Source organism: Schistocerca nitens, chromosome 9, assembly GCF_023898315.1.
Source record: "Schistocerca nitens isolate TAMUIC-IGC-003100 chromosome 9, iqSchNite1.1, whole genome shotgun sequence".
Classification (NCBI taxonomy): Eukaryota; Metazoa; Arthropoda; class Insecta; order Orthoptera; family Acrididae; genus Schistocerca; species Schistocerca nitens.
The window spans coordinates 45706496-45778584 of record NC_064622.1 but is presented as its reverse complement, the minus strand read 5'-3'; positions in this window follow the sequence as shown (position 1 = coordinate 45778584).

Genomic DNA, 72089 nt, shown 5'->3' with positions numbered 1-72089 from the left:
AATGCACGTCCGCATGTATCCCGAGCCACCCAACGTGCTCTAGAAGGTGTAAGTCAACTACCCTGGCCAGCAAGATCTCCGGATCTGTCCCCCATTGAGCATGTTTGGGACTGGATGAAGCGTCGTCTCACGCGGTCTGCACGTCCAGCACGAACGCTGGTCCAACTGAGGCGACAGGTGGAAATGGCATGGCAAGCCGTTCCACAGGACTACATCCAGCATCTCTACGATCGTCTCCATGGGAGAATAGCAGCCTGCATTGCTGCGAAAGGTGGATATACACTGTACTAGTGCCGACATTGTGCATGCTCTGTTGGCTGTGTCTATGTGCCTGTGGTTCTGTCAGTGTGATCATGTGATGTATCTGACCCCAGGAATGTGTCAATAAAGTTTCCCCTTCCTGGGACAATGAATTCACGGTGTTCTTATTTCAATTTCCAGGAGTGTATAACTGTGGAGCTGTGCTCGAGCTGTAGCGTATACTCGTATGTATCTTTTTCTGGTCTCAGACTGTATTGTTTCAGATATTAGCGGCTGGTTCTCCCTACAGGAAGCCCTCCTATCCTGTGCAATTCTCGCCACTATGTGCTGCTCGCATCTTCCCTCTTTATCTGTTCTACATCCCAGATAATAAAGTTCACCCAGTTCTGCTCGAGTCCCTTGTCCAAGTCCACAAAGGTTCAAATGGCTATGAGCACTATGGGACTTAACTTCTGAGGTCATCAGTCCCCTAGAACTATGAACTACTTAAACCTAACTAACCTAAGGACATCACAAACATCCATGCCCGAGGCAGGATTCGAACCTGCGACGGTAGCGGTCGCGCGGTTCCAGACTGTAGCGACTAGAACCGCTCGGCCACACCGACCGGCTACCGCTGCGCACACCATCATATTTCAATAGCAGAAGTATCCAATATAGACTATCACTCTATGTGATCAAAAGTATCTGGACACCTGTTAATGTACATTAATACGGTGTGTAGCTACCCTTGGCGTTTAGGACGGGTTGAACTCTACTGAAGTCATTCAGTAAGGTGTCTCAAGGTGCGTGGTGGAGTGCCCGCCTGTTCTTCCTCCAGACCCGCAAAGAGGAAGTAGTGACGATGGACGCTGGTGTCTCGAGAAGTCATTGGATCCAGGTCGGGATTCTTGGCAGGACAGTCCATTTCAGGAATGTTATTGTCCACAAGCTATTTCCTCGCAGATGCTACTTTATGACAGGCAGCACTGTCATGCTAACACAATCAATCATCATCTCCGAACTCGGAGTCTAATTTGCTGTACACTGTTTTACGACAGTATCCTTCCGCATTTAGTATTTTCTCAAGCACAATACGCACGAAAAACAGCCTCGTACTGCAGCACGATCTCCTCCAGACTTCACTGTCAGCACGACACATGATGGCAGGCATTCCCCGCACCCGAACTCTACCGTCGGATTACCACAAGGTACAACACTACTCGCTTCCAGCCATCCATTCTCCACTGTCGTCGCTGTTTACACCGCTTCAAGCATCGCTTAGCAATGACTACAGAAATACGTGGCTTTTCAGGAACTGCTCGTCCGTCGCACCCCATTCTCTTTAATTCCATACGCAGAGTCATTGTGTAAACAGGACAACCACCTTCCGCAACCCTTGACGATCCATGCTGTGTGTCTGGTCTTGGTTTAGCTGCGATTGTTTCTTCGCGTTTCCAGTTCACAATCACATACCAGTAGTCGCCTTAGGCAGCTTTAGAAGAGTTGAACAGCCCCTGATCGATTAATGACTCAGGTGACTTACAACGACTAGTTGCAAAATGCAGAAACGTTTTATGAGACATAGCGACCGTTCTTGATACACCGGTTTTGACCACAGCATTTATTAATGTTATTAATTATTATTTTAGGCGGAATAAAATTAATAAATACGGTAGTACATTATTATCGGATTTAAGCCCATGTTCGAAGCCACAAAGCTCTCCTGATCGATCCAATCTATTGTTATTGCCTCTCTACTGACGGCGTAATATTCATCGCCTCCTTTTATAATCTCGGGTCCGCCTCTCGAGACATCCAGCGGTCAATTCCGCTTTACAGAGGAATGTCAGGATATTTGCGAAACGCAAACATCGATAATGTGACATACATACAATGTTTCTACCGCAAGAACGTACCGTTAATCAGCCTTTATCAGTGATTGGCCACTGCAACGACTGACATTTAATTGCTCTCTGAAGAAGGAAATTTCGATACGGGAGTTGTTTTTTACGGGTTAAAAATAAGCACGCGCTATAGGATACGGTGGTAACAGTACTAGTCGCCTAAAGTGAACAGGAATTGTGTCGAGTGCTTAATGAAAGACAAAATAGATTGCATTGCGGAAGGCGAAAGAGCAGACAAGGAAGAGAAACAGCTGTTGAGTGTACAACCTCGAGACCAGATGAAGATTCATGAAAAGTTGTGCTTAGAGTGCAGTACAATACGAATGTGAGAAATGAACGATGGGGAACTCAGTAATGAAAGAGAGGAGTATGCGTATTTTCCAAATGAAAACAATGTCCTATATGGGCTCATAATGATCAGTTTATTTGCTACTGGCCAATTTCGACATTTTGGTCATGATCAAGCCCTTTGTAACACGTGTATTTAGTGAATGGTTACACCACTAAATATTAATATTTACAATTATTTCAAATTATCCAGCCTACTGATCACCGTGTCACAACTAGGAACTCTGTTGGCTCGCCAGGAAAAGGTCTCAGTGGACATTCTTGAACTACGTAGTAAACTGATTGCTTTTCAGCGCCCAGTCACAAGTTGGAGAAGCAATTTTCTTCCATTTTTGCAGAGAATCGGCACACTTGCCAGTGTTGGCTTTTATTCAGTTAAGAGCCGACCAGATCTTGCTTGGCAGTTCAAAGCCAGGTGGCTTGGTAGACATGCACGGCATTTTAAGTTGTTCTCTCGTAGCATTAGTCTGCCAAGCGCATCTCCAGGAATCATTAGCATTAACGCCGTTGCCAGCCAAAGTTCTTGCATTTTTCAGGGGTGGGTGACGAAAGCAAAAGTTTCCTTCACTGATGGTTGGAATTCCCGCCTGAACAGGGAGGTGATGATTTGTCTTACTTCCGTACAGGTGCACTTCCCAGCCGCAGAGGGGGAGGTGGTATGTGACTAATTTTGAGTAGCCCGAAAGCAGATGTAGATCTGACTGTACCATTTAATTAGACGAATGGAATGGTTTAGCTGTGTGTCAACAAGTCTTGTGTAACTCAATCCCAAGCTGAAGTACGGAATGTCAATATAGAGGATCCCCATGATGTACCACAGAGTTTCAGGAAAGTGCTATTTTTGTTTTGATTTTGCCGGCTGTTCGTAGTAGATGTTGTTTGTAACTGACCCCTAGATATTTCTGGCCTCTGTCTTTTCTGAGTAGCCTTCCTCCAAAATAAACAGTCAGCTCTTTGTTGGATGATTTGTAGTTTATGTGAAATGCCGAGGCTTAGGCTCACTTTGCTGCAACCTCCATTTGGAGAACGAAATAGTCACCAGTATCTGAGGAATCATAGGCCAGTACGGAGTCTGTAACTTCAAGATCTCTGTATCTCATTGGGCAAGTACCCAGTCGTTAGCATACCTCTCTTGATGTGGTTTCTGGCATATCTGATATGTACATCTACATGGATACTTTGCCAATCACATTTAAGTGCCTGGCACAGGGTTCACAGAACCACCTTCACAATTCTCTATTATTCCTATCTCGCATAGCGCGCGGAAAGAACGAACACCTATATCTTTCCGTTCGAGCTCTGATTTCCCTTATTTTATGGTGGTGATCGTTTCTCCCTATGCAGGTCGGTGTCTACAAAATATTTTCGCATTCGGAAGAGAAAGTTGGTGTTTGGAATTTTTTGAGAAGATTCCGTCGCAACGAAAAACGCCTTTGCTTTAATGATGTCCAGCCCAAATCCCGCATCATTTCAGTGACACTCTCTCCCATATTTCGCGATAATACGAAACTTGCTGCCTTTCTTTGAACTTTTTCGATGTACTCCGTCAGTCCTATCTGGTAAGGAACCCAGCAGTATTCTAAAAGAGGAGTGACAAGCGTAGTGTAGGCAGTCTCCTTAGTTGGTCTGTTACATTTTGTAAGTGTCCTCCCAATAAAACGCAGTCTTTGGTTAGCTTTCCCCACAATATTTTCTATGTGTTCCTTCCAATTTAAGTTGTTCGTAATTGAAGTTCCTAGGTATTTAGCTGAATTTAAGGCCTTTAGATTAGACTGATTCATCGTGTGACAGAAGTTTAACGGACTCCTTTTAGCACTCGTGTGGATGACCTCACACTTTTCGTTATTTAGGGTCAACTGCCAATTTTCGAACCATTCAGGTATCTTTTCTAAATCGTTTTTCAGTTTGTTTTGATCTTCTGATGACTCGAGAGGCACCAGGATAGATCCTTGTGGCAGCCAATGTAATATGTCGCAACACATGTAACATACAAGTCAGTCCACAAGCCCACAAGTGCAGCTACGTATTAACACTAACGTGATCTGTATCAGTTACGGATAGTATGTTTATGATAGGTGCTTGAATTGAACCACGTACAGTATAACATAAGTAAATATTTAAAAACCACTGACTGAAAATCCACATCATTTCGTGCTCTGTAAATAGACATATCGCGAGAATAAACTGATATTGATCCATGAAATGATGTGGATTCTCTGTTGTTGGATGTTAAATACGTGCTTAACTTATATTGTACACGATTCTCCAACACAAGCTACAAATATTCTGTTCCTGTTTGGTACAGATTACGTTACTGTCTATAAGTGGTTCCACATGTGATCTGGTAGACTGATCGTATGTTACATCTGTCGCAACATGTTCCATAACATTTCTGAATGTTGCTTGATAACAACTCTCTTTTTTTTCAGTCTTTCCCTACAGTTTTACCCTCTACAGCTCCCTATAGTACCATGGAAGTTATTCCCTCATGTCTAAACAGATGTCCTGTCATCCTGTCCCTTCTCCTTGTCAGTGTTTTCCACATATTCCTTTCCTTGCCGATTCTGCGGAGAACCACCTCATTCCTTATCTTATCATCCTACGTAATTTTCAGTAGATCACATCTCAAATGCTTCGACTCTCTTCTTTTCCGGTTTTCTCACAGTCCTTGTTTCACTACCACACAATGTTGTTCTCCAAACGTAAAAGTCGAAATTCGCCAACAGAAAAAAACCTGAATCTTATGGACTGGACTGAAGTAGTAGAGTGAAGAATTCCGCTTCGAGCTGAGCCCCGACGACCAGCAAAACAGTGTCTGCAGACGCCCCGGACAGCGGTAGGATACCAACCTGACTGTCACCCACACAGCGAGGGTTTCTGCTGCTTGTCTTCGCGCCTGCCGAACCCTACCTTGGCCAGCAAGGTCGCCGGATCTCTCCGTAGTTGAGAGCGTTTAGAACGTATTGGCAGGACCCTCCAACTATCTAGAGATTTTGACGATGTATGGTGCCAATTGATATTGCACGATATCCCTCAGGAGAACATTCAACATATCTATTAATCAGTGCCAATCCGAACAGCTGCTTGCATAAGAACCAGAAGTTGACCAACGCGGTATTAACTTGCTCGATTTGTGAAGCTCTTTGTCCTGAATAAAGCATTCAAATTTTCTGAAACTGTAATGATGTACACCACATCTAGATTTCCGTCCCATTCGGATAATTCCTCCGTGGTACATCGGTTCTTGTCTTAGTACTCATACAGGGTGGTCCATTGATAGTGACCGGGCCAAATATCTCACGAAATAAGCATCAGATGAAAAAACCACTAAGAACGAAACTCGTCTACCTTGAAGGGGGAAGCCAGATGGCGCTATGGTTGGCCCGCTAGATCGTGCTGCCATAGGTCAAACGGATATCAACTGCGTTTTTTTTAATAGGAACCCCCATTTTTAATTACATATTCGTGTAGTACGTAAAGAAATATGAATGTTTTAGTTGTACCACTTTTTTCGCTTTGTGATAGATGGTGCTGTAATAGTCACAAACGTATAAGACGCGGTATCACGTAACACTCCGCCAGTGCGGACGGTATTTGCTTCGTGATACATTACCCGCGTTAAAACGGACCGTTTACCAATTGTGGAAAAGGTCGATATCGTATTGATGTATGGCTATTGTGATCAAAATGCCCAAAGGGCGTGTGCTATGTATGCTGCTCGGTATCCTGGACGACGTCATCCAAGTGTCCGGACCGGTCGCCGGATAGTTACGTTACTTACGGAAACAGGAAGTGTTCAGCCACATGTGAAACGTCAACTACGAGCTGCAACAAATGATGATGCCCATGAAGGTGTTTTCGCTGCTGTCGCGGCTAATCCGCACACCAGTAGCAGACAAATTGGGCGAGAATCGGCAATCTCAAAAACGTCGATGTTGAGAATGCTACATCAACATCGATTCCACCCGTACCATATTTCTATGCACCAGGAATTGCATGGCGACGACTTTGAACGTCGTGTACAGTTCTGCCACTGGGCACAAGAGAAATTACGGGGCGATGACAGACTAATTGCACGCGTTCTATTTAGCGACGAAGCATCATTCACCAACAGCGGTAACGTAAACCGGCATAGTATGCACTATTGGGCCACGGAAAATCCACGATGGCAGCCACAAGTGGAACATCAGCGACCTTGGCGGGTTAATGTATGGTGCGGCATTATGGGAGGAAGGTTAATTGGCCTCCAGTGCATTTTATCGATGGCAATCTAAATGGTGAAATGTATGCTGATTTCCTACGTAATGTTCTACCGATGTTACTACAAGATATTTCACTGCATGACAGAGTGGCCATGTGCTTCCAACATGTCGGATGTCCGGCACATAGCTCGCGTGCGATTGAAGCGGTATTGGTATTTCATGACAGGTGGATTGGTCGTTGAAGCACCATACCATGGCCCGCACGTTCACCTGATCTGACGTCCCCGGATTCCGTTCTGTGGGGAAAGGATATTTGCTATCGGGATCCACCGACAATGCCTGACAACATGGGTCAGCTCATTGTCAATGCATGTGCTAACATTACGGAAGGCGAACTACTCGCTGTTGAGAGGAATGTCGTTACACGTATTGCCAAATGCATTGTGGTTGACGGACATCATTTTGAGCATTTATTGCATTAATGTGGTAGTTACAGGTAATCACGCTCTAACAGCATGCGTTCTTAGAAATGATAAGTTCACAAATGTATATGTATCACATTGGAACATCCGAAATAATATGTTCGAACGTTCTGTATTTTAATTTAAAAAACCTACCTGTTACCAACTGTTCGTCTAAAATTGTGAGCCATATGTTTGTGACTATTACTACGCCATCTATCACAAAGCGAAAAAAGTGGTCCAACTAAAAAATTCATATTTCTTTACGTAGTACACGAATATGTAATAAAAAATTGGGGGGGGGGGGGTCCTACCTAAAAAAAAACGCAGTTGATATCCGTTTGACCTATGGCAGCGCCATCTATCGGGCCAACCATAGCGCCATCTGGTTTCCCCCTTCAAGCTAGACGAGTTTCGTTCTTTGTAGTTTTTTCGTTTGACGGTTATTTCGTGAGATATTTGGCCCGGTCACGATCAATGGACCACCCTGTATAGTGCAAAGATGCGACAGTTCCAAAATTGACGCAAGAAAGGTGCAAAAGCTGAGCCTTATCTCCGCGCACGGTTAGCTGCGTTCACGAGACGCATTGCGGATGAACATTTCGGCGTGCAGTTGAATGAATGGCGATGCCGCAGATGGGGTCCTAAAGAATCGCCGCGCCGGTAGTCCATCTCGCGGCGGCCACAATTAAGAATATCGCCCGGTCGTTAAGCTGTGTGCGCCCGCCCTTAAATCGCTTCCCGAGCCCCCGGGACCACGCTTTCCGTGAGGAACTGCGGCAAGACGGAACAAGGCCGAAACGTCTCAGCGCCGCAAGATAAAAGTCGTGCCGGCGGTTATGCGCGCTCCGCACGCAGCGGTAGCAGCAGCGGCTCCTATCGGCCGCGTCCACCTGCACTTATAAAGAAGCCGCCACGCGAGGCCACCAATCCACGAAAGATTTCCAGCAGAGGTCGTAAGGCAGAAAAACAGAGCCGCCGCGCGCCGCTCTGTCAACTTCGTCATAAAAGTTTGTGGACCACATCATGCAACCTGTCTCGGCAACTCGGCGGCCCACTGTGTTTCCGGGAGCGGGATTTTATTTTCACGAAGTTTCACGTGACAATAAACATTCAGCCCGAATGTAAATATCTCCCCCCTTCTGGTGCGTCATGTCCTTTGGGAGCCCACAACTGCCATTACTAAACGGTAATGGGCGTGGTTAGCCACTGGTTTTTCTGGTCGTTGTCCATATAATCCGACAATCTGTAGCAGATAAACCTCTTGAGCTGTTTGTGTTTAGTGGTGATGGAGCGTAACTGTTGCAAATTTAGGCCTAAAACTGAATAATATATGGTTCAAATGGCTCTGAGCATTATGGGACTTAACATCTGAGGTCATCAGTCCCCTAGAACTTAGAACTACCTAAACCTAACTAACCCAAGGACATCACACACATCCATGCCCGAGGTAGGATTCGAACTTGCGACCGTAGCGGTCGCGCGGTTCCAGACTCAAGCGCCTAGAACCGCTCGGCCACTCTGGCCGGCCTGAATAATAAGGTTCAAATGGCTCTGAGCACTATGGGACTCAACTGCTGTGGTTATCAGTCCCCTAGAACTTAGAACTACTTAAACCTAACTAACCTAAGGACATCACACACATCCATGCCCGAGGCAGGATTCGAACCTGCGACCGTAGCAGTCGCACGGTTCCGGACTGCGCGCCTAGAACCGCGAGACCACCGCGGCCGGCGAATAATAAGGCAAATGATGTTTTGTAGAGAAGAAATTCTTGATTTATCCTAACTTTCTCAAGCTTAATTACAACAAAACACAGCTTCCACATTGATGACCTTCTGGGGGTACCTTTGACTGATTTGATGCAGCTCCTAACGAGCCCCTAACAATTTTCTCTCCTATGCCACTCACTTAATTTCACAGTACATTTACGACGTAACGGTTGGTTGTAATTAAAGTGCAGGTACTCACGGAGATCCATTGTGGACTGCAAGCCTCGTACGGCAGCAAACTTGATTGATGGATATGCTGATGCCGAACCGATTTACGCCGGAAAAAAGTTATTTCCAATTTTGGCCACCAGGTGCAAATCTGGTGCTGTACACCACCTCGTCTACGTCTCTTGTGCTCTTTGTGAATAAAGTGTGTAAGTGGTGGTTAATAACAAACTCAATATTATGCCTTTTTAACTTGTTTGATCTTCTCTGCACATGTCCCGTGCCTAATGAATTTCATATGGAAACACTTCTATATATGTCGTGCTTTCATTCACAGCGCCGGATTTGCACATGCAGGCCAGTATTGGAACTAATCTTTTTCCAGCATAAATCGGTTCCACATTAAAATACCTGCCAAGTTTCGCTGCCATACGATAATCACAGTCCACATTAAACCTCTGTGAGTAGCTTTACTTCAATCATAATGTCTTCGATTTGTTTTTAGGTTTATTCCAGTTTCTGTTCTTCCTCACAATCTTAGTCCTTGAAGTCTTAACATATGAACTATCAAGCTATCACTTCTTCTAGTTAAATTTACTTAGCCGGCCGGTGTGGCAGAGCGGTTCTAGACGCTTCAGTCTGGAACCGCGCGACTGCTACGGTCGCAGGTTCGAATCCTACCTCAGGCATGGATGTGTGTGATGTCCTTAGGTTACTTAGGTTTAAGTAGTTCTAAGTTCTAGGGGACTGATGACCTCAGATGTTAAGTCCCTTAGTGCTCAGAGCCATTTGTAGCATTTGAGCCATTTGAGTTAAATTTCCACACAATACGTTGCTGTCAGTCCATTTTATTTTACAGTATCTTCAGCAACATCACATCTCACGCTGCAGTTCTCATATTTTGAAGTTTTTACGCAGTCAGTGTCTGACGGTTCAACTCCGTCACGCCAGCGCGCCATCATGGTGTAACTAAACTCTCTCCACGCATTCAAATCTCCCGCATTTTCGGCGCCACTGAGTGGAGTATTTCGTACGTCATTCAGCGATCACCTTATGTTCCAGGCTCGCTAAAGGTTTGGTTACATGCCATTCAGTTGTGTTTAAGATTTGTCCAGAGACGTTTTCTACATGTTGTGCTTATGGTTTTTATTTATACTGTACTACTGTACAGAAGGGCTAGTAGAAATCCTTGGGTAACAGAAGAGATACTGAATTTACTTGATGAAAGGAGAAAATACAAATATGCAGTAAGTGAAGCAGGCAAAAAGGAATACAAACGTCTCAAAAATGAGATCGACAGGAAATGCAAAATGGCTAAGCAGGGATGGCTAGAGGACAAATGTAAGGATGTAGAGGCTTATCTCACTAGGGGTAAGATAGATACTGCGTACAGGAAAATTAAAGAGACCTTTGGAGAATAAGAGAACCACTTGCATGAATATCAAGACCTCAGATGGAAACCCAGTTCTAAGCAAAGAAGTGAAAGCAGAAAGTTGGAAGAAGTATATAGTCTATACAGGGGCGATGATCTTGAGGACAATATTATGGAAATGGAAGAGGAGGTAGATGAAGATGAAATGGGAGATATGATATTGCGTGAAGAGTTTGACAGAGCACTGAAAGACCTAAGTCGAAACAAGGCCCCAGGAGTAGACAACATTCCATTAGAACTACTGATAGCCTTGGGAGAGCCAGCCGTGATAAAACTCTACCATCTGGTGAGCAATATGTATGTGACAGGTGAAATATCCTCAGACTTCAAGAAGAATGTAGTAATTCCAATCCCAAAGAAAGCAGGTGTTGACAGATGTGAAAATTACCGAACTATCAGTTTAATAAGTCACAGCTGCAAAATACTAACGCGAATTCTTTACAGACGAATGGAAAAACTGGTAGAAGCTGGCCTCGAGGAAGATCAGTTTGGATTCCGTAGAAATGTTTGAACACGTGAGGCAATACTGACGCTACGACTTATCTTAGAAGAAAGATTAAGGAAAGGCAAACCTACGTTTCTAGCATTTGTAGACTTAGAGAAAGCTTTCGACAATGATGACTGGAATACTCTCTTTCAAATTCTGAAGGTGGCAGGGTAAAATACAGGGAGCGAAAGGCTATTTACAATTTGTACAGAAACCAGATGGTAGTTATAAGAGTCGAGGGACATGAAAGGGAAGCAGTGGTTGGGAAGGGAGTGAGACAGGTTTGTAGCCTCTCCCCGATGCTATTCAATTTGTATATTGAGGAAGCAGTAAAGGAAACAAAAGAAAATTTCGGAGTAGGTATTACAATCCATGGAGAAGAAATAAAAATGTTGAGGTTCGCCGATGACATTGTAATTCTGTCAGAGACAGCAAAGGACTTGGAAGAGCAGTTGAACGGAATGGACAGTATCTTTAAAGGAGGGTATAAGATGAACATCAACAAAAGCAAAACGAGGATAATGGAATGTAGTCGAATTAAATCGGGTGATGCTGAGGGAATTAGATTAGGAAATGAGACACTTAAAGTAGTAAAGGAGTTTTGCTATTTGGGGAGCAAAATAACTGATGATGGTCGAAGTAGAGATGATATAAAATGTAGACTGGCAATGGCAAGGAAAGCGTTTCTGAAGAAGAGAAATTTGTTAACATCGAGTATAGATTTAAGTGTCAGGAAGTCGTTTCTGAAAGTATTTGTATGGTGTGTAGCCATGTATGGAAGTGAAACATGGACGATAAATAGTTTGGACAAGAAGAGAATAGAAGCTTTCGAAATGTGGTGCTACAGATGAATGCTGAAGATTAGATGGGTAGATCACATAACTAATGAGGAGGTATTGAATTGAATTGGGGAGAAGAGGAGTTTGTGGCACAACTTGACAAGAAGAAGGGACCGGTTGGTAGGACATGTTCTGAGGCATCAAGGGATCACCAATTTGGTACTGGAGGGCAGCATGGAGGGTAAAAATCGTAGAGGGAGACCAAGAGATGAATACACTAAGTAGATTCAGAAGGATGTAGGCTGCAGTAGGTACTGGGAGATGAAACTTTTACAGGATAGAGTAGCATGGAGAGCTGCATCAAACCAGTCTCAGGACTGAAGACCACAACAACAACAACAACAACTGTACAGAAGTAATGATTCAATACAGTACAAAATTCACGGTGTACGTATATTTCATTTTTACTGTGTTGCTGTTGACCACGGTGAACTAGTCGTTTGTGTAATACGGCGGATGTTGTTATCGTACAGCATCGCTCAGTGCAATGCGAGATCTGCTCGTCAGTTGTATGCGAGGCATCTTCCACATCGCGAGACACCTTCGCTCTCTCTCTCTCTCTCTCTCTCTCTGCTACGGTGTACCAGCGGGCCTGAGAGACGGGTACATCCACCATCAGCAGGATCGGCTATGCTGCTCCATGGCGGTGCCGCGCACCGAAGTTTGAAGAGGTTGTACTCCATACGGTGGATGGGGATACCACGACAAGCACCACAAATTTAGCAGGTGGACTTAAGGTGGATCAGGTGACTGACTGGAGCGCTCTGCATAGACAGCAGCTACACCTGTACCACCTCCAGAAAGTACAGCCAATGCAACCACAGGATTCTGCATTGGGAGCCCACTTCTGCGACTTACACCATTGTGAGTACGCGCTCGACTTCCTACGGCGGATCCTTCTTCAAGGATGAAGCCCAGTTCACCAGGGAAGTTGGCCTCAGTTCCCACACCAGTCTTGTGTGGGTTTATCAAAACCCTCATGCTACACGACCCTATGGGTTTCAGAAACGACATAATCTCAATATTTGAGCAAAGTTCCTGTATGTAATTGGGCCAACTTTCTTGCACCACACCTCACAGGTGCTGCGTACTTGCAATTCCTTGACAGTGTACTGCATGGGCTCTCGGAAGATGTGCCACTGGTTGCAACACAATGACGCACCTCCTCATTTTTCACATGCGAACCAAGATCATCTGGACCAACGATTTGGGCAACAGCGGATCCTTAGCGTCCATGATCTTCCAACTTGAACCAGGTAGACTGCTGTCTATTGGGTTTCATGAAATCCCCGATTTACAAGACCCCTGTGGTACCAGAGGAAGACCTACTGGCGCGAGTTATGGGTGCGGCGGATGCTGAAGGACCAGGGATTGTTGATCATGTGTACTGGAACGTGGTACCTCTGTACCGCGACCGTGCTGACGTCGGTGGTCGTCACATCGAGTCCTACCCGTCAGTGGACCCAAACGACAAGCAGCAAGAGTCAGAGAGTGACGTGTATTGTGGTACATTTTCAAGACAGGTAAAACAGTTAAGACATTAACGAAACTCCGTTAATTTGCAAATATCTCATGTTCCATGGTAAAAGACCTGTTCAAAGTAGAAGATGGCACACAACCAGCGAAGTGTAGCTGTACTGTCCACTAATATTAGAAATATAGAATTTTACTTGCCCTACAATTCTGTAACTGAAGAAATAACTATATATTCCAATTAGCTGTAATATATTATACAGCACTTAGTTGTGTACAGTTCGAAATATTTGCAAGTGCTGCTCAAAACACTGCCTCATGTCTAGCAACGTCAAGTACTGTAGAAAATGGCAGGAACTGCTTATGGCGATCCTAGTGCGCATTCCTTCATGCGATTCTACAAACAGTCGCTATACTGAAGTACCGACCAGAAAACATCATGTGCTCCTAGATACACTATCCTCCAGGTACAGCACAAACGATAGGTCTCCAGACATGAGTTTCTATGCTAAATTTAACCCCCTTGATCCCCACTACAAGTCCTCAAAGTCTGTGAAGGCAGTTTAGTTACTCCTTGTATACAGGTTCGCTGTAACTGATGGCGTGTGCTGTGAGTCTGCCTTCGGAGGCGCGGTAGTCCGTGCCATCAGCAAAGAAGCATCATTTGCCGTCACACCGGTAACTATTTTGTTTGCATAAGATATTTTCGATGTCTAAAGTGTACAACAAGTTGTGTGTGATGTTTAGTGTGTGTGAGACTCTGCACAAATGGACCATTAGAAAACTGTAAGTACAAATTTTTCTAAATTTCGCCACTAACTTCACAAAAAGAATTGATACGCAACTAAGAATTCGCGTGTTTCTTATACATTGAAGTAAAAGTCAACGAAATGAAGCAGACTCACACACACTGACAACATCAAACGAAATGGCTTAATACACACAAAAAACGCACTTGAAAATGGGAATTATTTCTCGAAACGCGTCGTGCGGAAAGTAAAATAAAGAAAAATCGTGACTGGTAGCAGAAGATTTTTTAATTAATAAACAAACCTATTATATTTTTGTTAATCTGTACTCATGTTTTCTGTTGATTACCGAATAGTAGTCATACGCCCAGTCTTAGTTAAAGTTGCCAATTGAATGCCAGGACTTGTTGTTTTTCCCAAGGACATTTGTGACAATTCGTAGCTTTCCTTATTGTTCTCAAGCACAGTAACCGGGCGTTGCCCAGGTATTTACTACTGTGCGTCCACGTCCATATCACACAGCGTGTGGCCTTGCCCTTAATGTTTATGCCGCCATAAAGTGATATAATTTTGTAGGTACATTCAACGGCGTATGTGGATACTGTCTGCAAAATGTGTTGAGAATGGAGTTAGCTCCAAGGAAGTGATAAATTTAAATATCATGCATGATGCGGCAGTTTTTCACGCATCTCATTGTTTATGACGTCATCTCTCCTGAACTACGTATCGTGCAATGACATAATTTTACAGTCACATTCAGTGTTGCGTCTACATACTGTCTGCAAAATTGTTCGCGAATACGCCTAGTAGTAAATAAGTAATAAATTGTAACGTGATGCCTTATATGATATTCTTACTGCATGCAGGATGGAAAAGTAGTAAGCGATAAAGTTTTTCCTTTTATCATTTTGTTGGGGGATTGTCAACGAGAAAAAATATTTGAAATTATGGGTAACGTTTATTGCAAGTCGCTTACTGCTGTCATTCTCAAATAGTGGGTGAATAAAGCTTCTTCTCCGCTCCCACCCCTTTGATAGGTAGGTGGTTCTTACATCCACAGCGACATACATACATTCACCCATTTTTATAATATGTATGAGTGTTTTTGACTACTAATTGTTTTGGCGTGGCCCCATTTAGAAGGTCTACTTGTTCGCTGAGAATTAGACCTTACAAACAATGAATGAATTAATGAAACATTTTAAAAATCAGAGGCTCTACTCATGCCCCCTCACAACTAGCAATTTTTCGGAAAAAAAAGACAGTGTCCATTTAATCTTACATAAAATGCCAGCAACTATTTTACAGATTACAAATGACAGTGTAGATCCACGATGATGTAACAATTTCATTTTCATAATTTGTAATATCTGTTATGTATTTGTGGGTGTGTACCATCTCATTTGTGTCTGTTTAGTCATCATCACATTATTTGTTTTTGATTTAAATAGTGATCTCCAACAGTGAGTATGGAAACATGTACATGATTTCAAACCTCCTGAAGAAGGGCATAAGCCAGCAACGAGTCGTGTATTAAATAAAATCACCTTATGTTGTGATTGGTAGCGGTTACTAACACTAGCTTTTTATGTGCTGCAGTCTCTTTCTGAAATTAGAAAAAATATTCCGAAAAATAAAGATTTCACCAAATGTGAACACACATCCCAATGTACTACATGGTCATGTTCCTAGGGACAAATGTTCTATTGAAATTTAAAAGCGTTGTATATCGAGAAAATCTTGTCACTACTTTGTTTACTTGTACATCTGTTTGCACTGTCACACTGTTACACACGAATGATCAGTAAACGAAATCAAATTAAGTAGAAGTATTGTGAAAAAACCAGTTACAAGTGAAATACATTTTAAAATTGAAACTATTTGTAACTAACACAAATTTACATTTTCAAGACAGGTAAAACAGTTAAGACGTTAACGAAACTCCGTTAATTTGCAAATATCTCATGTTCCATGGTAAAAGACCTTCTGTTCAAAGTAGAAGATGGCACACAACTAGCGAAGTGTAGCTTTACTGTCCACTAATATTAGAAATATAGAATTTTACTTGCCCTACAATTCTGTAACTGAAGAAATAACAATATATTCCAATTAGCTGTAATATATTATACAGCACTTAGTTGTGTACAGTTCGAAATATTTGCAAGTGCTGCTCAAAACACTGCCTCATGTCTAGCAACGTCAAGTACTGTAGAAAATGGCAGGAACTGCTTATGGCGATCCTAGTGCGCATTCCTTCATGCGATTCTACAAACAGTCGCTATACTGAAGTACCGACCAGAAAACATCATGTGCTCCTAGATACACTATCCTCCAGGTACAGCACTGTTCCTCGATGTTTGGACACCAAAGAACAAGAAACGGTTCATTCAGGGGACGAGAGAACTAAGAACAGTATATCGGATGGAAACGTTCCCAATGCCAGCGCGAAAAGGAAGAGTGTGTTCTTCCGGCACAACCGTGGACTGCACCAGCGGAGAATGACACACTAGAAAATGCAGTTTCTTGCGGGCAACAAAAACAAACTACGCTTAATCTCAAGAGGTACAACAAGATTTAACAGAAATGAGAATGCATGAAACAGATATCGGCAACAACATAATTTTCAAATCGGATATCGAGGCTGCCACCGTATTTCCAGAGCAGAACTACATCGAGATTAAAACTTCATGGTCAAAGGAAGGTAGATTATGGTTTAACGTCTCGTCGGCGAAGAGATCTTTAGAGACAGAACACAAGCTGGAATGGGGCAGTGATGTGGCTTTTTCCCTGAGCGACTTAGGGAAATCACACAAAATCCAAATCTGGATGGCCGGATAACGTTTCAAACCGTCGTTCTCTGGAATACGGAAACATAAAAGGCAGTGGTGCAAAGTGTGACAATGAAGAAATTCAGTATTAAGACCGAAAGAAAAGAAACATTTGTGTTCGTATGGCCCTAAGACAGCCATAAGAAAAATAAGAAGAGGACACAGTACCCGATATGCGCATGGAAATGATTACGTTGTTGATGGGAATGGATTATTAACTATGACTAAGAGGCCCTGTGGAACCACAGGTAACGACTAAAAGTTATTGAGTGGAAGCAAGGGGCAGGGAGGAAAGCGGAAGGATGGGGTGAGGTGGGCACTGTGAGTGAGGCATTGGGAGTTGGTTGACATTCCGAGGGCAGAGGATGTATAATGCAAGAAATTGTTTGCTACATGGAAGACGTATGTAGTGGCGTAGCAGGCTACCTTTATTGGGGGATGCGATATTGGGTGTCGGGACTGAGTTTATCGATAAATATATTAGATCCGAAGGTGCTCTAGCTAGAAAAGAAGGCGTGGGGAGTGGACGAGCTGCTACAGGATACGAGCTGCGGAAGGCCGATGAATTCGGATGTCATTAAACGAATTAAGGGAGGTTCTACAATTTACAGTAGACGGTGATCCAGGCAACGTTGCAATAAGTTAGAATAGATGAAGAAGTCTTACGTGAGAGTAATGTCAGAAGCATGTAGACCTCAGGTGCGCTTTGTTAGTAGTTTGAGTTGGTTTCGCCGGCCGCTGTGGTCGAGCAGTTATAGGCGCTTCGGTCCGGAACCGCGCTGCTGCTACTGTCGCAAGTTCGAATCCTGCCTCAAGGCATGGATGTGTGTGATGTCCTTATGTTAGTTAAGTTTAAGTAGTTCTAAGTCTAGGGGACTGATGACCTCAGATGTTAAGTCCCATGGTGTTTAGAGCCATTTGAACCATTTTTGAGTTGGTTTCGGGCTTTATGTCTGATGGGAAAAAGGTGTGGATCCCATGTTAGTTTCCTATCCTTACTGTGCTAGTCAGAGGGATGTGTTACTTCTACATGGAAATACGGAAATACGGGTACGAGGTGGTTGTCTGGGAATGTCTGTGGTGTACAGGATGTAAACGGGGGGGGGGGGGGGGGGACACCTACAGAAGGGTGAAAGTTGCGGAAGCAGGTGTAGTTGATTGAGAAATTTGTAGGACGGAGTCCAAGGATGGATGCTATAAGACAACCATAGTTAACTGTCATCGCATGCGTTTGACGCATGAAGGACAGTCTGTAATTATATACCCGGATAAAAAATTGCTGGATATAAAGGGAGACTCATAGGATGGATTTTCGTTTATTTAATGTATCGGGTATAAAGTGGGTAAGGTAAGGAAGTTGGTTGTCGATGAAATACACTCCTGGAAATGGAAAAAAGAACACATTGACACCGGTGTGTCAGACCCACCATACTTGCTCCGGACACTGCGAGAGGGCTGTACAAGCAATGATCACACGCACGGCACAGCGGACACACCAGGACCCGCGGTGTTGGCCGTCGAATGGCGCTAGCTGCGCAGCATTTGTGCACCGCCGCCGTCAGTGTCAGCCAGTTTGCCGTGGCATACGGAGCTCCATCGCAGTCTTTAACACTGGTAGCATGCCGCGACAGCGTGGACGTGAACCGTATGTGCAGTTGACGGACTTTGAGCGAGGGCGTATAGTGGGCATGCGGGAGGCCGGGTGGACGTACCGCCGAATTGCTCAACACGTGGGGCGTGAGGTCTCTACAGTACATCGATGTTGTCGCCAGTGGTCGGCGGAAGGTGCACGTGCCCGTCGACCTGGGACCGGAGCGCAGCGACGCACGGATGCACGCCAAGACCGTAGGATCCTACGCAGTGCCGTAGGGGACCGCACCGCCACTTCCCAGCAAATTAGGGACACTGTTGCTCCTGGGGTATCGGCGAGGACCATTCGCAACCGTCTCCATGAAGCTGGGCTACGGTCCCGCACACCGTTAGGCCGTCTTCCGCTCACGCCCCAACATCGTGCAGCCCGCCTCCAGTGGTGTCGCGACAGGCGTGAATGGAGGGACGAATGGAGACGTGTCGTCTTCAGCGATGAGAGTCGCTTCTGCCTTGGTGCCAATGATGGTCGTATGCGTGTTTGGCGCCGTGCAGGTGAGCGCCACAATCAGGACTGCATACGACCGAGGCACACAGGGCCAACACCCGGCATCATGGTGTGGGGAGCGATCTCCTACACTGGCCGTACATCACTGGTGATCGTCGAGGGGACACTGAATAGTGCACGGTACATCCAAACCGTCATCGAACCCATCGTTCTACCATTCCTAGACCGGCAAGGGAACTTGCTGTTCCAACAGGACAATGCACGTCCGCATGTATCCCGTGCCACCCAACGTGCTCTAGAAGGTGTAAGTCAACTACCCTGGCCAGCAAGATCTCCGGATCTGTCCCCCATTAGGCATGTTTGGGACTGGATGAAGCGTCGTCTCACGCGGTCTGCACGTCCAGCACGAACGCTGGTCCAACTGAGGCGCCAGGTGGAAATGGCATGGCAAGCCGTTCCACAGGACTACATCCAGCATCTCTACGATCGTCTCCATGGGAGAATAGCAGCCTGCATTGCTGCGAAAGGTGGATATACACTGTACTAGTGCCGACATTTTGCATGCTCTGTTGCCTGTGTCTATGTGCCTGTGGTTCTGTCAGTGTGATCATGTGATGTATCTGACCCCAGGAATGTGTCAATAAAGTTTCCCCTTCCTGGGACAATGAATTCACGGTGTTCTTATTTCAATTTCCAGGAGTGTAGTTGGTACGAAAGCCACGCTGGGTGTTGGGGATGGGTAGGTGTGTTGCAAGGTGCTGTTGGATTCTTTGGGTAAGACGGCTTCAAGGATTTTGTAGAAACCTGATGTAAGGCTGACAGACCGATACGATCGGTCTGTGAGGGTGGTTTCTCAGGTTTTAGGGAGAGTAAGACTGAGAATAGCAAGAAACTTAACATCAGAACTGCGGATCACGAATTAGATGAAGTTCTGGAATTGTTCTACTTAGGCACCAAAATAAGCCATGATGGACGGAGCAAGAAGGACATAAAAAGCAGGCTAGTACTGGCAAAAAAGGCCGTAATTTGAGGAATAAATACGTTTGGAGCACAGAATTATATGTTAGTGAAATATGGACAGTGGGAAAACCGGAACAGAAGTGAAACGAAGCATTCACGATGTGGCGTTACTGACGAAAGTTGAAAATTACGTCGACCGATAAGGTAAGGAATGGGGAGTTTCTCCGCAGAATCGGCGAGGAACGGATTATGTGAAAAACACTGACAAGAAGAAGGGACACGATAACAGGACATCTGTTAAGACATCACGAAATAAGTTCCATGCTGGTAGAGGTTAAAAGTGTAAAGGAAGACAGAGAACTGAATACATCGAGCAAGCTACTCTGAGATGGGAAGGGATGCCACGGAAGAGGAATTCGTGGCGGGCTGCATCAAACTGGTAAGAACACTGTAGGTTCCCATGTCCGTTTGGATGTAAAACAAGCTGAAGCGCGGATCACTTCGCAGCCTCCCGCTCCGCGATACGCACACAGCGGACATAATGAGGTCTCTACAGGAGCTGCTCCAGGTGGCGACCCTACTCTTCGTTCCACAACATGCTTTCATACACACGGTGAACAAACATGGAGTGCGTCCGTGGAAAACCATTCCTCCTAGGTGCGTAATTATAAGTTTCTCGCAGGCGTTATTGCAGTCGGACGAAAATTGTACGTGATATACTGAAGCGATTCGGAAAACGTTCTCGATACATGCATCGTCCAGCCTACGTAGAGTACCATGAAGCGGGTGATTTGAAAGTGATCCGATATCCAAACTTATTATATCCAAACGGTAGATTCTGCATGCACTTCAATGGACACTACTCAGTTGATTGAGCGACGGCGACACACATTTCCTCCTCTCACGGCCTGTCTTTAACACTGCCCGCGGCAAAAGGATGTCCACACGCGCTCACTACCTCTGTCATTGTTCACCCTGTCAGTTCGTGCATCCACACGCACGCCATTAATTGATTGTCAACAGTGTGCCTATGTCCGCTCGCATCAGCCATGGCTTCACAACTGAAGCAATACAAAAGTGAAGCAAAACAATACAATTCTGACAACGATGATTTTCGTCAGCTTCAAAACAGGTACACCAGCAAACCTACTGTTTATTTCCCCAATTGTACCAAGTCAAAGGGGATACAGTGCCTTCTCAGATATAAAGTACATCACAACGCTCTCCTTGTTTTTTAATGTAGGCTTTTCTTCTCCCGTATTCCCGCAAACAAAACGGCAGGGAAATCACTAAATGAATGAATAACACTGCACGCAGTAGCTTCCACAAAGCTGCCGTTTCATCAGCAGCTGTGCGCCTAATTACAATTATTGCGCGTCGCTGAGCATGGCAGTCTTGCCTCGTTACGCTCGGCACAATAATCTGCTGGAAATTATGGAGCGTCGAGTGCACTCACGTGTTTAAATCAGTGCTGGATGCTCAGTTTACAGCTTGTCAGAACATTGTAGTTATGGTCCTCGACAAGCAGTAAAGCCTAAGAAATGGGGAAGCTTTAGAGCACTGGAGCTCAAGCTGCATCTTCGACTGAGGATAACCGCGCTATTCGCTTCCAGAATGCTGGAAGTTTCAAGTACGACACAATTCCTGTGGCCGGTGTTACACGGGAGCCGATCCTGGTGAGGCAGGGTCTAATCACAGCAAACGTCTGATCCGTTCCACATTTATACTTCGCAAGCCACCTGACGGTGTTGGGCGGAGGTACTTTGTGTACCACTAGGGCCTTGCCCCTTACCCACGGATACTAGAATACATGGTAGGGTGTATGTGCAGTAGCAAGTCGTGCCGCTGACGTCATTGTGAACCCAACCAGGACTCAGTAGCTAGGAGCTGCCATAACGTATTGTGTTATAATTGCGTTTACAGGCAAAAATAAAGTTGTTTACGGATGTATGAATTTTTATTAATGACTCGTGATTGAGTGTAGAGTAATGTAATTATCAGTGTATGCGGGGATGTTTTAGAGTAAGTTTTTAAGTGAGAAACAAGTTTGCTGGCTGATTGCTAGTTGTACTAACCACAGCAGAGAACGAAGTAAATTAGGAATTACGTTTCAAATATTCCCTACAAACAATGAGACAAATCGAAAATAGATAAATGGTTGTAAAAGTGCAGATTCGTTTTCAGTTGAAGATGCTCGTGTCTGCTCAATACCTTTCACTGATTCGGATTATGAAAGAAATTCGAAAACTGAACTATTGAATATTCCGTCGAAACACAAGTTTAAGCTTGATGCTGTTCCAACTGTAAATCTGCCATCCTCTGGTGCAGGTTTAGGCCGTAGTAACGATACTAGTGACGTGAAAAATATTTTGGTACGAAAACGAAGCTACTGTAAAGAAATAGAAGACACTTTACAGGTAAATACATTACCAAATAATGAAAAACTAGTACTAGACAAAACATTAACAGTGAAAACAAAGGCATATTTCGTGTACACTTTCGTTGGCTTCGCCAGTTCGCAAACGAACTATCACTTTTCAGCATGATTTAGACCTCAGGGCAATGTCTCCACAACCAACGGTTTAGGGAAGGGTGTGCAATGCCCAGAACATAAAGAAAGCTGGTAAGTCTGCTTGATGACTGACTAGCGCAGTTATATGCGCCTCTACATAAACACCGAGAACGCTTGTTAATCCACCAGATAGGAGAAGCTGTAACAGTTCGACTAGAATGTTATACGCTTGCCTGTTGTTTTGCAGTCCTTGTAAAACGACTCCAAGAAACCATTTAGTAAAAAAAGTTGATTTCGTATTCCACATATAAAAAATATATAAAAAGGAATAAATCAGCGTAAACCTAAATACATACAAGTAAAAGTACGTTATAAATTATAACAAATGAACAGGCACAAAGGCTAGCAGTAAGATCCTATAGTGGTTATGTGTTTATATCTAGATGTTCATATGAAGGTGTGGTTGTAATGCCACGATACGGACCTTGAGTCCAATAAAAATGATTTTCACACAGCTGAAGCGGTCTTCTAGTATCCTGTAGACCTCGTGAGATCAAGTTCCTGAATAATGATGAGTTTCCTCATCCGGGTTCATGGTTTGTACTGTTCGATCCCACGGTCAGCACTATTATTGTATTTCTAGGTACTCGTTTTCTGCAGTGGAAATGTAGCATTCGACCTATCACTGGTTTCCACTACTTATGTTTCGAAATAGATGCCAGTTACATCATCGTAACTCTCAGTGAATTGTTTCTTTTTTATCCTATTTTAACTTGGTACTTTACTACGTAATGTTCGCGTGGTTTCGTTGGTTGTAACACAATTTTATTGAAGGTCTTACCAACAGATCGGGGATTAGATCGCTACATAGCAGCTTTTATTTTCGACCTATCATCTCCTAACCGGGTTAGTTTTCATTCCTAATTGATGACGAATGTTAGGTCTTTCACATTTCCCCTGTGGATCATCTTGTGAACTGAGATTTGTGAGAGCACCTTCGATTGTAACTACGTTTAAGATCATGCGCTTAAACTAGAGGGGAAATGTAGTGGTTATGTGTTTATGTCTAGATATTCACCTGAAGCTGTGGTTTTAATGCCAGAAACGCACCTTGAGACCAGAACAAAAGGATTTTCATACAGCTGAAGCGGTTTTCTAATTTCTGAGATGCGTATCCGCAGCTGGGGTTGCCACGACTATATTCACTGAAGCGCAAATGAAACTGGTATAGCCATGCCTATTGAAACAGAGATATTTAAACAGGCAGAATACGGCGCTGCGGTCAGCAACGCCTGTATAAGACAACAAGAGTCTGGCGCAGTTGTTACATCGGTTACTGCTGCTACAGTGGCAGGTTACCAACAGTTAAGTTAGTCCGAACGTGGTGTTACAATCGGCGCACGAGCGATGGGACACAGTATCTTCGAGGTAACGATGAAATGGGGATTTTCTCGTACGACCCTTTCACGAATGTATCGTGAATATCAGGAATCCGGTAAAACATCATTCTCCGACATCGCTGCGGCCTGAAAAAGATTTTACAAGAAAGGCACCCATGACGACTGAAGAGAATCGTTCAGATTGCTGCGCATTTCAGTGCTGGGCCATCAACAAGTGTCAGCGTGCGAACCATTCAACGAAACATCATTGATAGGGGTTTTCGGAGCCGAAGGCCCACTCGTGTACCCTTGATGACTGCACGACACAAAGTTTTATGCCTCGCCTGTGGTCAACACCGACACTGGACTTCAGATGACTGGAAACACGTTGCCTGGTCGGACGAGTCTCGTTTCAAAGAGCGAATGGACGTGTACGGGTATGGAGACAACCTCATGAATCCGTGGACCCTACATGTCAACAGGGGACTGTTCAAGCTGGTGGAGGCGTGTGGGGCGTATGGAATTGGATTGATATGGGACCCCTGATACGACTCTTGACAGGTGACACGTACGTAATCATCCTGTCTGATCACCTACATCCATTCATTCCGTTGTGCATTCCGACGAACTCGGGCAATTCCAAGAGGACAATGCTACACCCTATATGTCCAGAATTGCTACAGAGTGGCTCCAGGAACGCTTTTCTGAGCTTAAACGCTTCCGCTGGCCACCAAACTCGGCAGACATGAACATTCCTGAGCATATCTGGGATGCGTTGCAATATGCTTTTCAGAAGAGATCTACACCCCCTCGTACTCTTACGGATTTATGAACAGCCCTGCAGGATTCATGGTTTCAGTTCGCTCCAGCATTACTTCAGACATTAGGCGAGTCCATGCCCTGACGTGTTGCGGCACTTCTACGCGCTCGCGGGGGCCCTACATGATATTAGATAGGTGTACCAGTTTCTTTGGCTCGTGAGTGTAGTATTTTGCTACAGACAATGGATTATATGTACCGCACTCACTTCCGCACGCGCACACAAATCGTGCGAGTAGCTGTTCATAGCATCCTTCGTATGTCACAGAGTTTCACATGAAGTATTAAAGACCTTGCCACCGTCAAATGATAGAACTCTAATAGGCGAGCACACTGCATCGTATCCCCAACGCGAAATCCTCCCATCCCCGTGATATACGAGCAACCAACGGTCTTCTCAATGGAAAAATGTAATTCCCCTAAGGGCAACCGATATCTGGGAAAGAGAGAACATAATAAACTACACTTTCGTCCTTATACGGAGAATGAGCCCTTTCTCAAGTGTTTACCTACCTGGAGAGGCGTAAGTAGAACCACGGGTGCACCGAGGCAAGTACCTGCCTATTCCCACCCCATTCCTGTCTTAGGACAGTAGCAGCAATCTGGCAAATTTGGACCGACCTTGGCATGGAGTCAAAGAAAATCGTTGCTCCCGACTGACGTGTAGTACCATCTGCTGACACGGCTGTGCAGAAACTAAACTCGAAATCTCTGCAAGATAACGGTAGTGCAGCGACTGACTAAAATACTCTCGCTCGACGTCAGTACTGCAAATAGCTATTGCAGTCTTTGCATGAAGGGAGAGCTTCATCCTGGAATGCTCTTTTTTCTGATGAAGCATGCCTGCATTTAACGGGGTACGTGAACTCGCAAAGTAATCGACGTTGTAGTTCTGAGAATCCTCATCGCTTGCATCAAGACTAACTGTGTGACGTAAAAATAGAGTGTGGTGTTTAGTTAATGCAAAGACCTTCCTCCAAAGGCCTAAACCATAGCTTGTGATAGATATATGGACAATAACGGTTGGAGGAGCCTACGGCAGTCGGACAAGTGGGCAGCAAGTTACAAGTTCCATTGTCTGGCACTGTAGTACTGCTACCCTGGTATCCGCACTGTGCAAGCTGAACTACAAGGAGCGCAGTTGCTTCACGCCAACGCCTGGGGCAGCATTTTTCATGAATAGATGACAGTAACAAAAACGTCGAAAAGACGAGTGTATCTGGCCCTCCAGCGAAGCGCAAGATCATTCGCACTGGGGACTTCCTTCTCGTCGCCCGACAATAGAACTGTCCCGTCCTGGCGTCAGACTTGGCTTCTGACGTGTCTACCCCTGCTTCCACGCTGCGCTTAAACCTCGGTCCCCACTTTGGCCAGCGACTGCATCAATGCAGTCTTTGCGCCAGTCGGAAGCTTCCACGCAGCTAGACTCAGCCACGGGTCTGCTAGCGCCAGCTATCCTGATGCTTTCGGGTATTGAACTGGGACCACATCGGTGGGGTCGTTCAGTGCGCGCCATTGCCTAGTACTCCATCGCCTCCAGACATTTCAATCTGCTGGCCACTGGAAATCAGTTCCATATACTCGTTTTGAACTTGCCAGCGAGTCCTGTGACGTCATCGCCCAAGTCGCCACCTCCGTGTGACCGTAGTTTCGTGAATCTGCCGCAGCGAGCTCGGCTCCTGATTCTGTTGTCGGTAGAAGTGGACTCGAAACGCTCAGAAAGGGGAGCGAGCACACAAGTTTGAAAGTATAACCGCGGACTCGGGGCGTTCCAGCTATACACACAACCGTTTTGAAAGGAGTTTCTGCCATTAAACTGTGAATTACTATACATGTATTTTAACAAATCATGATTTCGGCATTATAGCCATTCTCAGGTACAAACTGAAATGTCAGAAAATGTCCGACCTGTCTCAATGACAGAAGCAACTTCTATACCCATATGGCGGCTTACTGGTTAGCAGTGAATACAGTGCTGTTTATACATACGTTTATAGAGATAACAATTTGGGTAAAACTGCTGGAATTTTAATTTAATATTTGTTCAGAGAGTGTCTAACAAGTATGTTGAAATACATACACTTCCGGGGCATTAACTAGTCTGTAACGACAGTACCCCAAAACATGACAGGAGAATGAAGTGCAATTTCTAAATGGAGATCAATTACTGAAATAAAGAAATTTATGATAAGCTACACAACCTGAGGTTAGCCCGCAAACACAAGTTGCCAGCCGGACGTGGTGGCCGAGCGGTTCTAGGCGCTACAGTCTGGAACCGCGCGACCGCTATGGTTGCAGGCTCGAATCCTGCCTCGGGAATGGATGTGTGTGATGTCCTTAGATTAGTTAGGTTCTAGGGGACTGATGACCACAGCAGTTAAGTCCCATAGTGCTCAGAGCCATTTGAACCATTTTTGAACAAGTTGCCATGACCAAATTAATACAGAAATAACGCCCTTTTTTGTCGTAGGGACACAACAGTGACGTTTCTCTGTGACTTCGTTTGATGCACCACATACCTTTTCTCGTAATGGAGGTGGAATAAAGAAGCATATAACCGTTTTGTTTGAACTGGACGAAATTTGTATGTTATTTGTCTGAAGCGTGGACTACAGCATGAAACTTATTCCAGATATCACTCCTCTTCTAATGGAACACAAAAATGCATTTGTATTCTTCGCATCCATTAATTTTCGCCTTAAACCTTCACCAGTCTCACAAAATACAGATTCGTTAAAGGCCATCTGATCCCTATAATCGTCTACTGACCTTCCATATTTACGATAAGTCACGACTAGCCTCACGCTTCTGTATGCTTCAGTAAGAGACAACGAGTTGGCGAGTGTGAAGTGACTGCAGCACCACGGTTCTCTGACTCGCCATTCTCGTAGAACTATACTATGTGATTAAAAGTATCCGGACACCTGGCTGAAAATGACTTACAAGTTCGTGGCGCCCTCCATCTGTAATGCTGGAATTCAGTATGGTGTTGGCCCAACCTTAGCCTTAATGACAGCTTCCACTCTCGCAGGCATACGTTCAATCACGTGTTGTAAAGTTTTTTGGGGAATGGCAGCCCATTCATCTTGAAGTGCTGCACTGACGAGAGGTATAGATGTACGTCGGTGAGGACTGGCACGAAGTCGGCGTTCCAAAACATCCCAAAGGTGTTCTATAGGATTCAGGTCAGGACACTGTGCAGGCCAGTCCATTTAGGGATGTTACTGTCGTGTAACCACTCTGCCGCACGCCGTGCATTATGAACAGGTGCTCGATCGTGTTGAAAGATGCAGTCGCCATCCCCCAGTTGCTCTTCAACAGTGGGAAGCAACAAAGTGCTTAAAACATCATTGTAGGCCTGTGCTATGATAGTGCCACGCAAAACAACAAGGGGTGCAAGCCCCCTTCATGGGAAACACGACCACACTATAACACCACCGCCTCCGAATTTTACTGTTGGCACTACACACATTCGCAGATGAAGTTCACCGGGAATTCGCCACACCCACATCCTGCCATCGGATCGCCACATTGTGTACCATGATTCATCACTCCACACAACGTTTTTCCACTGTTCAGTCGTCCAATGTTTACGCTCCTTACACCAAGCGAGGCGTCGTTTGGCATTTACCGGCGTGATGTGTGGCTTATGAGCAGCCGCACGACCATGAAATTCAAGTTTTCTCACCTCCCGCCTAACTGCCATAGTACTTGCAGTGGATCCTGACGCAGTTTGGAATTCCTATGTGATGGTTTGGCTAGATGTCTGCCTGTTACACATTACGACGCTCTTCGACTGTCGGCGGTCTCTGTCAGTCTACAGACGAGGTCACCATGTACGCTTTTGTGCTGTACGTGTCCCTTCACGTTTCGATTTCACTATCACATCGGAAACAATGGACACAGGGATGTTTAGGAGTGTGGAAATCTCGCGTGCAGACGTATGACACAAGTGACACCCAATCACCTGACCATCCGAAGTCCGTGAGTTCTGCGGAGCGCCCCATTCTGCTCTCTCACGATGTCTAATGACTACTGAGGTCGCTGATATGGAATACCTGGCAGTAGGTGGCAGCACAATGCACCTAATAAGAAAAACGTATGTCTTTGGGGGTGTCCGGAAACTTTTGATCACATAGTGTGTAATGGAAACGGAGGAAGCCCCTTAGCTTTGATGCAACAGGGGCGCTTTGATTTACGAAGTATGCAACCCGTAAAGTTAGACCGTATTGCCCCGTTTCTGATCTCTATCCAGCCGGCTGCTACCAGCATTGCAGCCGACGCATACCATCGTCTCAGCGGTTGCTAGCCTTGGGGACTGGCCAACTTTGCTGTATAGAATGCGCTGCCGAAAAATCTGTTTATCTTCTGAAAGCATTCTATGGCTTCGCCGTTGCCGCAGCAGCAGCATTATTCATTCCGTGAGGTCACTCATTCTCGATCTCTTGTCAGCCAAGCGATCATCATGCTATCTTTTGGTGACAATGTATCAGCCAGCAATCCGGACCACTAAAACTGCAGCAATGTTTCAAAGAACTAAAAGCCAACGAAAAGATTTGCACTTATTTCACGGACGATGCAAAATGTATCTGAGCTCGACTCAGCACTTCGTCTTGCTTGGAACACCCTGTCCCTGCAAGCGATGTACAGTCACTGCGAATTGAATTATACTTGCTTTCTTGCAGAGAGAGAGAGAGAGAGAGAGAGAGAGAGAGAGATAGAGAGAGAGAGAGACTTCCACCATGGCAAATGGAACAGTGCTGTGGGGTAAGTGACTGGAATCTCGTCGGACATTTTACTGGCGTGACATTCCAGTGTGGCATTGGCAATATGTGCGATATCGTTGTATTTGACTACGGCCAGATTAGGTATGTTCGACGCATGTGCACTCCAAATCTGGGTCATCGACGCACTCGGCTCTTCAATCATAGTGTGAAGGGCGTATCGTGCGAGTTCTTTGATTTCAATAAAACTCTCGCCCGCAAAGTGAATTGTCGATGGTAACTAAATGTTCATGATTACCATAGATTCCAAAAGCGTGTAGCAGATCGTACCCAAGTAGTGCCTTGCGTCTATAGTCACCAGGTGCCCTTAGATCTTTAATGTCACAAGGCCTCAGCATGATATTTACGAACGTAAGTAACACTAGGGAATGCCACGCCCTGTCACACGTAGCTTGCTCGTCAATGTACAAAACCTCGGAGTATGTACGAGGGCGAGCTGAAAAATAATACCTCCGATCTTTTTAATGTTAAATTAAAACAAACTTTATAAACATTATACAGCTTTGTTCTTCATGCCTACATATTTACTTCTCATCTTGGCGACGAACATATTTCTCCCAAAGAGAGACCAGTTTGTTGATACCTTCGTTGTAGAATGTTTGAATATTGACAGAGCCGCAACATCACCTCTGCTTGCATCGCTCCATCACTATGAAAGTGAAGTCCTGGAGGATGTTTTTTAAGTTTTGGATGCAGATGAAAATCAGATGGAGCCAAGTAGAGACTGTGAAGAGGATGATCGATGACAGTGAAACCACTGCGTCGGATTGCTGCAGATGTTGCAGCGCACGGGTGTGGTCTGGCTTTGAAATCCTGAGCGAGAGGCTGCCCCACGTGTGGACGAACTCTTCGAATTCAAAACTCGACTGCAGCACGGTGTTCGTCGCGCACCGACGTAGCTGCCTTGCACACCGCCGTGTTACACGCTAAAGTCCCGAGTCCTCTAGCGGCAAAGGTTGGTGTATGTAGGCATGAACAATCAAGACGTGGAATTACAATAACGCTTGTTTTATTGAAAAATCTTTAAGAGCTTTTACCTAAAAATCGGGAGGCATTGCTTTTTAGCACGCTTCTTACAGAGAAGTAACAGCGTATCCAGTTTTTTGAACAGTTTCCTGCGAAACGCTCTTGAATTCATCAGTAATTTATTCGATGACAAGGTCAAGATACGAAGATTTCCGTACTTTTCGAAGGATTCATCCTGGAATTTGCCTTATTGGACTTGGAGAAAGCAAAGGAAATGCAAATATGAATGACTGGATGGGGATTTGAACGGACATCCTCCCAAAGAGGAGTCCAGGGTGTTTTCACGGCGCCACTTCTCTCGATGAATGCACATACTGTGACTCCAGATACACACACCATAAAAAGTTTTGCCTCAACCGGTTCCCAGAACTCCCGAAGATAACGCTGACTGTGGATGTTGAATCACAGACGCAGTCCCTTTGACTATTCAGAGATGTCACTAAACCTGCCCAAAGACGTAAACAACCATGCATGAGCAGCGCCTATTACATGGAGCGGGTCTGACAGCGGAACAGTTTCAGTCACTCCACGACGCCTAGATGGTCAATACCGCGGTTCGATCGCGTCCGCATTGTCTGCTGGCTTAGTTTATTAACGGCAAATTTCGCTGCACTGTCCTAAGGATACGTTCATCGTACGTCCCACATTGATATCTGCGGTTATTTCACAGAGTTTTGTTGCTTGTTTGTCAGCAATGACAACTCTCCAACAATGGCGCTTCTCTCGGTCGGTAAGTGAAGGCCACTGCGTTGTCCATGGTGAGAGGTAATGACAGCACTTGGGTATTCTCGGCACACACTTGACACTGTGGATCTCGGCATATAGAATTCCCTAACGATTTCCGAAATGGGATGTCCCATTCATCTAGCTCCAACTAGCATTCGGCGGACCGTGGTCGCCGAGCGGATCCTCGCGCAAGACTGGAAACCATCAAACATTACATCACGCTTACAGACTGCACTCAGAGTGGCTGAGCCTTGGTTGGTGAAATGGTGTGAGAGTAAACGTCGACAAGTGCGAAGCCGTTCTGTTCACTGTCTGGTCTAGGGGTAGCGTCTTCATAACCAAAATGTCTTCGGTCCCGGGTTCGATCTCCGCCACTGCCTAAATTTTGATAAATAATCAGCATTGGCGGCCGAAGACTTCCGGCATAAGAAGTCAGCCTCATTCTGCCAACGGCCTTGTCAAAGGGGGCGGAGGAGCGGATAGAGGTTCAGGACACTCTCTTGTCCTAGGGGTGGGAAATTGCCCCTAAAGACGGAAGAATCAGCAATGATCAACGACATGAGGATGCAGAAGGCAATGGAAACCACTGCATTAAAGACACGTAACGTGTATCCACAGGACATGTGGCCTGTAATTGATCTTTCCATTGACAAAAGATTCCGGAATAGTCCCCCATTCGGATCTCCGGGAGGGGACTGCCAAGGGGGAGGTTACCATGAGAAAAAGATTGAATAATCAACGAAAGGATAACGTTCTACGAGTCGGGGCGTGGAATGTCAGAAGCTTGAACGTGGTAGGGAAACTAGAAAATCTGAAAAGGGAAATGCAAAGGCTCAATCTAGATATAGTAGGGGTCAGTGAAGTGAAGTGGAAGGAAGACAAGGATTTCTGGTCAGATGAGTATCGGGTAATATCAACAGCAGCAGAAAATGGAATAACAGGTGTAGGATTCGTTATGAATAGGAAGGTAGGGCAGAGGGTGTGTTACTGTGAACAGTTCAATGACCGGGTTGTTCTAATCAGAATCGACAGCAGACCAACACCGTCAACGATAGTTCAGGTATACATGCCGACGTCGCAAGCTGAAGATGAACAGATAGAGAAAGTGTATGAGGATATTGAAAGAGTAATGCAGTATGTAAAGGGGGACGAAAATCTAATAGTCATGGGCGACTGGAATGCAGTTGTAGGGGAAGGAGTAGAAGAAAAGGTTACAGGAGAATATGGGATTGGGACGAGGAATGAAAGAGGAGAAAGACTAATTGAGTTCTGTAACAAGTTTCAGCTAGTAATAGCGAATACCCTGTTCAAGAATCACAAGAGGAGGAGGTATACTTGGGAAAGGCCGGGAGATACGGGAAGATTTCAATTAGATTACATCATGGTCAGACAGAGATTCCGAAATCAGATACTGGATTGTAAGGCGTACCCAGGAGCAGATATAGACTCAGATCACAATATAGTAGTGATGAAGAGTAGGCTGAAGTTCAAGACATTAGTCAGGAAGAATCAATACGCAAAGAAGTGGGATACGGAAGTACTAAGGAATGACGAGATACGTTTGAAGTTCTCTAACGCTATAGATACAGCAATAAGGAATAGCGCAGTAGGCAGTACAGTTGAAGAGGAATGGACATCTCTAAAAAGGGCCATCACAGAAGTTGGGAAGGAAGACATAGGTACAAAGAAGGTAGCTGCGAAGAAACCATGGGTAACAGAAGAAATACTTCAGTTGATTGATGAAAGGAGGAAGTGCAAACATGTTCCGGGAAAACCAGGAATACAGAAATACAAGTCGCTGAGGATTGAAATAAATAGGAAGTGCAGGGAAGCTAAGATGAGAAGGCTGCAGGAAAAATGTGAAGACATCGAAAAAGATATAATTGTCGGAAGGACAGACTCAGCATACAGGAAAGTCAAAACAACCTTTGGTGACATTAAAACCAACGGTGGTAACATTAAGAGTGCAACGGGAATTCCACTGTTAAATGCAGAGGAGAGAGCAGATAGGTGGAAAGAATACATTGAAAGCCTCTGTGAGGGTGAAGATTTGTCTGATGTGATAGAAGAAGAAACAGGAATCGATTTAGAAGAGATAGGGGATCCAGTATTAGAATCGGAATTTAAAAGAGCTTTGGAGGACTTACGGTCAAATAAGGCAGAAGGGATAGATAACATTCCATCAGAATTTCTAAAATCATTGGGGGAAGTGGCAACAAAACGACTATTCACGTTGGTGTGTAGAATATATGAGTCTGGCGACATACCATCTGACTTTCGGAAAAGCATCATCCACACAGTTCCGAAGACGGCAAGAGCTGACAAGTGCGAGAATTATCGCACAATCAGCTTAACAGGTCATGCATCGAAGCTGCTTACAAGAATAATATACAGAAGAATGGAAAAGAAAATTGAGAATGCGCTAGGTGACGATCAGTTTGGCTTTAGGGAAAGTAAAGGGACGAGAGAGGCAATTCTGACGTTACGGCTAATAATGGAAGCAAGGCTAAAGAAAAATCAAGACACTTTCATAGGATTTGTCGACCTGGAAAAAGCGTTCGACAATATAAAATGGTGCAAGCTGTTCGAGATTCTGAAAAAAGTAGGGGTAAGCTATAGGGAGAGACGGGTCATATACAATATGTACAACAACTAAGAGGGAATAATAAGAGTGGACGATCATGAACGAAGTGCTCGAATTAAGAAGGGTGTAAGACAAGGCTGTAGCCTTTCGCCCCTACTCTTCAATCTGTACATCGAGGAAGCAATGATGGAAATAAAAGAAAGGTTCAGGAGTGGAATTAAAATACAAGGTGAAAGGATATCAATGATACGATTCGCTGATGACATTGCTATCCTGAGTGAAAGTGAAGAAGAATTAAATGATCTGCTGAACGGAGTGAACAGTCTAATGAGTACACAGTATGGTTTGAGAGTAAATCGGAGAAAGACGAAGGTAATGAGAAGTAGTAGAAATGAGAACAGCGAGAAACTTAACATCAGGATTGATGGTCACGAAGTCAGTGAAGTTAAGGAATTCTGCTACCTAGGCAGTAAAATAACCAATGACGGACGGAGCAAGGAGGACATCAAAAGCAGACTCGCGATGGCAAAAAAGGCATTTCTGGCCAAGAGAAGTCTACTAATATCAAATACCGGCCTTAATTTGAGGAAGAAATTTCTGAGGATGTACGTCTGGAGTACGGCATTGTATGGTAGTGAAACATGGACTGTGGGAAAACCGGAACAGAAGAGAATCGAAGCATTTGAGATGTGGTGCTATAGGCGAATGTTGAAAATTAGGTGGACTGATAAGGTAAGGAATAAGGAGGTTCCACGCAGAATCGGAGAGGAAAGGAATATGTGGAAAACACTGATAAGGAGAAGGGACAGGATGATAGGACATCTGCTACGACATGAGGGAATGACTTCCATGGTACTAGATGGAGCTGTAGAGGGCAAAAACTGTAGAGGAAGACAGAGATTGGAATACGTCAAGCAAATAATTGAGGACGTAGATTACAAGTGCTACTCTGAGATGAAGAGGTTAGCACAGGAAAGGAATTCGTGGCGGGCCGCATCAAACCATTCAGTAGACTGATGAAAAAAAAGGAAGAAGAAGACCGAAGCAACTGCGCAAACACCGACACTGCAGACCAATAACTCTTCATCACGCCCAATACGTTTCTGTGAGAAAGTCAAATACCTCGGTGTCTGGCTGGACCAGAAATTACTCTGGGGGGACCACATACAACAAATGACCAACCGAGCGAGCGCGAGGCTCAAACAGCTCTACCCTATGCTCAACAGGCGTAGCACACTAAACAGAAGGATGTCGAGGTCCATGTATATGACACTTATTCGACCCCTGATGACGTACGCAGCTCCAGTCTGGGGATACGCTGCGCCCACACGCCTGCGCCGTCTGCAGCTCATACAAAACAAAGTACTCAAAATCATAAACAATGGTCCACGACACACACGCATTGCGGACCTTCACCGGGAATACCGACTTGAGGCTCTCACGGAGGTAATCCACAAACTCACCACAAGACTATACAGAAACTCCAGACACTCGCAGAACCCGTTATTCTGAATCTGGGGAACTACGACCACAACCATAGATGGAAACATAAAAGACCAAAAGACATACTTGTAAGGACCTAACATCTGCGGCCAAGTACACGCAAACACAACGGTACAGGTGAGCCCCTGATAATCAGACGCCATTACTGGATATCCAGCTGGAACACACTTGCCGAATAACTGGCACCACGCAGGGAAGCTGTACCGCGCACTGCATGCAGACAAGCTCCCCCCCTCCCCCCCCCCCCCCCACACACACACACAGTGAGATGATCTATGGCCGATCTCCCACTACTACACTCCTGGAAATGGAAAAAAGAACACATTGACACCGGTGTGTCAGACCCACCATACTTGCTCCGGACACTGCGAGAGGGCTGTACAAGCAATGATCACACGCACGGCACAGCGGACACACCAGGACCCGCGGTGTTGGCCGTCGAATGGCGCTAGCTGCGCAGCATTTGTGCACCGCCGCCGTCAGTGTCAGCCAGTTTGCCGTGGCATACGGAGCTCCATCGCAGGCTTTAACACTGGTAGCATGCCGCGACAGCGTGGACGTGAACCGTATGTGCAGTTGACGGACTTTGAGCGAGGGCGTATAGTGGGCATGCGGGAGGCCGGGTGGACGTACCGCCGAATTGCTCAACACGTGGGGCGTGAGGTCTCCACAGTACATCGATGTTGTCGCCAGTGGTCGGCGGAAGGTGCACGTGCCCGTCGACCTGGGACCGGACCGCAGCGACGCACAGATGCACGCCAAGACCGTAGGATCCTACGCAGTGCCGTAGGGGACCGCACCGCCACTTCCCAGCAAATTAGGGACACTGTTGCTCCTGGGGTATCGGCGAGGACCATTCGCAACCGTCTCCATGAAGCTGGGCTACGGTCCCGCACACCGTTAGGCCGTCTTCCGCTCACGCCCCAACATCGTGCAGCCCGCCTCCAGTGGTGTCGCGACAGGCGTGAATGGAGGGACGAATGGAGACGTGTCGTCTTCAGCGATGAGAGTCGCTTCTGCCTTGGTGCCAATGATGGTCGTATGCGTGTTTGGCGCCGTGCAGGTGAGCGCCACAATCAGGACTGCATACGACCGAGGCACACAGGGCCAACACCCGGCATCATGGTGTGGGGAGCGATCTCCTACACTGGCCGTACACCACTGGTGATCGTCGAGGGGACACTGAATAGTGCACGGTACATCCAAACCGTCATCGAACCCATCGTTCTACCATTCCTAGACCGGCAAGGGAACTTGCTGTTCCAACAGGACAATGCACGTCCGCATGTATCCCGTGCCACCCAACGTGCTCTAGAAGGTGTAAGTCAACTACCCTGGCCAGCAAGATCTCCGGATCTGTCCCCCATTAGGCATGTTTGGGACTGGATGAAGCGTCGTCTCACGCGGTCTGCACGTCCAGCACGAACGCTGGTCCAACTGAGGCGCCAGGTGGAAATGGCATGGCAAGCCGTTCTACGGGACTACATCCAGCATCTCTACGATCGTCTCCATGGGAGAATAGCAGCCTGCATTGCTGCGAAAGGTGGATATACACTGTACTAGTGCCGACATTGTGCATGCTCTGTTGCCTGTGTCTATGTGCCTGTGGTTCTGTCAGTGTGATCATGTGATGTATCTGACCCCAGGAATGTGTCAATAAAGTTTCCCCTTCCTGGGACAATGAATTCACGGTGTTCTTATTTCAATTTCCAGGAGTGTATATAACGATCCTGATTGTTCGAGGAATGCAGCGGCTGCAGCAACTGGGATACATCGCCATCGCTTGCCACGGTAATGATGCATGATACCCATACTAACAAACCCAACCTTGCATGAACTATTGCAGCTAGTAAGCCACTACTGCTCTTACTACCCATCCCACTGTCGCAGAGGTTTTTTCCCACGGCACGAGCCTTGGCACTTTTTTCCCTCTGCTCTTCAAATCGCTACCCTCACTCGCGTTTCGTCCACTGTCTATCACCTGATGGACCGTGTTAATGCGTAGTCTTACCCAGACGCACGGATAACATCACAGCCCAGCACCCTGTGACCCACCTATTAGGTAACTAACATGTTGACGGAGGTGACAGTAAAACTTTTGGTCTGGTCACCACGTTGGTGCGGGCGTTCATATTCTAATAAATTCCGTCGTGTGGTCATAAACACGTCGGAAACTTTTTTCACATTAATAAGCTGAGTGCAAATGACAGCTTCGCCAATGCACTGTCCTTCGTACCTTGTGTGCGCGATACTACCGCCATGTGTCCACAGAGTTATCTCACGACTCTCGTCACCTCACCGTATTGTGAGAAGACTGGCGCCGGTAGATACGGTGCGCATTCGCCGTGGGAACAACTCGACGGTGAATGGCCAGTCCACTGGCGGCCTCTCAGCCTGCGCCACAGTGCACCCAGTTCTGACCCTCGGCAGTGGGGGGCGTTCCTGGGATGAAGACAATTGAGCGCGCGGCTGACTGCGAGTGCGGGGTGCGCGGCTGGAGGGATGGACGCGGGGGCAGGCAGGCGGCCGGCCGGCTGGATGGATGGCTAATTTGCGTGCAGGTGCGGCGTGGGCGGGCTCCCACGGGCCATCCCACCTGACGCCAGCTGGGCTGTCCCGGTCACCCCGGGCGCTCGCGCCCCTTTTGTTCCCGCGACGTGCGTGCTCCGCTCGCTGACATGTCAGCCCAGAGGCCGATGTCCGCCGTGCTTAATCGCATCCGGTCGCTCGTTTACATTCTGTACTCCCGCGGCGGCCGTGCGCTCGCCGGATAATTTCCTGCACGCCGGGCTCTCAACACTTGTACACACACAGGGCGTAAGCCCGACAGGCGAAACATTAGTCACCTTCGACCTGATGGCGTGCGACACCCCGGCAGCGACGGACTGGACAAAAATTACCCACAGCGGGCACCGGTGTAGAACCTAGTGGCACGCCTTTAAGGTGCGAGAGTCATTCCGAATCTAATGTGTCCAGTTTCTTTCCATTGGTTTGAGTCTGCATGGGAGATTACGAGGTGTGATAAAAAAGTAAGGGGAATTTTTGTTTTTCTTAAAGTTGTTGTTGGCCGGCCGAAGTGGCCGTGCGGTTCTAGGCGCTGCAGTCTGGAACCGCGAGACCTCTACGGTCGCAGGTTCGAATCCTGCCTCGGGCATGGATGTGTGTGATGTCCTTAGGTTAGTCAGGTTTAACTACTTCTAAGTTCTAGGGGACTAATGACCTCAGAAGTTGAGTCCCATAGTGCTCAGAGCCATTTGAACCATTTGAACCAAAGTAGTTGTTGTGGTCTTCAGTCCGGAGAGTGGTTTAAGGCAGCTCTCCATGCTGCACTATCCTGTGCGAGCTTCTTCATCTCCAAGTACCTAATTCAACCTACATCCTTCTGAATCTGTTTAGTGTATTCATCTCTTGGTCTCCCTCTTCGATATTTACCCTCCGCGCTGCCCTCCAATACTAAATTGGTGATCCCTTGACGCCTCAGAATATGCCCTAGCAACGGATCCCTACTTTTAGACAAGTTATGCCACAAATTTCTCTTCTCCCCAATTCTATTCAATACCTCCTCATTAGTTATGCGATCTACCCATCTAATCTTCAGAATTCTTCTGTGGCACCACATTTCGAAACCTTCTATTCTCTTTTTGTCTGAACTATTTATCGTCCATGTTTCACTTCCATACATGGCCACACTCCGTACAAATAATTTCAGAAATGACTTCCTGACACTTAAATCTATACTCGATGTTAACAAATTTCTCTTCCTCAGAAACTCTTTCCTTGCCATGGCCAGTCTACATTTTATATCCTCTCTACTTCGACCATCATCAGTTATTTTGCTCCCCAAATAGCAAAACTCATTTACTATTTTAAGCGTCTCATTTCCTAACCTAATACCCTCAGCATTCGACAACATTCCATTATCCTCGTTTTGCTTTTGTTGATGTTCATCTTATATCCTTCTTTTAAGGCACTGTCCATTCCGTTCAACTGCTCTTCCAAGTCCTTTGCTGTCTCTGACAGAATTACAATGTCATCGACGAACCTCAAAGTTTTTATTTCTTCTCCATCGATTTTAATTCCTACTCCGAATTTTTCATTTATTTCCTTTACTGCTTGCTCAATATACTGATTGACTAACATCGTGGATAGGCTAGAACCCTGTCTCACTCCCTTCTCAACCATTGATCCCTTTCATGCCCCTCGACTCGTATAACTGCCATCTGCTTTCTGTACAAATGGTAAATAGCTTTCGCTCCCTATATTTTACCCCTGCCACCTTCAGAATTTGAAAGAGAGTATTCCACTCAAAATTGTGAAAAGCTATCTCTAAGTCTACAAATGCTACAAACGTAGGTTTGCCTTTGCTAAAGCTATTTTCGAAGATAAGTCGTAGGGTCATGTATACCAACATTTCTACGTAATCCAACCTGATCTTCACCGAGGTCGGCTTCTACCAGTTTTTCCATTCGTCTGTAAAGAATTCATGTTAGTATTTTGCAGCCATGGCTTATTAAACTGATAGTTCGGTAATTTTCACATCTGTCAACACCTGCTTTCTTTGGGATTGGAATTATTATTTCTTCTTGAAGTCTGAGGATATTTCACCTGTCTCATACATATTGTTCACCAGATGGTAGAGTTTTATCACGGCTGGCTCTCCCAAGGCTATCAGTAGTTCTAATGGAATGTTATCTACTCCCAGGGCCGTGTTTCGACTTAGGTCTTTCAGTGCTCTGTCAAACTCTTGACTTAGTATCATATCTCGCATATCATCTTCATCCACATCCTCTTCCATTCCCATAATATTGTCCTCAAGTACATCGCCCTTGCATAGACCCTCTATATACTCCTTCCACCTTTCTGCTTTCCCTTCTTTGCTTAGAACTGGGTTTCCATCTGAGCACTTGATATGCATGCAAGTGGTTCTCTATTCTCCAAAGGTCTCTCTAATTTTCCTGTAGGCAGTATCTATCTTCCCCTTAGTGATATATGCCTCTGCATTCTTAATTTGTCCTCTAGCCATCCGTGCCTAGCTATTTTGCACTTCCTGTCGATCTCATTTTTGAGACGTTTGTATTCCTTTTTGCCGGCTTCATGTACTGCATTTCTATATTTTCTCCTTTCATCAATTAAGTTCAATATTTCTTCTGTTACCCAAGGATTTCTATTACCCCTCGTCGTTTTACCTACTTGATTCTCTGCTGCCTTCACTATTTCATCACTCAAAGCTACCCATACTACTTCTACTGTATTTCTTTCCCCCATTCTTGTCAATCGTTCCTTAATTCTCCCCCTGAAACTCTCAACAACCTCTTGTTCTCTCAACAACCTCTTGTTCTATCAGTTTATCCAGGACCCATCTCCTTAAATTCTTAAAGTATCTTTATTTATTGATCAGCATCAACTTTGCCACCTTCACAGTAATACCCATCAGCTATAATACACTTGCGCCAATCTTTTCTCCAATATTGGAAGCACTACTGGAGCTCAGCTTTCATTATGATGTTCAGCTCCTTCAGCGAATACCTGCTGGCTAAACGATGCCCTTCCATGGTTCTGTTTAGCACCGGGAATTGTATAAAATATATTTATTATATTATTTAATCTTTCTTTATTATTAGTGTAAAGAAAGATTAAATGAGAAAGAATATAATACATTTATTGGTATACACGTTCCATATTAATCTTTATTTATATTCAATAGAGAAGTTGTTGTGGTCATACGGGGGTGCGTTTCTTTCTTTTTGTTAATGTTTGTGATTTTTCCTTTTTTTCTTTAAATATTTTAATTTTTTATTTTTTCTTGATTCGATTAATTTTTAAAATTCTTTGTTAAACTAAATGTTCTTTTTGCAGTAATTGATTTAATTATCAAGTGATTTTGGATTTAGCAATTGATTTAGTATCAGCATAATTCGTGCCAGCAGCTGCGGTTATACGATTGATACAAGTGAATATTATTGGTTAAAACGCTTGTTTATATTATTAGGGCTAAAATATAAATTTGTAAGGTGAAATGTTAAAATTAATTTGTAGCACTTTTTATGAATCTGTGAAATTTAAATAATAAACTAGGATTAGATACCCTATTATTTTAAATGTTAATTATATTTACCAGGGTACTATTAGTTAAGGTCTTTAAACCCAAAGAATTTGGCGGTATCTCATTCCATTCAGAGGAACCTACCCCGTGACTGATAATACACGATTTACTCTACTTAATTTATTTGTTTGTATATCTCCATTATCAGAGAATCTTTTTAGAGTTATAATTCTCAAGATTTATAATTATAAAATATGTCAGGTCAAGATGCAGCTTATAGTTAAGAGGAGGTGGGTTACAATAGATTTTTGTTTATAATGGATTTGATGGTGAAATACTGTTCATGAAGGTGGATTTGAAAGTAATTTAATTTATTTAATTTAACTGATATTGGGTCTGAGGTGTGTACACATCGCCCGTCGCTCTCATTATTGATTATTCCATTTTGATTATTTTAAGGTAGCTTCAATTTAGATGAGATAAACATAGTAGATGTACTGGAAAGTGTATCTAGCAAGAGGTTCAACATATAACATAAAGTGTTTCACTTACACTGAAAATTTTTCTGTGCAAATCAGAATATCTTGATTATTTATTTTATTATATTTATTTAATTATTTAATAAAATAATTTTGTAGGATTTTGTCTTAGTATATTTTATAGAATTGATTTTTTAAATAATAGTATTGGTAATGTAAATGTTTTATGAAATATTATTTAAAATTTTTTAAAGTAAATTTTATTTATTGTACCTTTTGTATCAGGATTTGTCAAAATTTTTGTATTTATTTTACTTGTCTCGAGTTGGGTTGATTTATAAATAATTTACAGTTAATGTATCGTAATTATTAAATTAATTATAGAAATGACATGTTAATCGTTTCCTAAGATATCTAGTTTCTTAAGAAAAAATTTAATTTTTTGAAGTTAATTGTTATTATTAAATTTTTTAAGTATAAATATCAACTTATTTATTCTTTAAGGGATAAGCTTTGAAGTTAATAACCTATAATTTGCTTTTAAAAATATAATAGTAAGCTTTAAACCAGCTATCTTTAAGATTAGTTTTAGTTCATTATTTTTATTTTCATTTTATAAATATTTTAGGTGTTTTATTAAGATTATTAATTTAATTCAAAAAAAAATTTGTAGTAATGATAGAATTAGTATATTTATTTGTATAAAATTTTTACCTTGTAAACTTATTATAAGGAACTAGGCAAAATTGATTTCTGCCTGTTTATCCAAAACATGTAGCATAATCATTAGTCTCTTATTTAGTGGCTGGAATGAATGGCTTGACGAGAAATCAACTGTCTCTTGATAAATTTTTGAATTTAACTTTTGAGTCAAAAGGCTTAAATTCTTCTTTAGGACAAGAAGACCCTATAGACCTTAACATTTTACTTTTATATAGTTTTTTGTTTGTCTTTCTATATTTAATGATGGTGTTTTGTTGGGTTGACATGAAGAATAAATAAACTATTCATTATTAAATCACTGATTTATGTTTGTTGTTTTGATCCATAATTTATGATCATAATATTAAGTTACCTTAGGGATAACAGCGTAATATTTTTTGAGAGCTCATATCGACAAAGCAGATTGTGACCTCGATGATGGATTAAGAAAAATTTTGGGTGCAGGGGCCCAGTGATTAGGTCTGTTCGACCTTTAAATTCTTATATGATCTGAGTTTAGACCAGCATGAGCCAGGTCGGTTTGTATCTGAAGACTATTAATCCATATTAGTACGAAAGGACCATATGGTTAAAATATTTTTATTATATTGATTAATATTAATTAATTTACTATTTTGACAGATTAATGTGTTGAATTTATAATTAATTTATGTAGATTTTTTCTACAAATAGTATTGATACTTTATGATTTATTTATGTTTATTTTAAATTTTCTTTAATTAGTTATTTGTGTTTTCATTAGTGTTGCTTTTCTAACTTTATTAGAGCACAAGGTTTTGGGTTATATTCAGATTCGTAAGGGTCCAAATAAAGTAGAATTTGGAGGAATCCAACAGCTCTTTAGTGATGCTATTAAGTTGATTTGTAAGGAGCGGCCAATTCCTGTTATACCTAATTATTTACTTTATTATTTTTCTCCTGTTTTTAATTTAATGATTTCTTTGGCTGTTTGAGTAATTTTCCCTTACTTAACTTATATATGTTCTTTTTCTTATGGGTTTTTGTTTTTTTTATGTAGCATTACATTAGGTGTTTATACTGTTATATTCGCTGGTTGATCTTCTAATTCAAATTATTCTTTATTAGGCTCTCTTCATTCTGTTGCTCGAACAATTTCATATGAAGTTAGTTTGGCTTTGATTCTTTAATTATTTTAATTTGTAGTTTTAACATGTTTGGTTTTATAAATTATCAGCTTTATTGTTGATTTATTATTATTTCTTTTCCTTTAGCTTTAGCTTGTTTTGCTTCTTGTTTAGCCGAAACTAACTGTACTGCTTTTGACTTTGCTGAAGGTGAATCTGAGTTAGTTTCAGGCTTTAATATTGAATATGGTGCAGGTGGTTTTACTTTAATTTTTTTAGCTGAGTATACTAGAATTGTTTTTATAAGAATATTATTAGCTTTAATTTTTTAGGCGGTGATTTTTTTCTTTTATATTTTTTATTAAGCTTTATTATATCCTTTGGCTTTATTTGAGTTCGGGGTACTTTACCACGGTTCCGTTATGATAAATTAATATACTTAGCTTGAAAAAGCTTTTTACCTTTATCTTTGAATTTTTTTATTTTCTTTGATGGTTTAAAGATTTTATTTATCTCATTTATTTGTGAAATTTTTTCAGAAAAGTTAATTGAAGAGTTAAACTTCTAGTTTTATGTTTTCAAAACATGCTTTTCCTAAGCTAATTAACTTATTATTCCTTAATTAGCTTATCTCATGCGTTTGCAACATGGACATTAATTAAGAAGTATGTAAAGTTGATGATTGTTAAGATTTGCCCTGTTATAATGTAAGGGTCTTCAACCGGTTGTTTACCAATTCATGTTAAAAACATACAACAACTAGTATGATTCAGAATAAAATCTGATTAATAGGATAGAATTGGATACCTCAGAATGGTGTTTTATTATAAAATGGTAAAATTATTAAGATTCTAATTGATAATAATAGTGCAATAACACCTCCTAACTTATTAGGAATTGATCGTAGAATTGCATATGCAAATAAGAAATATCATTCTGGTTGAATATGAACTGGTATTACTAATGGATTAGCAGGTACAAAATTATCTGCATCTCCTAGGAGGTAAGGATTAATTAAGCATAATATAATTAACAACAATGTTATTAATACAAATGTAATAGAATCCTTGAAAGTAAAGTATTGATGAAATGAAATTTTTTCGATATCTCCGTTTAGTCCTAATGGGTTATTAGATCCTGTTTGGTGAAGAAAGAATAAATGAATTGCTGCCATAGCTGCAATAATAAATGGTAGTACAAAATGAAATGTGAAAAATCGATTTAATGTTGCGTTATCAACAGCAAACCCTCCCCACACCCATTGAACTAAATCTGCTCCTAAGTATGGAATTGCTGATAATAAATTAGTAATTACTGTTGCACCTCAAAATGATATTTGACCTCAAGGTAAAACATATCCTATAAATGCAGTTGCTATAACTAAGAATAGAATTACTGTACCAATTATTCAGGTGTGTATGTATATATAAGATCCATAGTAAATTCCTCGTCCTACATGCAAATAAATACAAATGAAAAATATAGATGCTCCATTTGCATGTAAAGTTCGAATAATTCAACCATTATTTACGTCTCGGCAGATGTGTACTACACTACTAAATGCTATTTCAATATTTGAGGTATAATGTATAGCTAAAAATACTCCAGTTACGATTTGAATTACAAAGCATAACCCTAGCAGGGACCCAAAATTTCATCAAAATGAAATATCTGTTGGTGCAGGTAAATCAACTAAAGAGTTATTAATAATTTTAATTAAAGGATGTCTTAATCGTGAGGGTTTATTCATTAGTAAATTATCTTACAAATAGGCCCCTGGTTAATATTAGTGATTTTAACTACTGCTAATAGTGCTAAAAATAAATAAATTATTATTATTACTATTATTGTAATAATGAATGTTGGTCTGTTATATAATTTTTCTAAAGATATTGTTATTTCTTGGTAATTGATTGAATTATCAATATTTACAGTTTCAGTATTTTTGAAGAAGTCTATAAATATTGTTATATCTAGGATAATTAATGTCGATATAATAAATACCCAAATCGTTAAAGTGCTAATTATGGTAATTGATTTAGGTTGAAATATTTCGTTTGATGCAATTCTTGTGATATAAACAAATAGAACTAATATACCACCAAGAAATGTTACAAATAAAATATATGGTAATCAATATTTTTCCATTATTGTTCCTGTTATTAATGCAACTAAAAACGTTTGTAGGATAATGAAAAGCATTATTGATATTGGGTGTCTTAATTTAATCAATTTAATATTCATTACGTCTGATACTGATATAATTATTATTTTAATCATTTCAGGGGTTAGTTTATTTAAAATATCGGTTGTGGGGACCGATGATGGAAGCTTTTCCACCTCTGAAATTTTAAAATTGGGGGCTAGACTTATTTCCGGTTTACAAGAATGGTGTTTTTTTTTTAAACTATTAAAACTAATCTTTATATTCTCTGTTTTTACTTCTTTGTTGGTTTATTTTGCTGGTGTTTATGTTTTTTCTTCTAAATGTAAACATTGTTCTTTCTTTGTTTATATTAATTATTGTTTTTCTTATTGAGTTTGATTATGATTATTTCTTTCCTGTTATGTTTTTAGTTTTTTCTGTTTGTGAAGGTGCTTTAGGTCTTTCTGTTTTGGTTTCATTAATTCGTTCTCATGGTAATGATTTTTTAAATTCGTTTGCTTTACCTTTATGTTAAAGTATTTATTTGTAACTATTTTTTTGATCCCTCTTTGTTTGCTGAATAATTGTTCATGGTTGGTTCATTCTTTAATGTTTATGTCGAATTTTATTTTTATATTTTGTGTTTATTCATTTGCAGATTTGAATATAATTAGATATTCTTTTGGTATTGTTTATTTTTCTTTTAGTTTGATTTTTATGAGTTTTTGAATTTGTTCTTTAATAATTACTGCTAGAGGTTCAGTTTATTTAAGTTCTTATCATTCTAATTTATCATCTTTATGGTTTTAATTTTAATGATTATGCTTTATTGTTCATTTGCTAGAGTGAGTCTTCTTTCTTTTTATATATTTTTTTAGGCTAGATTAGTTCCTACTTTACTTTTGATTTTGGGTTGAGGTTACCAGCCTGAACGATTACAGGCTGGTGTTTATTTAATTTTTTATACTTTGGTTGCTAGATTACCTTTATTATTGGTTTTATTTCAGGTTTATGATTTTTCCAACACTTTATATCTTCCTTTATTGGTTGATTTTGGTTCTTATTATTTTATGTTTTATGTGTTTATAATTTTAGCTTTCTTAGTTAAGATGCCAATATTTTTGGTTTATGTATGGCTTCCTAAGGCTCATGTGGAGGCCCCTATTTCAGGTAGAATAGTTCTTGCTGGTGTTTTATTGAAGTTAGGTGGTTATGGTATTTCTCGTGTTATAAAGGTTATTTTTTATTTGGGTTTAAAGTTTAATTATTTTTGATTATCTATAGGTATATCTGGTGGGGTTATTGTTAGATTTATTTGTTTTTGTCAGGTTGTTTTAAATTCTTTAATTGCATATTCTTCCAGTGCTCATATAAGAATAGTTATTGGTGGATTGATAACTATAAATTGGTGACGTTGTGTGGGTTCTCTTTCTTTAATGGTTGGTCATGGTTTATGTTATTCTGGATTTTTTTGTTTGTGTAATATTATTTATGAACGTTTAGGTAGACAAAGATTATTAACAAGGGTATAATTAATTTAATACCTAGAATGGCTTTATGGTGATTCCTTTTAAGATCATCAAATATAGCTGCTTCTCCATCATTAAATTTGGTTGGTGAACTTAGATTATTAAATAGAATTATGTCTGGATCTTCTTTTAGATTTTTTGCTTTAATTCTTTTATCTTTTCTTAGAGCTGTTTATACTTCATATATATATTCTTATTCTCAACATGGGAATTATTATTCTGAAGTTTATACCTGTTCTCTTGGTTATTTTCGTGAATATCAACTTTTACTTTTGCATTGATTGCCTTTAAATATTCTTTGTTTAAGGGTGAATATTTCTTTGTTTCAATTGCTTAAGTATTTTAATTTGAAATATTGTTTTGTGGAATCAATGATATGAAGTTTTTCATCTTAGGCCATGAATTTATTTTCTATTTGTTCTTTGAGGTTTTTCTTTATTCTTTTCTAGAACTATAATTTTTATTTTAGGTATTTATTATTTAATAATTGATTATAGAGTTTTTGTTGAATGAGAACTTTTTAATTTAAATTGTTCTATGATTGTTACAATTTTAATTTTGGATTGAATATCTCTTATTTTCATGTCTTTTGTTATATATATTCCTTCTTTAGTGATTTATTATAGAGAGGATTATATGTCGGGTGAAAAGAATATAAATCGTTTTATTATTATTGTTTTGATATTTATTCTTTCTATAGGTTTTTTAATTATTAGTCCTAATTTGATTAGAATTTTGTTAGGATGAGATGGTTTAGGTTTGGTTTCTTATTGTTTTGTTATTTATTACCAATATGTAAAATCTTATAGTGCTGGTATATTAACTGCACTTTCTAATCGTATTGGTGATGTTGCTATTTTAATTTCTATTGCTTGAATATTAAATTTTGGTTGTTGGAATTATATTTATTATTATGATTTTATTTCTAATTCTTTTGAAATAAAGCTTATTACTATATTAATTGTTCTGGCAGCTATAACTAAGAGAGCTCAAATTCCTTTTTCTTCTTGACTTCCTGCTGCTATGGCTGCTTCTACTCCAGTTTCTGCCTTAGTTCATTCTTCTACTCTTGTTACTGTTGGAGTTTATTTATTAATTCGTTTCAGACCAATATTAGATACTTATAATTGTGGTTGAAATTTACTTTTAATTGGCTGTATAACTATATTTATGGCTGGATTGGTTGCTAATTTTGAATTTGATTTGAAGAAGATTATTGCTCTTTCTACTTTAAGACAACTTGGTTTAATAATAACCATGACCGACGAATATGGTGGCTGAAGCAATGTAATGGTTTTGTTTTTTGCCAGAACATCACGAACAAAGGTGTGAGCGGTAGCATTATTGTGATGCAATTTCCACGAGTGGTTTTGCCACAATTCTGGTCGTTTTCTTCGGATTGCTTCACAGAAATGGCGCATAACTTTCAGCCAGTATTCCTTATTGACCGTACGACCATAAGTCAGGAGCTCATTATGCACTATCCCATTGTAATCTAAAGAAAATAGAGACACGAAGCCTCACATGTGACCAAACCTGTCGAATTTTTTTCGGTGTCGGTTCTTTAGGCATTTTTCATTGGGACATTTGGGCCTTGGGTTCGACGTCATGCACATATACCCGTGATCCATCACCTGTTGTAACCTTCTTTAGAAGTTCCGGATCGTTGTCGACTTCATCCAGCAATTCCTGAGTGATGCCTATGCGATGCCGTTTTTGGTCGAAACTCTATAATTTCCGAACAAACTTTGCTGTTACACACTTGATGCCCAAAATATCCGAAAAAATTGTTTGAGCTAAAGGATATGCCGACATCATCAGCAACCTCTCTACTGGTGATTCGGCGATTTGCCACAACCATTTTCTTAATTCTCCCACATTGTCGTCAGTGACTGATGTGCTAGGGCGTCCAGGTCGGTCGTCGCCTTCAACGATCTCTCGATCCTCTTTGAAACGTTTATACCACTCGTAAACTCTTTTGTTACTCATAATACATACATCAAAAGCCAAAGTCGACTTTTCGAATGTGGTGCTGGACTTTATTCCATTTTTCAAGTAAAATTTTATGCAAATTCTTTGATCCACCTTTTCCGTTAGTAAAAATTCGCCGAGAAGTCGAAAACACGTATAACGTTCTCGACTATCAACACTAAAATAAATCCAGAATGAGAGCACTTGCCCGCAAAAGGCAAAGGTCCCGAGTTCGAGTCTCGGTCGGGCACACAGTTTTAATCTGCCAGGAAGTTTCACTAAAATAAATATTCAAACCAGCTGGTGGCATTGAGAAGCTCCATCAAGCATCCCGCGAGGCACTTCGCTTGATCGAGTCCTTCAACATCCGAGTGCAGTCTGAGCCGTTTTAAAGCTTGTGTACTGTATATAATTTCACATGTTCATTTTTATATATATTTCTTTGTTTTGCTAAATGTGTATTACTGTAATTGATGCATACGATAATAATAATAATAATAATAGCTGAAATTGCAATCATACGTCAGGAACATGTATTCCAACAAGATAAAAAAAGGTTTTGTAAATCGGATGTATAAAGTCGGAGAAATTAAAACATTCGCTTTACTTTTCGGTGACACCTCGTATGTTGGCGCGACGCTAATCTTTTAATCTATTCCAAATTTCCTGTTGATTTTGTTCCCCTGCTACAGACAGCAGGAGGAGTGTTTCGGAACAGTGTCTCACCTCGAGCTGAATATAAAACGGAGATGTGTCATCGAATTCCTCACTGCTGAACACATCATGCCGACTGAAACCCGGCGACGCTCTCTACAGGTGTACAGAGACCATACAGTAATGTGAGACGGTGGGTACTGCTGTGGCTCAGGAAACGATGGAAGTGGAAAGTGGCTGGCGCTTTCTGGGTGTAAATTCTTAATAAGCTTCAAATACATTTATTAACAACTGTACCGACCCGAAAGTCGCCACTGTTGCGATGCATCCGAAATCGCGCGCACGCGCAGGCGGTCTGGGCTGCGCGACTATGGCGCCTCCTAAACGAAGCTACCTGCGGTCTCTTCCACCATCTTCTGGGAACCTGTAAACACCACCGACGGAGCCCAGGCAGCCGGAGGATTCTGTCCCCACGACCTGGACGTGCTTGTTTTCTGGGCTCTATTCCGACAACAGCGCCAGATACTGTCATGTTATACAGCGTGTTGAGTTTGTCTGTTCGGGATTGTGAACCGTAGTGTATCTCCAAGTAAGTGAAGGAAGTGCTGGGTAGCTTGATTGTCATCCAGAAAAGCTTTGGTCATAATACAAGAAAACCGTTGGTTTACCTGGCCTGCGGCAAGTCGATTGTTTCAAAAGTTTATAAGTGTTGCGGTTCCAGCCTTGCTGGAGGAAGCCCGGAGTAATATTGTATAAAAACCATTCAACAGCCAAGATCGCATAAAATATTTTTTTATTTAAGACGACCGGTTTCAACAGAGTATGCCGTCATCTTCAAGTCTTAAAATCTTCTGTTGTAAAACATGTTCATTTTACGCTGACCTCAGGCAAAAGATATCAAGTAGATAAAAATAGCACATTATAAAAGGTTTGTCATCGCTAAAATATTTAAAAACATAAAGCACCTTGTGCAACAGGCTATGTCCGTACATATTGCTCACAGTTGCCTGTTCCAACATACAAACATGGTACACAAAAGCACAACTGTTTACGTATGCTGGACATATTCTAAACTTTTATGCAGCGAGAGGGCTATACATACGTTCTGTAATTAAATATTCTAAACAGTGCGAATCCACTTTAAATGGCGTACAACCCTTCAACGTATCGCCTTTCAGTTCTCTCAAAATGAAAAAAAAAATCAATAATATTGTATAATTTTATTAACAGTGTTCATAAATGTGGATGGTTGTTTATCTAAAAATATTTTATTTTGGTATATTGAGAATTAACGCTATTCCTGTCACAGCAATATCTCCCATGCTTGAATAATGAGAGTTTTATAAGTTACTGGTTTAACGCGTATTGTTTTGTTATTGTACTTTTTCATAAATTGTTGTAATCGCATTTTGTAACTAGTGAGGAAGTTGTGGAGGTATATTTATTTAACTGTACAACATTACATGTGGACTTAAACTGTTTGAATGATAGAAGAATATTGTTGATTTCTCTTAATAGGAGCTTTTTTTTACGAAACAAGTGTAATGTGCTGTATCTTGAAGAAAAGTATCGCACCCTCCTCATGCTGGCCCTTCCACTCCCCCACTTCGTATCAACAACAAAACAAAGCAGAGTGCATGAGTAAGGTCAGACAAAGTCAAATAAACAGCGCTCAGTTCAAAATTATGCTAAAGATAATACCTAGTACAACATAACCAAAAGTAAAAACCTCTGTTACTCAGAACACCTTCAGGTTTACAGTAGTGAGGAAGGCACAAAATAATACACCAACGTACCATGAATAATTAAGCAAGCTGTACAGGAATGACAAAAAAGAAATAACTGTGGTTCACGGAAATTAGTCCATACAGTTCCAAGTGGTCTTAACCCTTTCAGAACTGAATTTTTTCTGGAGCAAGGGAAGTTATTCTTGATATGGTAATGCTCTTAGTTTATTTTGTAATTAATTTAGATGCAAGATTTATACAAAAATGTACACCCGTTTTCGAAACATACTTTGTAAGCTAGGCTCAGTTTTATGGACTAAAATAACTAATTACCAAATATTTTCTATTGTAATAAATGGTAAAAAGATCATTCAGTAATACCACGCAAAATAACCATAACCATATTCAATTACACAGTGTAATAAAGCAAACCAATCACGTCCGTGTATTCTGGTAGTTACGAGTTGCTGCGCACTGCAACACTACTTGACTTGATATTTTCATAGTGATGTCTAAAATCTGGCAGCACTTGCGCACCAATAGAAGGTTGAACACTCACAAATGTGCTCCTCATGTTTCCATTGGAAAAAATACTTCTGTTGCAGCTAAGACACAGTAAAAGTTAATGTATACAACTGTAGCCAGAAGGCCTGGAAAGGTTAATGTATCTACGTAAACGTGTTTTCAACACAGTAAATCACTGGAAAAAATTCATGGCTGCTGAAAAGATGAAAAAATAAAATACATACAGATGTTGATAACCATGAAAAATATGTGCAAAATGTACTGGTTATTATTATACCGAATGATAAGGAGCATTAGCAAAAAACGTATCATGAAAAAGATCTTACACATTAATAAATTACAGAATCCGGCAACGTCATGCGAAGTAGATAGTAGAATGGAATAGACAGTGTGAAGTACAAAACAATAGATAAACTAGAACTTAAAGAGAAATAACGAATGAGGATCACGTTATTAAAATGAGAGGTTGAAGTGGTGGAAACGTGTAAAGACTGTCGCAGAACAACTACAGAAACATGTGAGCCATTCGCTAACAGAGTGAGCGGGTAGGCGGGGGTGGAAGGGGAGGGGAGGGGGGGGGGCAAAATTTAAATAATGAACACCCGTTATGCATTTTGCGTCGTCTATCTTCTGTGCGTCTCAGTCGAACAACAAATGAAGCAATGCAGTTAAAAAAGGAAAAAAAAAATTGAAGAGAATCCCAGTGCGCCACAAATCTTTCGCGCACGTCAACACATACCCTACACGCATGATTCCCAATTCATAGCGTATGTGTTATGTTCTTGATTTTCACTTCGGATAAGACGACATTTAACACACATTTATTATGCTTGAGATCACTACAAATCATCTGCAACACTTCATTTATAAGAACAACTCAAAATATTAATCTATGAGAATACCTCGGACGTATGTTAATGCCATTGTACAGTATAAATAAGCCGTTCATTCTAGAGGCGAAGCGTGACACATTTCGTTACATCTAACAAAGAGAAACTTAAGAGTTGAAATTAATGGCGAGTACTTATAATTAGCCGTGCTGCGATATTTATCAACCTTAACGCGATGTCCCGGGCTCCCCCACTGCTTGACGAACGCTCTGGCTCAGCTGTGCAGAATGCAATTAGGATGACCTAATTGACGTCGTGAAGAGCGGCGTCAGATACAGTCGGCTTGTTCGCTAGCCTCGAGATCTTAGACTGGCCGCAGAAAGCGTTTTCCACAGGTAAGGCTAGTTACATACTGGAATACATGGGGAGCACCGAAATTAGTTCCTCATTCCCGCCAGAAATAAGTTGTTGCGTAACGCCAAGGCGATGACCGTTTTAAGTACGTCCCGACTAGAAACGTGAATATCTGTAGATCTGCTGGCATTTCAGGGAGGGCGATGTAATTCTCCCCTACAGCACTGCAGGAGAATGGAAAGACGAACTTTCACTCGAGGCCACTTGAGTAGGCATCGACTGACTTTCATCAGCCAATTTAGAGCAACATGCTGGTGACAGAAATGTTTAAGTGAACACAATTATACCGAGTTGTATCCAGATACTTTATTCAATGAGTCAGGTCTTCGCTTCGACTCATTTCAGAAAACGGATGCTGCAGATAGCTTTCCTAAGAGCTGCATTAAATTCCTGCGCTGCTTTGACTTTCAGATGAAAATCCAAACAACTTCTCATTAAGAAAAGGGCTTCTCTGTACATTAACTTTAGTTCCTTCATGAATGGGTCCATGACCTTTATAAAATGTTTAAAGGACGTCATGTTACGCTCATGGTTGTCTACGTATTATTATGTTTATTGACCTTCTAATAATCTAAAAATGTACAAATTTATAGGAAGAATGATATCTTTACCATCAGGCTGTTGGTTTAAATGCGTACTTTATTCAGCCTTCTATACAGCTTCGAGTACGTACTGATTCTCAAGTGCACAAAGGATATGGACATATCATCACCGCAAAGATTCTGGCGGAAATGGGAACTGCTGAACCCTGAGAATGGTGTGAATACATAAAAAATATTGGATAAGGAACATTTCGGACATGTGGAGAAACTTTTTAATTATACAATGAAGCAAAGGCACAAGTGGAGCAGCCTTCAGCTGCTATATAATATCGACTGAAGGTCACCCCAATTCTTCAGCATTAGTGTTGGAAACTTCACCTGCTATCCAAGGACTATGGTCGATTAATGGTAGTCACAGGAATTTTACTCAGTAACGTCACTTCGCCAGCATAAGCGAGGGAAAACTGCCTTATATAAGAGAACGCGACACTGGTTTTGGACAGTATCCAGTTAACCGTGGACACCACAAGATCTTGAAGAAAATCCAAACAGAGGGGTCGACTTGTCGATCGCATAGAAGAAATATGATGGAGCTAACAACCCAGAAGATTAAAACTTCAGTGACAAAGGCCGTGAACGCCTGTAAACTTACATATATAATATTACATGTTACAGAGTTGTCCACTTAGCTTGTTTTCTAAGCAAATGAGGTTCTTACAAACCTATCTCCTGTGTTGCATTCTGGTCGTGGTAGCGGATGGATGTTCTGTCTCTTACTACTGCTAGGCGACGTATTATTAATGCGAGGAAGTATATTTAACGCTTAAAACAAACAAGATGATTGCATAAAACTGTTTTGTTTATTACTAACATGGCGAATCACTAACTATATGGCCGGCCGGAGTGGCCGAGCGGTTCTAGACGCTACACTCTGGAACCACGCGGCCGCTACGCTCACAGGTTCGAATCCTGGCTCGGGCATGGATGTGTGTGCTGTCCTTAGGTTAGTTAGGTTTAAGTAGTTCTAAGTTCTAGGGGACTGATGACCTCAGAAGTTAAGTCCCATAGTGCTCACAGCCATTTGAACCATTTTTGAACTAACTATATGAAATTCTGTAGTCCTATCACGGTCGCCAAATTGTCATTTCACTTGTTGTTGGGAGCTCAGGAACTTAAGTGGAAATTAATGTTTTGTCTCTACTCTCGTTGCCGGTTTCATTTTGGCAGGAAACATTCGGTAACATTCTGCCCTTTGTCGGTGCAAAAGCTTTGGGACTACATAATTTCGTGTAGTCCGTGATTTGTCATCTCAGTGAGTAATAAATGAAACAGTTTTATGTAATCACCTGGTTCATTTGAAGTTCTTAAGGCGCTTCTTAACAACAATAATACGTCTGCTATTGCTAGTACACACAAATACGTCTGTCTGCTACCAAAACCAGAACGCAGTAAAAGGATAATTTTGTAAGACTTTCCATTTGTAAACGTAGGCTTCCGCGGCCGTTGTCACAGTCAATAAAATTTTTCTGGGTTTGAGGCCGCACTTTTTTTTCCGCACTATGGACTTAACATCTGAGGTCATCAGTCCCCTAGACTTAGAATTACTTAAACCTAACTAACCTAAGGACATCACACACATCCATGCCCGAGGCAGGATTCCAAACTGCGACTGTAGCAGCGCCTAGAACCGCTCGGTCACAGCGGCTGGCTGAGGCCGCATTGTCAACTATAAAATTCCGCCGTTTCGGCGACTGTTACAAGGCGCCTTCCTCAGGCTGTATTTCAGTTTGTTAGTAAAACAACCTAAGTGGGAAATTCTGTAACATAGAGGATGGTCAGAAACAGTTTGAAAAGCTTGGAAGGGTGCTGCATGGTAGATTGTGCTGAGAAATAACTATTATGAGAGAACTTCAATATACTGCGCCTTTTACGAGTTAGTTGGCACTGAAGGCAGCCAATCAGACCGTTGCTCGCCCAAATTCAATGGGCCTGTCAGAGACGTTGTCGCCAAATGTGTTCTCCTTTGGTTTCCTGAAACCGAACAAGAGAGCGACACAAAAATTGGACATGGAACGGTGGTAAGGATCGAACCCGAGCCAAAGACTGAGAAGTCTCGTGCACTGTCAGAAAAACTGAAACTAATTGTATTGAATTTGCGCAGCGGCCTGATTGGCTGACTTCAATGCTAATTAACTGGTAATGGAACAAGGTACCAAATTTTTTCTTAACAATTATTTCGCAGCACAACCTACCCTGCAACAACCTTACAAGCTTTTCAGACTGCTTCTGACAACTCTGTTTAATAGAAATTGCAGCTGAAGGATTGGCATCACTGCACAGTTAAAAAGCTTAGAGATCGAAACAAAGAACGTTCACGTACATATTTTAGCCATCTTTCTGAAATGTACAATCATTGACATAAGGGACATGAGAGCCTCACAGCAACAGATTGTGAGACAGTTCGCTATAGTGGAATAACGGCAGAACAATTGCTGGTGAACTGGATTCATGGCAACAATACGGCAAGAATATTAGGCGAGAGCCCTCCAAAAATGACTACAATGCAAGATGATCGTAGCACTGTTCGACTGGCTGTAACGAACAGACGGATAACAACAAATGAAGTCCAGGTAGAGTATCATCACGAACCATCGGGAACTTACTATCGGAAGTTGGACTGAGATTTTCGACTTTCCAAGCGTCGTTTACCATTGGCACCATACCACGGACGAGACCAGCATGGTGTAGCACTTGAGCCAGGTGAGACAGTGACAGGTATTCTGTGGTGTACAGCAATGAGTGTCGCTTCTATTTTTGGTGGTCAGATCGACGCTCAATTGTGCGTAGACAACGTGCTGAAATATGATATTGCAGTGCCTGTGTTATTCCGAATTACGATGCAATGTTCGTTCGGGCATGCGATCGCAGCCGTCATGAAATAAATGAAATGTATTCGAATTCGCAAATATGGACAACCGTCGGCTCTATAATGGAATGACGACAATGAGAATTTGTACTGGACTGGGACACGAACCCGGGATTTCCCGTTTATTGCGAGCGGTCGCCTTACTGTTAGGCTATCCGAGCGCGACTCAGGACCGGACACATGGTTGACGACATATGGAAGTTTGGGTCTGACCTTGAGTCGTGCTCGGATAGCCAAATGGTACGGCGACCGCTGGCGATAGTGGGAAATCCCGGCCCGGTACCAATTTTTAATTGTCGTCATTCCATTATACGGCTGATATATGTCCATATTCGCAACTGCGAATACATTTCCTGTATAACATCGTCAGAGGTCACACAAGCAGCGATTCTCGAGATTCATATCTCCCCAACTCCTGGAATCACTGAGTGGTTAACTACTGGATATGACGTTGCGCGGGGTAGCCGAGCGGTCTAGGGCGCCTTGACACGGTCCGCGCGGCTCCCCCGTCGTAGGTTCGAGTTCTTCCTCGGGCATGGATGAGTGTGTTGTCCTCACCGTAAGTTAGCTTACATTAGATTAAGTAGTGTGTAAGCTTAGGGACTGATGACCTCATCAGTTTGGTCCCATAAGACATTACCACAAATTTCCAAAAAATTACTGGATATGACGCAACAGGTCTGATTTGGTAAGTGTTGAAATGAAGCTGAATGTTCGCCAGTATGTGACAAGAATGGTAAAACCTTAGGCTGTGGCCTTCATGACCACGGTAGCAATTGGCAAATTCCAGCACGACAATGCAAGGCTCCATCCTAGACTGGCCCCTCAGCCGAGGAGCGTGTCTGTGACGTTATAGAAGACACAGTCTCAAACAAGCCTCCAGCTATAATTTTTCACGAACCGACACAACATTTGTTTGAGGCACGTCAAGGGATACCTCAAGGTGACATTCGGAGGCTGTGTACTTTCATACCACAAAGAACAGAAGGGTGTTCAAATGGCTCTGAGAACTATGGGACTTAACTTCTGAGGTCATCAGTCCCCTAGAACTGAGAACTACTTAAACCTAACTAACCTAAGGACATCACACACATCCATGCCCGAGGCAGGATTCGAACCTGCGACTGGAGCGGTCGCAACAGAAGGGCGTATTCCTGCCAGTTGGGATCACATCTCGTACTGTTGTTTATGACGAACACAGGTTCCAGAGGGAATGAAAGTTTAATGTGATATCCGTTATATGATGAAGGTCGAAGAAAGTTTAATGATTTAACACTTTCGATTTCTGCCAGTGCACTGTGGGCCAGAAACTTAAAAATTTGACCAAAATTACAAAATTGCTCCAATGTGGGTGTAATGGGTATTGTGATTCTTCTGATAACGATTTTATATTAGAACCTAAAAACTCAAAATGGCCAATCCAATAGCGCCAAAATAATCTGGAAAAAATTAATGAAGTGGACAAAAAAAATGTTTTCGGTGGCAAATATTATTACAAAACTGCCTCTATTACTGTCTTTATTACAGAAAATATATATTAGTAACAAAAATTGAAAGTTTTAAAAATGTTCGTAACCTTCTTCCTCTTGTGCTTCTTGTTCTTCATCTTATATTCCTTCTTCAACTTCTTCCTCACCAGCATTTGTATCCTCATCGTAACTAGCAGCAACTGATTCCTCGTAATCCCCTGCACCAAGTACCAAGAGGGCAATAGCTTCCGAAGACAAAGTTTTCACTTCCCTCGTAGATGGTTTCCGATAAGAAGAAATATACGGATCGGTTGTTGCCAGAAGTCTCCAGCACACATCCTCCATATTTTTGACGCGAGAAGACTTTCGGTCAAGTCTTAGGCGATGTTTCCGAATTAACTTGTTTGTTGATTCCTGCGCGTCTTCCTATAGATGACCCACTAGTAAAATCAAATGAGAATATATTGTTCCGAATCTCAGTCAGCGACGAGTACAAATTAAATGTATTAGGACTTATTCAGCGGGAGAGTACGGAAGCACTGCGACAGTATGTGTCGATGATACGGGCCAGCGGCGACGAAGCGGAGCCAGGCGACGAATAACGTTACGTGACCAGCTGGACGCTGTAGCCGAATGCATAACAGGGATCAAAATAGCTTTCTCACATCACATGATGATCCAGGGAGTAGGTACAGAACATTCTAGAAGCTTTCCATGACGCATGAAGGTAGTATAAATAGGGGGTCAGGAGGATCCTATAGGCAGTCGAGATCTGCTGACAATAACGACGCAAGCTCCGTGTCGTTCTACGGCAGAAGTGGGAACTTAGTACGATTCGCTAGCCTCGGCTCCGCAACAACGAGGGAGATAGATTCCAGAGTAAGAGACTCAATTGACAGAAAGTAGTGCAAGATAGTGCCAGTAGGGATTCTCATTTATCAAACTATAAGGGCTCTTATGAATTCTACCGTGCAGCAGTAATCACTCCTCACCGAGTTCCGTGTCCTGCACCTCAGCATTAGCTTGCTCCTTCTAGCTGTCGGAGTTGCAGAAGCTGCCCGCTCCTACTACTCTTCGAGAAGATCGATTAAGTCCCCTAAATCCAATTCGTGTTAGTCTCACTCCCTTTCGGGACACGACAATATGGTTCCAGAGACCTTTTGAAGCCTCAGACGTCTATGATGCATCCATGTAGACCGAAGCGACGAATGGATGGCTGGTACAAGTGTAGAGGCAATCACGTCCGGTCCGTCTATCAACAGTCTGTGGACTCCTGCTGGCATATTGTAGGATGAGTACTCTTCGACATAACGCTTTGCAGCTGCAATGGCGTAGCTTCGAAGCTACCTCTGTTTCTATTTTCTGAGTGTAAATAACCGCATTTTGCAACTTTTGCTTAAAAAACGGCTCGAAGCCGGACTTGCGGCTAGAAGCTGTATTTTAAGGCTAATTGGCGAAGATAATAGTACACACTTAAGATCACCATGAAAAAGAATGCGGACTGACGTGAATATAAAACTTATCCCTTTTTCCCTCGTGTTTTACAATTTTCTTGCTTGCCTACATTGCGGTAAGAAATTAATTAAAACCAGTTGTTAATTAATAATTAAATAATGAAATAAGTGTTTGCAATTAAATACACGCCTCCTGAAACAAACTTCCGTCTGATTTCGCTGAACATGAAAGACGCAGTACTTTTCCAGTTTGGCTAGCTCGGCATGCACAAATGAATGCCACGATGAACCTGAAATTCAACGTTCTGGCCACTTCTAGGACCGAGATTCAACAGTCCCAACGTTAGTGCAGCCAACTATTTAAACGAAACTTCTTAACCACAAACATTTTTCTCATTTATGGCCACTTCTTCGGGATTGTGGCCCAATGTGCAGTATGATCCTCGGTGCCCCCTACGTGTTGCAGCATGTGTCATTCGTAGCTTGGGCTCTGTAGTGTGTCCTTTTGTACTCTTTCGGATTCCCCAGAACTAAGTACCGGGCGCGGCAATGGAGTTATATTATGGAGATTCAGTTGCTGCCACGCCCTCATAACGTTTGTAATTGAAGGCCTGAGAAGCACAATGACACAAGCGAAGTGAAGGGCTGCCAGAAGAGAAACGAGTTTACTGGGAAGAATGCTGACGATTGCGGGAGGCTGTTGATATAACGGAGTGCGACGAGGACGTGAATGTTCATAATATAATAATTTTCCTATTAAAACATTGATAAGTAACTTCTAAAACGTGATAGCCTGGAAACTCAAGTCATGGCTTAATCAAGCGTTGTTCTAAGCATCCAATTTTGCACATTACGAGTATATTGCAGTTCATCTGTATTAAAGGGGTAGGACGTCAAACGGGCCGACTTGGAGCAGAAGAGGCACCACAGGACATTTCAATTTCCACTGTCTATACTTTAACAACTAAATTTATAAAACTTTGTCAGCATGACCAGGAAGGATTCAGAATTCACACTCTTAGCAGTGGGAGTTGTAAAACATAACGAAATAATTACATGTGAAATTTTATAATTTTTTCACTTACTAATGGCAGCATTTGTTGCTATAGGTACACTTTTCTTCATAAGTAAGAGAGATTCTTCGATGAATTTTGCACAGCATACAAACCATACTTAAAGGTGTATGGAACGCTAGAATTTTCCACATCTATTAAAAACTGTGGTAAAAATTGAGGTAATTAACTACAAAATTTGTGTTTCTTCAAAACATGAAGTTTAAAATACAGCAACTCATTCGTTTCTTCATAAATTAAATAAATTCTAGAGTTTAATACACCTGTAAGTATGGTAGGTATTCTGTGCAAAATTCATCGAAGAATCTCTCAAACTTATGAAGAAAAGTGTACCTATAGCAACAAATGCAGCCATTAGTAAGCGAAAAAATGATGAAATTTCACAAGTAAAAAAAACTGGTTCGTTATGCTTTACGACTTCCACTGCAATGAGTGTGAATCATGAATCCTTCCTGGTCATGCTGACAAAGTTTTATGAATTTATTTGTAAAAGTATAGACATTGGAGATTAAAATGTCCTGTGATGCCTCTCCTGCTCCAAGTCGGCCCGTTTGACGTCCTACCCCCCTTTACGTACCCTCTCTTGAAAGTAATACGTGAGGTTGTTGTAAAGTTCCTGCAGTGTCCAGCGCTGGATACGGTACACAGCCATACACACAGGAAAACCACACGGCAAGGCCCGTCTCCAGTGTGGTAGAACACAGTTATCGTCACACACCGTATTGTTGTTGTTGTTGTTGTTGTTGTCTTCAGTCCTGAGACTGGTTTGATGCAGCTCTCCATGCTACTCTATCCTGTGCAAGCTTCATCATCTCCCAGTACTTACTGCAACCTACATCCTTCTGAATCTGTTTAGTGTATTCATCTCTTGGTCTCCCTCTACGATTTTTACCCTCCACGCTGCCCTCCAGTACTAAATTGGTGATCCCTCGATGCCTCAGAACATGTCCTACCAACCGATCCCTTCTTCTTGTCAAGTTGTGCCACAAACTCCTCTTCTCCCCAATTCTATTCAATACCTCATCATTAGTTATGTGATCTACCCATCTAATCTTCAGCTTCTTCTGTAGCACCACATTTCGAAAGCTTCTATTCTCTTCTTGTCCAAACTTTTTATCGTCCATGTTTCACTTCCATACATGGCTACACTCCATACAAATACTTTCAGAAACGACTTACTAACACTTAAATCAATACTCGATGTTAACAAATTTCTCTTCTTCAGAAACGCTTTCCTTGCCACTGCCAGTCTACATTTTATATCCTCTCTACTTCGACCATCAGCAGTTATTTTGGTCCCGAAATAGCAAAACTCATTTACTACTTTAAGTGTCTCATTTCCTAACCTAATTCCCTCAGCATCACCCCACTTGATTCGACTACATTCCATTATCCTTGTTTTGCTTTTGTTGATGTCAATCTTATATCCTCCTTTCAAGACACTGTCCATTGCGTTCAACTCCTCTTCCAAGTCATTTGCTGTCTCTGACAGAATTACAATGTCATCGGCGAACCTCAAAGTTTTTATTTCTTCTCCGTGGATTTTACTACCTACTCCGAAATTTTCTTTTGTTTCCTTTACTGCTTGCTCAATATACAGATTGAATAACATCGGGGATAGGCTACAACCCTGTCTCACTCCCTTCCCAACCACTGCTTCCCTTTCATGCCCCTCGACTCGTATAACTGCCATCTGGTTTCTGTACAAATTATAAATAGCCTTTCGCTCCCTGTATTTTACCTCTACCACCTTCAGAATTTGAAAGAGAGTATTCCAGTCAACATTGCCTAAAGCTTTCTCTAAGTTTACAAATGCTAGAAACGTAGGTTTGCCTTTTCTTAATCTAGCTTCTAAAATAGGTCGTAAGGTGAGCATTGCCTCACGTGTTCCCATATTTCTACGGAATCCAAACTGATCTTCCCCGAGGTCGGCTTCTACCAGTTTTTCCATTCGTCTGTAAAGAATTCGCGTTAGTATTTTGCAGCTGTGACTTATTAAACTGGTAGTTCGGTAATTTTCTCATCTGTCAACACCTGCTTTCTTTGGGATTGGAATTATTATATTCTTCTTGACGTCTGAGGGTATTTCACCTATCTCATACATCTTGGTCACCAGATGGTAGAGTTTTGTCAGGACTGGCTCTCCCAAGGCCGTCAGTAGTTCCAATGGAATGTTGTCTACTCCCGGGGCCTTGTTTCGACTTAGGTCTTTCAGTGCTCTGTCAAACTCTTCACGCAGTATCGTATCTCCCATTTCATCTTCATCTACACTCCTGGAAAGTGAAATAAGAACACCGTGAATTCATTGTCCCAGGAAGGGGAAACTTTATTGACACATTCCTGGGGTCAGATACATCACATGATCACACTGACAGAACCACAGGCACATAGACACAGGCAACAGAGCATGCACAATGTCGGCACTAGTACAGTGTATATCCACCTTTCGCAGCAATGCAGGCTGCTATTCTCCATGGAGACGATCGTAGAGATGCTGGATGTAGTCCTGTGGAACGGCTTGCCATGCCATTTCCACCTGGCGCCTCAGTTGGACCAGCGTTCGTGCCGGACGTGCAGACCGCGTGAGACGACGCTTCATCCAGTCCCAAACATGCTCAATGGGGGACAGATCCGGAGATCTTGCTGGCCAGGGTAGTTGACTTACACCTTCTAGAGCACGTTGGGTGGCACGGGATACATGCGGACGTGCATTGTCCTGTTGGAACAGCAAGTTCCCTTGCCGGTCTAGGAATGGTAGAATGATGGTTTCGATGACGGTTTGGATGTACCGTGCACTATTCAGTGTCCCCTCGACGATCACCAGTGGTGTACGGCCAGTGTAGGAGATCGCTCCCCACACCATGATGCCGGGTGTTGGCCCTGTGTGCCTCGGTCGTATGCAGTCCTGATTGTGGCGCTCACCTGCACGGCGCCAAACACGCATACGACCATCATTGGCACCAAGGCAGAAGCGACTCTCATCGCTGAAGACGACACGTCTCCATTCGTCCCTCCATTCACGCCTGTCGCGACACCACTGGAGGCGGGCTGCACGATGTTGGGGCGTCAGCGGAAGACGGCCTAACGGTGTGCGGGACCGTAGCCCAGCTTCATGGAGACGGTTGCGAATGGTCCTCGCCGATACCCCAGGAGCAACAGTGTCCCTAATTTGCTGGGAAGTGGCGGTGCGGTCCCCTACGGCACTGCGTAGGATCCTACGGTCTTGGCGTGCATCCGTGCGTCGCTGCTGTCCGGTCCCAGGTCGACGGGCACGTGCACCTTCCGCCGACCACTGGCGACAACATCGATGTACTGTGGAGACCTCACGCCCCACGTGTTGAGCAATTCGGCGGTACGTCCACCCGGCCTCCCGCATGCCCACTATACGCCCTCGCTCAAAGTCCGTCAACTGCACATACGGTTCACGTGCACGCTGTCGCGGCATGCTACCAGTGTTAAAGACTGCGATGGAGCTCCGTATGCCACGGCAAACTGGCTGACACTGACGGCGGCGGTGCACAAATGCTGCGCAGCTAGCGCCATTCGACGGCCAACACCGCGGTTCCTGGTGTGTCCGCTGTGCCGTGCGTGTGATCATTGCTTGTACAGCCCTCTCGCAGTGTCCGGAGCAAGTATGGTGGGTCTGACACACCGGTGTCAATGTGTTCTTTTTTCCATTTCCAGGAGTGTAGATCCTCTTCCATTTCCATAATATTGTTCTCTAGTACATCGCCCTTGTATAGACCCTCTATATACTCCTTGCACCTTTCTGCTTTCCGTTCTTTGCTTAGAACTGCGTAGAGAGCACTTAAAAAGGCGGGCTATGTCCTCCTTCCGCTGGATGTCACGCAGATACCACGAACCAGGCACAGTAATTTGACCACCGCCTACGTTCGACGTCAGTGTGCAGTAACCAGCACGTTTTTAAACTGTTCGCATACCGCCTTGGTGAAAGTACATCGTGCACTGCTAAATGGCGTTGTCCAGAAACGGCGCCGAGGCAACTGTGGTGTATTGCGCGCCATGGATGACACGGGTGAAAGATGGCCGCGGAGATGTGTACAGGCGAGTAGCCGACCGTCCACATGTACCAAAGGGCTAACAACAGTGTCTCCTCAACGACTGTTCAGAGAACGATGCTGCGCATGGGTCTCCGCAGCAGGCACCGCCTGGTTCATGCAACCATTCTGACTGCTGTTCTTCGGCGACGAAGGCTGGAATTTGCATGCCAATACTGCAATTGGACGTCCACTGAGTGGCGACGGATGACATTTTCAGACAAATCACGTTTCATAGTCCGTCGGACAGGAAAAAGACACCCTGCAACAATTGTCGCAAGGGTTCAGGCTGGAACGGGGAGCGGTACGGCATTTAGTGGCATTCCCTGGGTGAACTCACCGTTCTGGAAGGCACAATCGATCAACAGAACTGTGTATCTACCCCTGGGGATCACGTCCACCCCTACATGCAGTTCATTTTTCCTCGACACGATGGCATCCCCCAGCGGGACAATGCAACACGGCACACAGCTCGCAGTGTACGCGCGTGGTTCGAAGAGCACCAGGGTGAGTTTATCGTAGTCCTCTGGTCACCAAACTCACCGGATTTAAATCCAACAGAGAATTTGTGGGACCACCTCGATAGGGATTTTCACGCCATGGTTCCTCAACCGATTGGATATATTACTAGTTTGTTAAGTTAGTAAACTTAGAATGCTAAGCGCAGGATCTTTCTGTGTTTAAAGATGGCATTCTTTGGCTCTGTTCTTCAGGTTCTGCGCAAGGAGGATCTGCAGCGAATTGACGCATGGTGCAAGGAATGGCAATTAAATCTCAATGTAGACAAGTGTAATGTGCTGCGAATACATAGAAAGAAAGATCCCTTATCATTTAGCTACAATATAGCAGGTCAGCAACTGGAATCAGTTGATTCCATGAATTATCTGGGAGTACGCATTAGGCGTGATTTAAATTGGAATGATCATATAAAGTTGATCGTTGGTAAAGCAGATGCCAGACTGAGATTCATTGGAAGAATCCTAAGGGCCAGCCGCGGTGGCCGTGCGGTTCTAGGCGCTTCAGTCCGGAACCGCGGGACTGCTACGGTCGCAGGTTCGAATCCTGCCTCGGGCATGGATGTGTGTGATGTCCTTAGGTTATTTACGTTTAAGTAGTTCTAAGTTCTAGGGGACTGATGACCTAAGATGTTAAGTCCCATAGTGCTCAGAGCCATTTGAACCATTTTTGAATCCTAAGGAAATGCAATCCGAAAACAAACGAAGTAGGTTACAGTAGGCTTGTTCGCCCACTGCTTGAATACTGCTCAGCAGTGTGGGATCCGTACCAGATAGGGTTGATAGAAGAGATAGAGACGATCCAACGGAGAGCAGCGCGCTTCGTTACAGGATCATTTAGTAATCGCGAAAGCGTTACGGAGACGATAGATAAACTCCAGTAGAAGACTCTGCAAGAGAGACGCTCATTAGCTCGGTGCGGGCTTTTGTTGAAGTTTCGAGAACATACCTTCACCGAGGAGTCAAGCAGTATATTGCTCCCTCCTACGTATATCTCGCGAAGAGACCATGAGGATAAAATCAGAGAGATTAGAGCCCACACAGAGGCATACAGACAATCCCTCTTTCCACGAACAATACGAGACTGGAATAGAAGGGAGAACCGATAGAGGTACTCAAGGTACCCTCCGCCACACACCGTCAGGTGGCTTGCGGACTATGGATGTAGATGTAGATGTAGAAGTCGGATGTCAATAACTTCTGTAATCAGACAATCCCAGAAGGAAAATGACTGTCGGAGTACCTTTTTACTGTTCACCAGAGGGAGGCCTCACAACCGCGGTACAGAGTTGCTGCTCGTGGGTGAGTCCGTTAAGAAGACAAAAGGATGCTCTAGTGGACCAGTGACTTCTACGAACACTGCAGAGCGTTACACAACCGACACATATGCCACCTGGGTGCCAGGTTGTAGCGCCACTAGCTGGCGGAATATCAGTACTCCTTACAGGATATTTGCGTAACTCTTTTCGTGTGTCTAAGATCGACACCAGAAGAAAACAAGGTAGTTCTGAATCAACGCGAACTTCTGAAGAAACAGTCCACAGAGATAACCATTCACCGTCGCACCGCCAGCGCGCAATTACTCAGCAGTCGCCTGAACTTAAAAGATTCCCCTATCTTTTATTCTACTACAGTTTTGGTCGAAGACTCTGTTCTCTCTCCACTGCTATGTAAATCCATAACACTGCTGACATGCTTAAACTAACACCACAGTGAAGAACATCTTTTCCAGCGTTCCGATAACGCCGTCTTCCAGCCAAATGCCCTACCCTCGAGAAATCCCTACGCTCCCTGGAGATCTATCTCAAACAGTTTCCTCCAAAACCCAGGTAATAAATTATTGTTTCTTGCCATTTAAGTCGTGCTCTCCAATTAACCAACAAATCAAAATATCCTGGACTAACCCTTGATTGTGAACTAATAGGGGAACCCAACCTCCTAACCATACAACAAAAAAGCCACAACGGACCGCACATGGGGATTGCATCCCTCCACCATTCTCCATACCTACAAAACCTTGATGAGACCAATCATCACCTAAGCAATTTTCGCCCAGACATCTGTCCCACCAACATTATTCTACCACTCCCTCAATGTACTGTACCTAAACGTCACGCACTTCACCTTCCTTTCCGAAACCGCTTACCATCCCCTACAAGATTCTTTTACTAGCTCGTCACTTTTCCCTCCTAGCCCACGTGGAAAACACTGTATATCCTACACTTTCCGTAAACTCGAGACAACAACACCTCTTCCCCCTAGAGACAAATCCTGTGCTGCCGTACACCCCACGCACTAGGTTTCCATTCTCTCCATTTCCGGTCCCAGCGCAGTTTCAACGGAATGCAACCGATGAAAACGATCTCTGCCGTGACACCTGTCCTTCCAGTCAGATTCTACCAGCCAGTCCTTAACCATTTCTGACCTCAGGATTCCTTCCCTCCCAATCCCTTCATTTCCTTCATTTGACCATGGCTGGCCTTTTGACCTTGGCGGGTCCCCAGCTTAGTTATCTGTACCCCAAATCCGATGTTTTCCTACCAGACATCCATCCTCATTACACCTACCCTCATAACCCAACCCACCCGAACGAAGTATCTCCACAAACATTTTAATTATGCCGCAGGTGTCGCCCACTGCTGGGCTGTTTCGGCAGGATGCGGACCGAGGACCTATGTGGCGTCGTTAGACACAATAAAATAGTATTCAAGATTATTCGATTTATTACTCAGAATACAAGTCGCTGTCGAGTCTTCTGCGACGGCTGGTGTCTACGTAATCCGGAAAAGATCCGCTGAATCCAACAGCAGACTCAGGACTGATGAGGATGCTACATCAGCTGGGAGAGGAAGCCGTTGACACCCTGGTGCGGCTGTTTGCCGCTCGCTGGCGAGGTAGGCACGCCCCATCGGTAGCCCTGCTTGCAGATGGTGGTAACGTGTTTGATTCAGATGTTGTTCCAGGAGTATTGAGTCCTGCCCGTGTTATGCCATTAGGTGGACCCTGATGTCGGATGCGTGATGTCGCGCTGAATGCTGAACTTGGACGCGGTACGGTAGTCCGTAAGAATCATGCGACGCTGGAGTTTTAGGGCAGCTTCTATCCTGGACCAGAGTCATGCTGGCAGACACCTGGATTACCAATCAGTGCTGGCTGCTAAGCTGACTTCAGCATTGGATGCCGGACTTCATTATCCGCGGCTATAGATCGCTGATCTTCCCGTGAGGAAGCAAGTGTGAGACGAACACTAGAATAACCTCACACAAAAGATGTTACCGTAGCATAAGAAGACAATCGAGTGCGAACGATATGAACGCCATCAATTCTACTGGTCGAATGTTTAAGCTAGTAGGGAAGGAATATTTATTTCGCCGAGGAGAGGCTCCACTCTACGACGTCATTCATAATGACTGAATCGGCCCTGCTCTTCTCGATTTGTCAGCGGTCTTCAGTTCCTATGCATTTACTTAACGAATATAATGTGTTTACTGATTGGTCAGACTCCTGCTGAACGATATTCTGACCTACCTAGTTTCTCTTACATTACTTTACGACAGTATCGAAGGTAGCTTGGATGTGCTCTTCTACAAATTTTCTGTGACGAGGCTGCTATCTTCCTGACCGAATAACGGTCTTGAAATGTTTACGCCTCCCGTCTGGCGCTTCCGCGTGCCTGACAAGAAATCCCACGAGTGCGAGGTCGCAAATGGCCAATGATGTTCACGGCATTCGACGCCCCGCATATTATCTACCACATAATCACAATATTGGGTGCTAATGGCAACAGGGGCGGGACCGGACGTATCCAATGGTGAGCACAGCATGAGGCAACGGAGCGTAGTCGAACTGCTTAGTGGCCGAGCAACTCACAACAGTGGTACAGTGCTAGTGGTGTTGATACAAAGCAGAACAATGGCAACGATAAACAAAGCAAAAGTTGCATTATATCTAAAACCACATTTGCCGAAGTTGATATTTTTTCAGGAATTTCGCAGCCTCAGAAAGAAGTAGCAGATGAAACATTAGTGTTTCTGAAAGATGGGTCAGTGGAATGTGTGGTGTCGTATACGCTCGACTGTGCGGATAACGTGCATGAGGAATACCTTGATGACGATTCGTGGTTGTGAAACTGATGCTGAAACAGGTGTCGAGTCATATATTTCACAGTCCTAGTCGGACAGGGAGCCACATATCCCGCCTCCAGTGTACCGTAGTATAGGACAATCGTTGAGCAAGGAGCAGGTAGTAAACATAATTACGTATATGGAAGGTCATCCGCAGCATACTAAAAAAAAAACAATAAAGAACAGATTTCGAATAAGTCTGCAGCAATATGACCGTGTAGTGCATAAGAAAAACTACGGATATTCAAGGGAGAACAAGGTGTACTTGTTACAAAAACTGGTGTCTGTGCGTTTCAAGGATGCTCGATACATTTTACAGGATGTGCATAATAGTGACCAACTACGTTACGAACATCAAATTGCACCTGGCATAGATTACAGTGATTTCAAGACAAGTGGGGGACGGTTGCATAACTTCAAACAGTGCTACAGAACTGGAAGGCGTAAGATAACGAAATTTCAAACAAAGCCTCACCTTGACGATACATAGTAAACTGCGGTATCGGCGCCAAAATTTGTAGATGAGATAAACAAACTTGTCCCCTCGTTGAGTAAGGAATTTGTTTTCAACTCGTACCAATCAGGATTTGAAGGGAAAATGCATACGAAAGGAACCCGATAAGTTAGAGGTACCAAGAGATTTATATTAAGATCAACTAACATCAATGCCTAAACGCATTCGTATACAATTAGGGCGACTGTTAGTCTGTATGGTAAAGTTACTTACTGCACTGCGAGAAGTTGGAGCTGCTTTGTCCCCAGCGATTGTGTTTCCTCTTGAAAGGGCTGTAGGGAAAATTTACGTCACAGCAAGCAAGAAGTGGGAAAATGGGAGTAAGAGAACTGCACCTATGGTATGAGTACTGCTTTTGGCCGATAGCTGGTCAAAATAACTTGGTTTTGCTTGATTCCTGGTCTGCGTATAAAAATCATACCCCTTTAGAACAGACTGTCCCTCCTGAAAAGTGTGTGACCATTACAAATCATACCACCTGGAATCACTGGACAAATTCAGTCTCTGGATGTCTGTTTCCTCCATGCCTATAAAACATATCACTGCACAATCTATCCGCCCCCGGTAGCTGAATGGTCAGCGTGGCGGATTGTCAATCCTCTGGGCCCGGGTTCGATTCCCGGCTGGGTCGGGGAATTTTCTCCGCCCAGGGACTGGGTGTTGTGCTGTCCTCATTAGCATCCTTTCATCCTCATCAACTGCAGGTCGCCGAAGTGGCGTCAAATTGAAAGACCGGCACCCGGCGAACGGTCTGCCCGACGGGGGGCCCTAGCCGTACCATTAAATAAATAAAAATTGCACTATCTGCAAGTACGCCTTAAAGGATGGCCAGTTCCACGGCAAACTCCATAACAGACTGTTTAGCATTCGGTCGCATGCCATCGCATTCCATTAATTCTTATCATCCCATTACACCAATATGACTCTATAAGCATTCTTTAAGAGTGAATACCCAGCTGAACGTGCTGCATGGTTTACAACTCCCAAGGAGTTCGCCTTCGATCTCATTGGTGAGATCCTTTGTGATAATTGCGTTCATGATGTTAATGGTTTGTTTTGAATATTTCTTGAATGTTGACTATGTCCATTTTGAGAAGTGTAGTATATAATACCACAAAAGGTTGATCTCTTCATCTTCCGGACATTCATTTTCTGTTGCCCTCCTGATGCACATGGGGAGGCATTAGCACCTAATATTTTTCCTTTTATAATTGTTAACACAACACTTCCAAATGAGCCATACTAAAGACTGAATGAACTTGGGACGTCACACTCGAAGGCTTCCTTGTGAGTAACGCCGGCTGTAGGACTGAGAAAATTTTACTAATGTGACACGTAACAGCGCCTAAGGTCCCTTCCATCAAATGGAGTTGGATTGGGTTGATTTTTGGGGAAGAGACCAAACAGCGAGGTCATCAGTCTCATCGGATTAGGGAAGGATGGAGAAGGATGGGGAAGGAAGTCGGCCGTGCCCTGTCAAAGGAGCCATCCCGGCATTTGCCTGAAGCGATACAGGGAAATCACGGAAAACCTAAATCAGGATGGCCGGACGCGGGATTGAACCGTCGTCCTCCCGAATGCGAGTCCAGTGTGCTAACCACTGCGCCACCTCGCTCGGTCAAGTGTTAGTGAAGTGTAATACAGTGAAGTTTAATACAGTGAAGTGTAGTTTTTTAGCTTTCTGTATATGTTTTAAACTCTTTTGGCTGAAGAGTGGAGCACTGTTCGTTACCCAGCCCAACCCCGCTCCTTCGGGACAAGAGAATGAATGGAGAAAAGAGGAAAAAAAAACTGAAAATGGTAGCAAAAATCGTAGATGAAAATTGTTGCCGAACCAACGATTCAAACCAACAGAAGAACCGAATGAATATATCCTACATATTCTTTTAGAAAATCTCCGACTACATATACAATTGTGTCCAAAATTAAAGCAACAAACGGAAATTTTGCAAGGTAGCGTTTATTTTGTCGCAAAACAGTACAAACAGGTGATAGTA